Source organism: Leptosomus discolor, chromosome 17 (assembly GCF_034619465.1).
Source record: "Leptosomus discolor isolate bLepDis1 chromosome 17, bLepDis1.hap2, whole genome shotgun sequence".
Classification (NCBI taxonomy): domain Eukaryota; kingdom Metazoa; phylum Chordata; class Aves; order Leptosomiformes; family Leptosomidae; genus Leptosomus; species Leptosomus discolor.
In genome coordinates, this window is record NC_141407.1 from 5,627,740 (window position 1) to 5,698,873 (window position 71,134).

At 45.2% G+C, this 71,134-nt stretch overlaps 2 protein-coding genes across 2 annotated transcripts; one reads left to right on the forward strand and one right to left on the reverse strand.

The window, feature by feature from the left end:
* Nucleotides 1-300: 300 nt before the first annotated feature.
* Nucleotides 301-25,466, reverse strand: ARHGAP40 (Rho GTPase activating protein 40). The gene is made up of 15 exons (XM_086474784.1): nt 25,351-25,466; nt 15,953-16,155; nt 11,331-11,551; nt 9,730-9,805; nt 9,005-9,156; nt 8,215-8,380; nt 7,771-7,862; nt 7,563-7,640; nt 7,142-7,301; nt 6,311-6,393; nt 4,953-5,159; nt 4,540-4,680; nt 2,716-2,876; nt 1,626-1,681; nt 301-407 (listed from the first exon to the last, which is right to left on the reverse strand). Exons 1-15 carry the CDS (start codon nt 25,464-25,466, stop codon nt 301-303), a joined length of 2,019 nt encoding a protein of 672 aa, XP_086330910.1.
* A 20,817-nt stretch (nt 25,467-46,283) lies between these two features.
* ACTR5 (actin related protein 5) lies at nt 46,284-57,241 on the forward strand. Its single transcript, XM_009948911.2, has 9 exons — nt 46,284-46,667; nt 47,590-47,819; nt 48,681-48,850; nt 49,681-49,898; nt 50,236-50,418; nt 53,062-53,184; nt 53,731-53,870; nt 54,779-54,911; nt 56,345-57,241. The coding sequence occupies exons 1-9, from the start codon at nt 46,284-46,286 to the stop codon at nt 56,600-56,602; spliced, it is 1,839 nt and encodes a 612-aa protein (XP_009947213.2). The 3' UTR covers nt 56,603-57,241.
* The last annotated feature ends 13,893 nt before the right edge of the window (nt 57,242-71,134 follow it).

Consider the following 71,134-nt stretch of genomic DNA (forward strand, 5'->3'; position numbering starts at 1 on the left):
TGCTGCACAAGCACTGTAGGTGTGTTTGCAGCATTTGTTTTTGGGGGATATTTTGTTTAAGTCATACCCTCTGCAAATTCTGCTACATACTGTTAATTGCTGCTTGTTATCAACACCCCTGTTGCCATGAAGGCTAGTCTACTCCACAGCCAGCTGTCATGGAAGTAGTAAATAAAGCTGTTTTTCCTTCAAAGACATTTGAAGCATTGTTCAGTCTGTGACTATACCAGGAACATCTCTATAGCTTTTCCGTGACTTCCACATACTTCAGCCAAATACTTGATTTTGCTCATGCTTTCCTTAGAACATCCGAGGATAAGACGGGTTTTGCTTAATTATCCACTCAGCATGGGGATTGATGTGGTACAAGTCTAAGAGGTAAGTGTCTGGGTCCAGGCAACGTTCACCTATCAAAACAACAGATGCAGAAAAAAAAAAAAAACACAACACATTTCTTATATCCTTAGTCCTATAGTTGCTAGGTTTTGGGGTTTGTTTTGTTTTCCCTAAAATCTGGTATTTGTTCACATTAATTTCAATATCACAACCACTCAGAAAGTTCTGAAAAACGGGAAAAGTTCTAGTTATTTCTGTTAAAATGAATGTATGTTTCTTAAAACTATACTAAGCCCAAGCTTTGACCTTTGTGAAAAGGTACTCTAAGTTCAATACCCAATAACTTCAGCACTTGAAAACCGTCACAAAATATGTTAGTGATCAAATCCAGAGACTGAAGTGGTTTCACTGACAGAGCTTTTCTTTTACAGATGCTCTAAGAGAAATACCAAGAGGCAGACAAAGCACTCCAGTAACTGACAGTCTCCAGAAGCAGCTGTAGTGGGGCATAAGAACTCGTTTCCACTTTCAGACACCCCTAACGCGCTGCTGCAATCGTATTATTTAAGTCTCTTCTCTATTTGATCACATTACCCTACTGATGAGTAGAAATCAGTGATTAATGAAAATCAACTTGTTTAATTACATGGTTTGAGAAACTTCCACCCAAGTTAGTACGGGTTCAAGTTGAAGGTGGCAGACAGAATTCACACCTGGAGCTGGCAGTTGTTTGTACAGACGCCACGTGCCAGCCTACCACACGTCATTAAAGCCCAGATAAGAAGCACACAACTAAAAGCCTTGTGGCAGAGGATGAAGTTGCCCTTTACTTAGATGAATGTAGTTTATGGTTTTAAGTTCTACACTTAATTCCACACATGAACCTTTGTCATTGAGGGAAAAGGGAGTTTAACACAGTGGGAGGTTTGTATGTTTTTAAGATGGACCAAGTGTTGCATGTCTCTGTCCTTAGGACTTCTCGACTCTTGAGTTTGCACCTTTCGTGACAGGCAGCTCCTGATTAAGATCCATTAGCATTTGTGGAAGGCTTCAACCTTCCCACACGCTTGCACTAGAAAGGCTTTGCAGTGATGGCCGGAAGGCATGTGAACCAACACCACAAGAGCTTGGACAGGCGCTGTTTGCTGTGGGTGAGGTTAACCTACACTTGCACACTTGCCTTTTAACTTTTGGAGCCCCCTCCAAATCTCACCCTTTTTTTTCAAGATAAGTTAAGCATAACAAACTGGATATCAGAGTCCTTACTTTCAGTTACCATCCTGACTTACCAATATTGCCTCCCACTTCATATAGGAGCAAGTTTGTGCACTCCATTGAGTTGTTACTGCAGGAAGAAAAACACACTGAAGTTAAAGCTCTGCAAAAGGCAGGTTATGCAGTTTAGTAATGTTTCTTCTCAAAAATTGCTTATGGTTCAGAGGCCAGCAACAGCCAAGGAAGCTAGGCCATGGTACAGAGACCTTGCTGATCCTCCTGAACAGCGCAGCTGTTGAAAAGGACACCTGAAATTGGAAAAAGAGAACAAGGCAGATATTCCTCACTGTCAGCGAGAAGCACACTATATGCAAACACTAACTTTTCAATAGGAAGACAACAGGCATAAACACCAAAGTTCACTGGCAGCATTCCTCTAGAACTGATGGCCTGTTCACGGGAAGCTCATCTGCAGGAAGACTTTGGCAGCTGTAGTAGTTTGTTAGTGAGATACTAGTCACAGCTGACCCATATCCAGCCAACCTCCCATCCACCCTCTCTAGACATCTCCTGCCCAGGGACACAGTCAGAAGATGCACTAACACTTTACCTACTAAATACAGCCTGCCGGCACAGTGACAGGGGGAGCAGGAATTCTTCTTTTAATTTTTTGCCTTATTTCAGCAATTCACCACTGGAGCACAGGAGGGAATTGCAGACCTTACTTTAGGAAACTCCTACGTTAACATAAGCGTGTTGGAAATAGTACTCCAGGCAAATAATTTGCACAGGTGATGTTTTTCTCCAGGAGAGCTAGAGAGGGTTTGTTTTGCAGGATCAATGTTATTCCACTTTCCCTTCCACTCAGCAGGGCTTTGCACACACTGCTAAAGTTCACCCGCCGTCCAGCAGCCCAGAGGGGACTACTGACCTCCTGACAGCCTGTGCACAGTGATGGAATCACTCACTTGAATTCATATTTGCTTGCCCCATCCAATACATTATTTCCAAAACTTAGAATTGAGGAGCAGAGAACAGTCTCCTGAGGGCTCACTGTGCTGCCACATCAGCTCTGCCAGAAGACAGAAAACAGCAACTGGACCACCTGGTACTTTTTTTTTTTTTTTTTTAAAAAAAAAAAAAAGCAGAGAAAAAGCCATTTACCACTTGAGGAGGTTGACAGTGTTAACAATATTCCAGCCGTTCTGGCACAAGTTCTTTTGAAACTGCCTCAAGACATCAGCAACTCTGGTTGCATTGTTCAAATGCACCTCTAGCGAATCCTTCAGGAGAAGTGAAGCATGGACTTTCACAGTCTTGGAAGGCTGAACAAGGCAGTCAGAGAGGCAAAAAGAAGAAAGTGCTTAAAGAAAGACTTTGTTATCACAGCTAAAACATCAAGTTTTAAAATAGACCACAGAGTGTGAAGAATTAAACCTATCCAGCCAGATGTTCAGAGAATTTAGGTTTGTTTACTATCCCACACACACGCCAGGCTGGAAGCTTATAGGAGCACCAAGGTGAGCATTATAAACAAATCAGCAGTGCTTCGGTGCTGTGGCTGGGAAGAAAAGCATCACTCACCATCAGCATGCACTGGTGCTCTCTGCTGTTCAGATACAGCACAGGCACCAGAACTGACACAAGCTTTGACGAAAATAGGATTTATCAGAATAAATTTTGATGAACTGTTTTGCGCAAGTTTGATAGACTTCTCTGGAATTGATTTAAATTACTGAAAAAGGAGTTTAGAGAGTTCAATTGCAGACTACTGAATTTCAGAAAGGTAGTGTCAAAAAAAAAAAAAAAAAAAAAAAACCGAAGCACTGAGCCATCACAGATCAGAGTTCAAGAAGTGCTGTTTTCTCAAGACTGTCTTCATCAACTTCTCCATGAAGTAACTTCCCAGAACTTTTTGGAGAAGGTCGAACTGTTCTAATGGTGTCTGATCCACAGCAAGTTAGAGCAGTGCTAACAGTACCTTCTAAGCATCGGGTCAGCTGTTTGACAGCCTGAACAGCAGTTGCCCTCTCTGAAATGACAGAACCTTCAACAGTGACACGCCGCCTTAACAAGCCAAATTTTAGGCAGACATCATCTCAGTATCCCAACTTGCATAGAAAGGTGGGGGACATACTGGCTTGGGAGAACACAAACTCTTCTTCAGGTATGCAGATTCAAGCCTTCAATGTATTATTTCCACCTGCAGACTCCACCTAGCTCCTGTCCTCAGAGCATCCCAGGTGCACCACCACTGCTACGCAATGCTTAAAATCCAGCACTGCATGACGCAAGCTAGCTCCTGCAGACCTACACTTATTCGACTAACAGTGGCAACCAAAATAAAAGGCAGAATGACTCCAAGGATCTTTTCCCATCTTTGATATTTGAACAGATCAGTTAGTAACATCTGTTTAAAAATCCCAGTCTGCACCAGCACAAGGAGGAGTAGAGCCATTTCATTTATCAGGGAAATTACTTCTCTCCTTTCAAGTGGCAAGAATCTTGTCCTCAAAGCCTCCAATACAAATCACCAGGATTATGGACAAAAGAAAATTAGGTTCAAAATGTAATTTTATACTACTGCAATAGCCTAAATTTTTGCTTTCAGCTCATGAAAACAAGTCTGCCTTTATTACGGCAGACATATCTGTCTAAACACATGGGACACCAAGAACCATATGAATTCTGCTCTTCATGCGAGGTAAAGAGCAGCCTTTCTGCTCCTGGTCTCTTTCCCCCTCACCTGCAACCATGCAGCATCTTAATTGAGCATTTTGTAGCCTGAAATTCAGTTAGTATTCTTGCTGTGGGATCAGGTTTTGCCATAACCTGTCCAAAAGGGTCTGGGAAACTGTTTCTCAGTGTTCTGCAGATTTTTCTCCCTCTTGCTCTTTAAAGAGCATCACTCCTTACAGTCTTCCAAGTTCTCATGAAAGCATTTGACGCTGCTACGGAAGGGCTCAGTTTTTGCGAGCCCTAACTCACCTCTGCCTGGTTCTTTTCCACCTTGTCTTTATCAGCATGAATCTTCCGCAACAAATTTTTAATTCGTTTGTCACAGAACTGGTACCTTTTGCTATTGCTCTCATTCAGCTTTCTCACTTGAGCTACCAGAAAAGAGGACACCTGGGCAGGAGAGAAGGGAGAAAATAGGAATTAAAAGAAATCAAACAGAGATGAGGATGCCATTTAAGAACCTAAACATCACTTTATGAAGCTCCTTAAATAGACAAAATATCTATATACCTCGAAAGCAGGTAGTCTGGGAATTCAGCTAGAGGTTTAGCCTACAGACATTTAACTCCTTTGACATTTCCAAGGCCATCCCTTTCCCTATTCCAGTTCTAACCAGACCAAGACACTGCTACACCATATTGCAAACCACCTGCGTGACTTACTGTCCAGAGCAAATCCTGGTAATGGATCATCATCCGCACAACGTCAGCCGCCCCCTCTGCCAGCTGTTTCTCCTTCCCTTCAGGAATCTTGTTTGGCAGCCCCTTGTGCATGAAGAGGTTTGGGGCCATGACTGTGGAAACGTTCCAGAGGTTCATTTTGTTGTTGTTCTCCCTGGCAACTACTTTGCTGAGAAACTCAAGTAGAGCCTAAAGAGAGGAGAAGAGACTTAAGACATCCATTACCAATAATGCTCAAGAAACTACTACAGAAATTGCTGGAGAGCTCATTTAACTAGCGTTTTTACTTGATAGCCATGAGCAAATCCTATTTCTCCAGACAGGAAGTTCAGTGACGAATCCTAATACAAGGATAGCAACAAATAACCACACCAAGTAGAGAGAGAGTTTGTTCAGCCTTCATGGATCTGGAGAGACAGTCTGTGTGGGAAGCAGATGAGCTCTTACTCCTTGGCAAGTGGCAATTTACAAAGTCCAGTCCTAAAAGTTACAGAATCCAAAGATGACCCCCCCCTTCCCCCAGTGTCCCCTCAAAGCTATTCCCAGATGTGGAAAAATAAACCCTTGTGGATCATTTCTTCTGCCTCACACCTCCACCAAAGCCACGACACATGACAAATCATATTTGAGTGGAGTATGTATTCCAGCACTCATATATATAAGTTTGAGAGGTGCTAAGTCAGCCTTGTCTTTATCACCTGGAAGCTGAACTACTCAGGAAGGGGGGGGTGGAGGCAGCAGCAACCACCACACTTCTTACAAAGCACAGAAAGGCAGAGGTTGTGCACTGCTTGCAAAGCTGATCCCATCACCATTTATTCTTTCAAAAAGTATTAGGTGAAAGAATTTGAAACTCCTTCTGATCATGAAAGGGTAGGAAGTTATAAGCTCAGTAGCTTTTTTATTTTTTTTAACTAAAACTATCTTTCATAAGTGATGACAATACCACAAACTGCAAATCAGAAGACTGAATTTCTTTCTCTACACCTTAGCATGCCCACAGGCAATGGAAGGCCTATACATCTTTCACTCCATGGTGAAGTGCTTTAACACACTGAAGAGGAAGAGCATGTTTCCAAACAGGATGCTCCAAGACCACGTGGATTCCTGCTGCTCTTAAGTTTGTACCCAAAAGGCAGACTTAAAGCTGCTTGCAGCTTACTTTCACCGCACAGCCTTGAGTTTTGCCTGCTGCCTCCACCATGGGTTTCCATTCTCAAGCCAGTGAAATAAAACCAATAGCATGATGTATGTTATTTACAAAAGCTGACAGAGTTTCCTTGAATAAAAACCTGGAATGAGATCAAATTTTTCCAGTTAAATCCAGAACAGGTAGTTACCTTTAGAGTGCTTCTGTTGGCCTCTGGCAGAATCAGGATCAGGAGGTTTAGAGCTTGCAATCTTTGCTTCAGGTCTGGAATATCTAGAGAGGGAAAGTGACAATAGGACAGAGGATTCAAGCTTCTGACACTGTTCTTTTTGAGCATGGGAATCCCCCAAGGAATAAGGCAATTAGTTCTTGTAGTGTTTGCCATCTAGCATTTGAGACCTTATTTTACAGAATTAAATCAAGCTCGTACAGCCCTTATGAAGTGAACGACGCATGTTCTAGAAGACTGGCTGATCTGTGGAGTACACAGTCTTCCAGCAAGTCTGATGCCCTTAAAGGGCATCAAAAGACTCCATTATTTCCTTTTCTTGAACAAAAATTTGTGCACTTAAACAGTTAGCCTAACACATTCAAACCATCTATTGAGGCACAAACCTCAAAATAAGGCGCTTGCAGAACTTTGCATTACCTGCAGACAAGCCAAGACCATGCACCCTGGCCTGTTGCCACAGCTCAGCCTGCACGTCATTGTTTATCAAGTTGTCCTAATTCATGGCAGCAACGCTGCAGCCTCAAACTACACAACATAATTTAAGACCCCAGGACAGTGTTCCTACACAAAGGTGCCTGCAAGCAAGTGACTATGACTTTCAGGCTGATACATAATAGTACACACAACATCCAGCACACCGAGTGTGGCTATAGTTCATATCATGCTCTGGATCCGCATTGAATCCCCGGGCTCCCAGCACACCTGACAGGAGAGCCCAAGACCAGTAGAGCTTTGCAAGAAAAGCACAGACCAACAAACTGATGCTAAACAGCCAAAGCAGGGACTCACTTTGAACAGCAGCAAAAGCAGGGAGGTACTCTGCTGTCAGCAGTGGGGCCGGCAGCTCTCTTATGAATCTTTTCAGTAGTCCAGATACATCATTCTGGTGGACTTCATCCCAGCGGAAAAGGCCAGTATAGAAGTCCCTTTCCAGCTTCTGCTCCAGACTCTATTTAAAAGATGGAATTTATTACACTCCTTAATAAGCAAATACAAGGGAAATTCTGTAGCTGAGCACTAGGAGGGCAACCCGTCCAGTCAAAAGAGTGCAGACACCCTCACAGTAGACACTCCCAGACTTCCCAGCAATGGACATTTCTAGTTGTACTGGGAAGGGAGACAAGACAATACAGGTTATTCAGATACTTGCTTCAGCAACATGCTCCCTGATCACCTCTGACACTTTCAAACGCTACTGAAGAGCTCATACCTTGATTCTGGTCTGGGACCCAGAAACTCTCAGAATGCCCTCTGTTTCAAGTCCTCTCTTTTCCAAGCAGGACAGCAGCTATTAAAGGGTGGGAAAAAAGAAAGCTCTTAGGCACAGAGGATGAGAAGTCAGCCCTCCCTTATCACAGGCCTCAAAGCTTCCTGACTCTGAGGATCAGAGGTGTGAATGAAATCAGAAGAGAACTTACTGCCTGGAGTATCAGGGGGACCTTGGTGTTGGGGAGCAGTTTTTGGTCATTTTCCAACAGGGTGTTAAGTGGAACTCCGAAGAGTCTTTTCTCTACAACAGAAACAACATGTTACAAGTCTGTATCACCTCTAATACAGGTGTAAGGCATATATCCTCTGCTGCAGACTGAGGTGGCACATTTTGAAGGTGTAGATACTGGAGAAAGTGAGGAATAGTTTAACAAGAAACGTGTATTTGATAGTCAGACAAATGTGGTGCTAGGTCCTGGTGTCACCATCCAGTGACTTCCAGGAGAAATTCTAATGAAGGAAAACACGCCTGTCACAAGGTTTCTTATCAAAGACCCTCTCTGTTCTAACATTTGAAACACAAACCTATGAGAATAGTGTAAAAAAAGAAAAAAAAAGGCACAAAAAAATTATTAAGGTAACATACAACTAACCTGTTGTTTTCAGTTTTGCTGCTTTGTTTCTCTTCAGCTCAACACCCAGAACATCACAGAGAGCTGTTAGTTCAATAAGGGCCAGTGTGGGGATCTTCTTCATGTCCTGAGCGGATAGATCTCCAATCCTGGTCACTCCTAATCTCCCCTTGGGGATCTTAAATTTCTGAGGGAAAACACACACACCCAAAAGGTTCAGTGCAAGTTATCACTACCAACCCCACCAGTTATCAAGTTCTGCTGCATTTTTGTCATTCCTTACCATTACCAGCATCTATTCATTCTCCTGTTTTCAACAACAGGCAAATGCTGCAAAATACTCCTACTCAACCCACAGTTGAATAAATATTTTCCCTTTTCAGTATTGGTCTTTAATCATACTGGAAATCCCGATTTATCCAAAGTAAAGACAGCCTGATACCCACCCTAATCTACTTGAACTTTGGAAGCAGTCCAGCACATTTGCAGAGAAGAAAACTGTCAGAGATATGAGTAAGAAAGTCCAGTTATTCTCTTTTCAGTGGAAATGACGCAGATCCTTATCAAAATAGCTAGATTCACACATAAGCCCTACTTTTGACCCTCCCCTACGCAACGTTATCCTTGCCCAACCCTGCAAGGGTAACAGCACTGCCTGTCCAAAAATACCTACTTAATATAGCTCCAGTGCAACACCATCCACAGACGATGTTTCCAAGAGCTGATCATACAATTGAATCAAGCACCTTGTACCCCTCTCAACAAGAAGAGACTAATGAGGTCTAACAGGAAAAATTCCTTCAGTGCTTACAGTTAAGGCATTTCCATCCTTTAACCTCCTAGATTCAGACCGGAACGAACCCTTGAGCAGGACAGCTGCTTGCTCCGAGTAGGCGACATCCATGTTGAACACCTCCTCTTTTCCAGGGTTTCGAACTGTGCAGGAGTAATCCTGGGTTCCTGCTACAGAGGAGAAATTATCTTGAATTTCAGAAAGGTGAAGCTTAGAAAACAAGTGTGCTTAAAAAGCAGTTTGAGACAGGTTTGGGTACCATTGCTTGTAAAAAATCCTATATTAACATTTGAAAATGGTGTTCTCCTAGCAGTCCTGAGACTGATCAATAGAGTAAGATTAGCTTAGAGTCATAACATCACGGCTACACTCACCGGATCACTGGTAAGACACGAGTATGGCCTTACGTTAAAGGACATATCCAAGACTAACTTCTCTTTATATGATTGTATATGGCGTTTATAGGTTTTCACTATATGATCTTTGCTAGACTAATTTTATTTGCACCTTCTAGTTGCTTTCTTGAAGAGTTACAGTTATCAGTCTCAGTGGCAATTCCCAACACTAGAGCCTGGAAAAGTTTACTAAATCCACAACTGTGGGTAACCATGTATTTCAAAAAAACCCAACAAAACAGCTCACAAACAAGGCCAATGTTCCAGAGACCAGATTAGTATAACTCCCCTTCCAGTTCCAGCCCTACTCCCCACTCAGTCCTACTCTACATTTAAAAACTTCCTTACTTCTCTGTACATTTGAAGTCCGTAGACTGTGCCACAACTGATCTGGTCCAGACTCCTCTTTCTTTGCTGCCGTCTCCTGAAAAATAAACCAGAACATGTTTACCTGCACAAAACAGAAGTTATTATATGACAACCTGATTTTGGCAGAAAACACACACCTGACATTGTCTGCTAGTCTAAGAAAATGCTGCTCAAGCTCAGGGCTACAAGACTGTTCAGCAATTAAAAATCATAACTAGAGGATTTGGCAGGCAGGTGGAAAACAATCTCGTAGACAGTATTTGTGATAAGTTTGCACATCATGAAGCCAACTCTTCCTTTCACACAACATTAGCCAATCTCCCCCTTTTAGTTCATGCACTGAGGGGCTAACAAACAGTGGACCAAGCAAGCTGCATGGGAACTACCCCTTGCCTGCCATCACAAGATCTTTCATGAGAAAGAAGACTCTATGTAGACGTAATCACCTAAAAGCTTCACTTCATGGGCTTCATAGTAACCTACTTCTTCATGCCCAGAGAAAGAAGTGAACCTTTAAAAGTGTAAGCAGGCATTTGGCAGGCAATTCTGTTAATAAAAACCTTACTTTTGCTAGAACTACTTAACATGCAGGAAAGCTTACTCTATTATGAAAAGTTAGCAACTTCCCAAGAACCTGCACCCAGCACACCAAAAGAGCGGTCAGTAGTGGGAAGCATCCAAAACCTGGCAGAGCAGCAAAGGCACAGATACTGGATCTGCTTTCCTAATATGGAATTTCTGAGACTGGGAAAAAAACCTTTACTTTTCTTCATTTCTGTTTCCTTGCCTACAAAGTGGATGTTTCAAATAATCTTTTCTGCAATAAGGGATTTATCATGTTTTGCTACATGCCTCAACCAAGTGTTATAGCAACACCAGGCCTGTTTTAGAATATGGTTCATGAAAACGTCCTTCAGAGCCCCAAAATTGTTTGAAACTGGATCAACATAGCAAACCTGGATGGAAAATTAACCAAAAAGCTTTCTTTTGCCTGGGATTTCTCCAGGAACTACTCAAGGGTAAAGGACGACTTCTGCTCAGTGCCTACAACTAGTGTTATATCCTAACATCACAAAAACGTACAGTTTTACATACAAAATAAGGATGCTGCACCTTGTGGCCACAACCGAAAGAGGAGCAGCGCAGCAGGAAAGCAGCTGAAGAGCTAATGATTATATATTCTCTAGGGGGAAGGAAAAAAAAAAAAGGCAGTGGCTAATCTTTCTCCAGCTGTACAAGGTCAGCTCGTCAGAACTGAACTTATGAAGTTCTCTCTTTTTTTCTTTAGTAACGATTTAACATGTCACTGGAATAAAGACAACACAAGAGGGCTCCAAACGATACCAGTGCTGTAGAGGCTGCAGCACTGCAGGCACAGTACAGAAGTCTTCCAGCACTCTCTAGGAAGTTTATGGATCTGCAGGTTTTGCAGCAACCTCTCAATGCCGCAACCTGGATGCAGAATTTCTACAATCTCAGCTTCATTTCAGCTCAAGAGACGTAGTCGTCTGTTTGGAAACCAGAGGAGCCCTAGACCCAGAAAGCCAAGTCTTTCAGATGATTCCACTACATCAACATACCTCTGAGTTGACCACTCCAAAAATGTCTCGGACATCACGCACAGGATGCTTGTTCTTCCTCCTCCGAGACCGGGAGTAGGTATCCAACCGCCGCTGCACAGCAGCAGCCTGGGTCTTGGTCAGGGTGGAGAGCAGCACAATGTTGTCGTTTTCCGAGGCATGGTCCCCGAGGAGGTCGGACAGACCTGCGTCCTGGAGCCACTCCGCTTCAGCTTCTCCCTCTGTGAGGCAAGGGGTGAGAAGGTCGAGTGAGAAGAGAAAGGATAACAGCCATTGGAGTGCTTGCAACACTTCAGAGGCAGAAAACCAGAAGCCTGAGCCATCCCCTTTCTGGGTGGCAATGGGACATCGCTGGAAGCGAGCCACATCTTTGTTAGGAAGCCATGGCTATTCTCAAAATCTTAGCCTTATTCCCAGGTACCCAGCTGGGTATCAGGGTGAAATCGAAGGAGGCACACCACTTTTAGGCAGCTATAACTGCCCATGTATTCCTTACTCCTCACCCTAAGTGAGGAAAAAGAGCAGAAAAAGCTATGGAGGCACACACATTGCCAGGAAGGCAGGCTCCCTCAGAAGCTGGGCAGAAGGGGGGTCACAAGCATGACTCTGTATGGTATCTAGGCACAAGGATTGCAACAGGAACCGAACCCAGTGGGGACTTTCACAGGACTTTAAGGAAAGTCAGATGCACTTGCGTAAATCTGCTTTTACTGTGCAAAGGGCAGCTCTGGGAGCAGGCAACCGTGCACAGCAAATGCAGAATGAATGGCAGTGCCTCCCTCTGCAGCCCACCCAATCCTCCCACAGCTTTGAGAACAGACAAAAGGTCTGTGAGAACCACAACATACATTGCACATTTGGCTTTTGTACTCTTCCCAATTATTTGGCTATTTCTTTTAATTTGTATTTATCTATATGCATCCTTATGTCTCAATAACTATTTTTTCTTAAATATCCAGACATTGGTCTGGTAGATTCAAATCTATTTTATTTAATATACTTGCAGAACTATTTGTATGCACCACCCCTATTCTTTACCTTTTTAAGTGGACTGGTACCCATGCAGTCATTCAACAAAAGCAAAACCGTTATTCCTACTCTGCGCATTCGCTTTATATCTGTGCCTATTCAAAACACCAGAATGAAGTGTGAGAAGCCCGGAGACAGCACAGCAGCATTACTTGCAGAAGCTCAACTCATTCTTCAATATATATAAAGTCATACTTCAAACACAGAAGACAATTTTTTCCTTATGGGATGGCACCCTTTGTGCAAGTGAGAAAGTGCCCTGAGCAAGGCAGCTACTTGAAATCTAAGGATAAAAGAAGCAATTTAGCAGGTGGATTCAACTTTAATACAGTGAACACCAAAAAGCCTTTATCCTTTCAATTCTACGTACCACATTCATTCACTGCAGGCATAGGTCTACCAAAGGTTATACTGGGGAAAAGAAAAATCAAAACTGAACTGACTGAAACAGAACGGTTCATTCCCAGTCTTCCTCTCCTGTGCAAACTGATGTCTCCTCAGTTATCACAGCCGCTCAGGCAGTTTTATTACTGTGGCACCAATAATAAAAAAGCCATGCAGCCCTTCTTGAGAGATTCAATAATTTAATTTTTCTGGGGACACTTCTGTGTTTGCGCAACTTGCAAAAACATACTGTGACTCCATTAAAACTCTTTTCAGCCTTCAGAGCGTGCTTACAGTTCTCAGGCACTGTAAGGAAACGGAACTTTTTTCAGCATCACACAATAAATAGAACTGGACTTGAAGTCAAGTATTTCCTTTAACAAATCTTCTAGCAACCTGGCTAGCTTTCCTACACGGTCCTAAATTTTGGTCTTTTCCCACATCTGGCTCTACAGAAGCTGACAGGTAAGAGCATCCCCCTGGTACTGCTCGCTTAGTTGCAGCTGCTCAAGCGCTTGTGGTCCCCTTCACAAGCCCTCCCTGTACAGCTATTTCTCCTACATCCCTGGTTTCACAGCAGCGCAGCACACAAAAAACTTCTGGTTTATTTTGTCTTTGGGAACTAAAGGAAGTGAAGTGTATTGCTTGCAAATTTTGAAAATACCCAATTTCAGTCATAACAGGAAACTAATCTAATACACAATACTAAACAACAGGCCCTAAATCGGACATCCGCGTGAGCCTACTGCCCCATTTGATGCCAAAGCACTAGATTTTAATTCCTCTATTTAATATTTTTGGCCCAGTTCTGTTTGCCAGTAACGCAAAAGGAAATGAGTAAAATAGGTTATTTATATGGAAAAGGGGGAAATCAAAGAGAAACAGGTCAGAACTGAAAAGTCCACAGAAGCTGAGGTTTAAGCCTGGAGAACTGCTAAGATTTGCCTTGTGAGTTCCAGATAAGCAGCATTTCAGGGGGGCACAATTAGGAATAAATTTGCAAAACTAAAGAATGCCAGTTCCAAAAGGTTACTTGAACCCTAAGCTAGCCAAAAGCAGCATTCATAATAAAGCATTCATGTTCAAGGACAGCTACATCCTACAGTTTCAGACTAAACATTAAGCACAACTTCCTACGCAGTTTTCGAAAGCAGAGAAGAACTCCTCTTTGCAGACCCTTCTCAGACATGATTACGTGCTATAAGGATGCTAGCAGGTATTTGAGTGGCACTACTGCAGAGTGCATACGTTATCAGTCTGCTGTACTGCCTAACCTTGGCGAGATCTGGATAAGCAGGAGACAGCAAGAAAAAGACAATGCTCCTTGTATTTCAGGAAAAAGCTACTTTCTGCTCCCTTCAGCTGTTAGCAAGGTCACAACTATCATCAGCACCTTTTCAGCTGACCCAATTCTGCAAAGTTACACGCTGGCCTCCTGCTAGCACCAGGTCACAAGCAGCTTCCCATTACGCCACCTCTTAAACAGGGCTTGCACAGGAGACCAGCGTTCTCCAACTGGGTCAGCGTTTTTGCAATGCCTTATCTACACGTGGCCTCCACACTGTCCCTGTACCGCGATTCCGATCAGCTCCATGCCAGCCTGAGCCATGCTGTCTGTAGACAGAGCTGCTAGCTGCTGCCCAGGCGCAACTTCTCGGGCTTCATGCAAAGAGTGATGGTGCCTTGGGCTCCGAGGAGCCCTGAAGCCTCTGGGCTGCATTGCCACTTCACAGTGCTCCAACCATAAATTGCAGAGACATGAAAGCCAAGAGGCACCAGCCAAATCCTGCATCCACACCATCTGAAATTTCCCCTTGCCACTAATGCTTCCAGCGCCAACGCTTATTTGACTAAGCTCCTTTGCAGAAGGCACCAGGAGGCTGAGTGTGCCGCACCTCTTTTCCTAACCTGCTGGGAAGGCTTCACTCGGAGCATAATTTCAAGTCTGTCTGGTTTCAATGGCCAATTAAGCAGCCAGCTCTTGCCTGCTAGATTAACATACAGCGTTAAAAGACCCTTTTCCTTGTGTCCCTGCTTACACACAGTAATCGAATTGCCTCTAGCATATCAGTCTTCTGGATATCCCAGACACCCTTTCATCTCGTGGACGGCCTCTTTTGCAGAGTCTCCTTCCTGGCACACTCATTTTCTAAATCACTTTTGCATCTCTTCCGGTTCTAAAAAAACCAATCTTACATCCTTTATGTAGGGGCACTAACAGCAGACCTTAATGTTTACCATGTCTTGCCTACTATGGCAGACACAGACAACAATCTTCCCATCCCGCTCTCCAGAGCCCCCTCTATGTAGCCAGGATAGCTGTTTACCCTTCCCAAGCACTGCAGCACACTGGGACTTTCACTCAAACGCTTCCCCATTACACACATGGATCCTTCTCAGTATCAGGCCAGCACAACAGCTGTAGGCCGTACAGGCTGCAAACCCTGTTTGCATTCAAGAGGATGTACAGCCAACTAAATCACATTCTTCAAAATGGACCCAGGGCATGTGTGGGATCACTGGGTGCTTATCACAGTTTATCACCCCTCCAACAGCCCAGAATGTTGTACCTTCCATGTCAAAAGGCAATCAGGTTCCAGTTATTCTAAAATACTGGATAACATCAGCATTACAGAAAGCCTATTAGAAACACCCCACACAGATGAAGCGGTCTTCAAAAGAAAGAGAGAGAAAAGAAGAACAAAAACCTTGTGTGGATGGACTCAAGTCATTCTGGATGTTTATTATGGTTTCTTGAATAGTGAATCAGAGGGAGAAAAGTCTGCCTTCCACAAAAGCAGCTTTCATGAAAGCCACTATGATGAAGTCTCAGAATGACACATACAGACAAGCCTTCCCAAACACCATCAGCTATCACAGCGTGTTTACCATACAGTCACCTGCATAGGGAGTGAGAGCCCCCCCACCTAGCGGGGGCTGTCTGAAAAAATCTGGAGCCTTGAACATACTCCTGACTGACCTTTAGAGTCAGCTGTGTTTCAGAAGCTGAAACCAGGCCAGGCCAGCACTCCTTTTCTGCAGGGTATTACCCACCACTCAATGGAAAAAAAAAAATCCACCATATCTCCGATTTGACTAGTAGTATTCTAACCATACTCCAACATGCTTCTAAATCATTCAGGTACATAAGCAAATTTTCTAAGATGCTCATCTTCCTCCCCCCACTCCCAACATTTTTGGCAACATACCCTCTTGTGTTTTGACATCTGCAAGGCTGCATTCCTCTTGTTCGGCTTCAGCACTCTGTTTAATGTTCTCTACTTCCAGCCAAAAACTGTCCATTGACATGTTATCCAAAGACTCTACCCTGGAATTCGTGCCCTCTGACACTGGGGATGCCAAAAGACTCTTCGGAGGAAGCTGGCTCATTTTGCAAGGACAATTTCTGGTACTGAGAGAGGAAGAGATAAGGAGAGAAAGAGATTAAGCTACACGTATTCAGATACGGCGTGCACAATACATCGGTCTTCATTGATTAACGACTGCATGAAAAGTCAAACAGAGGCAAGTGCTAGATTTCCTTTGGCTAGTGTTTAAGAATAACAGACAAGGTTGGGAGCAAATCCCCTAGAGAAGAGGAAAAACTGCTGTCCAAACATGCGAGAGGATGCAGTATCAACACGGGTTTTCCGATGCTGTCCTTCCACTGACCTCTGAGGCACCACCTTCCACTCCCACACTTGCTTCCAAGACTCCCCTGAAAACTTGCACAGGTACCCTCTAATTCACCGACAACCAAGATGTTTCAAGCTTGGTGCACGTGTGCTCTGACTACCTGGCACGCAGAGCAAGCCTGGCGAGTCCCAGCCACAGCAGGCTGAACCCAGTAGGCTCGTCCTCCCTACCCAAAAACCAGCACAGATCAGTCTCCTGCACTTCAGCTCCTGCAGTAAACAACTTGGATGTTTGAGGCCCTCTTTTCCTGCCCTGATCAGATTTTTCAGCTATGAGTAGCACAACTATCCTGGGAAACCCAAACACACAGAATTTTCTTACCACCCTGCTGATTAATTCATGGGTGGCAGAAGTCCCGGGCTGGATTTCAGCTTTCGGCCTCTGTGTAGAAAGTTGCGAGGTTCTCATCAGTTCATAAAACAAAGCCTCTCCTAAAATGAATTTTAATTTTCTTCAAAGCGTTACAAGCCATTTAAACCCTGCTGTATATATTTTTCAAGGACTTTAAAAAAATTGGGATAAGCGAAACCTGGTTATGAAAACACCTCAAAGGTTCAACTTATGAATACAAAATTAAAGAGATCACAAACTACAGTAACTCTAGATGGTTTGAAAAACACCTGTGAACAGCCGCCACCACCACCGAACACAGATGGGAATTGCTTTCTAGCCTCACAACAACAACAAAAAAAAGCAGATCAAGCGTTACGCTTTGAAAACCATGACAACAAAACAATCACTAACTGCAATTTAGCCTCCCAACTCTGAAAGGACTTGGAAAGTTATTGATGGCAAAATATCTGGAAAGTTTTAGTTCCTTTCATTTCAGAAAGCCATTATTAGCAGTTCTGGCATTAACTTCTGTTATAAGAAGCATTTCAAGTCACAAAAGGCTAAATTTTAATATCTAACAACCAATATCCTATGTTGTAGGATATTGTGCACTTATATTTACACATGTGCATGCATATTACACTCATACCTTTTTCTAACAAGCACATAAGCAGCCCTTCTCTTCTAAAGGTCAGAACTAAAGCAATTACCATCATTCCAGGAACATCTGGAGCCAGCAATGGCATTGAGAACAAGAATAAGAAGGGTTTTGTTTGTTTGTTTTACAGGAACGCAAAAATGAAAGACTGAAAAGAGCTATTATGCCACCCAGCCCACCTCTGACAAGGGCAGAGGCGATTCGCTTCTTTAGTACTCTTCCCCACCCTTCCCACTCCCCTTTCCTATTCCTGGATATCCAAATAACAGGCCTCCAGTTGAGCTGCCACTTTATAGACTGGTAGAGCACTTAAATAGTCAATTTAAGACGATTTTTAAATTTATTTTTTTTTTTAACCTTCACAGTTCATAGCCATCTCTCTCAGTTCTACTACAGCTACCATCCCAAATCATTATCTCCCCTTTCAGCTTTTCACTTATATCTTTACCCACTAGGATTCAAAAATTTAGATCACATCCCTTACATTAACTCTTCATCTTTTCTCACATTTGCTGACAACCTTCTAGTAAGAGGACTAGATTTAAACAAAGCTACCTTGCTAGCATCAGAGTGTTTAATACCTTGCCGTATCTCACTAGAATTCTATTACAGGCCAGTCAATAGAAATCATTCCTTGCAACATGAAACTAGAAGGAGGATTTTAGATTATCTTGAGGGACTTCTCTTGGCTATATAGGTGCCAGAAACACTGGCAGCCGAACGTGCAGTAAAGAGCAGTCTTCCAATGCACAACACTACGCAGCCTAAGGAACCATGTTACAAGCTCTCCTAATGGCTCTGCTCAAGGCCCTCAGCAGGCACAAAGCAACTCTTCTTGCCTTGAGTTATTGGGCTGTACTACTGTGAGATCTAGGTTACACAGATCAAAGCAGCTCTAAAATGTACCTTTCCTTCATGTTCAGCCTGATGCAGAGCAGGCTCATCTAGCATCCCAGAAATCTCTGTGGATTCACACCAAAAGAGCACTTACATCCAGGTTTGCAGGTCCAGCAGAACCTACCCTAGACCCGAGCAGCAACTTGCACCCAGCACACACGCTCTGCAGCAAGCCTGTGTGTCACACATGGGTACAACAGTCCCTTGCCCACACCTGCCACAGGCCTGTCTGATAAAGAAACCCAGAATTTTAAGCCGATGTAAATACAGTCTTCAGCTCTTTCCAAAGGGTGACTCTTGACCAACATGTACTGCGTGACTTATCCAGTACCAGATCCTGAATGCAAGTTTTAGTCCAGGAGATGCTACGACCAAGCGGAGTAATACTTATTTACAGCATTTGGGAATGTTCCTGGTGCACATCTGAGAAGGGTCACAACATCCTTACAGTCCGGGTTTCAAGGCTATAGCCTTGGCAGGAGCTATTTTTGATCTACCAGCACCTTCAGCCTATATCAAGACAACATAGTACTGGTGCAAGGATACTGTTTTGCCAGACAACCGTGAACTGCTGTACCCCTACCCCACTCTTGACTCGTGCTTCTGTACCACCCAGTTATCTTGCTTTCTTCCACAGCTGGAAATACAGATGGTCGAGTAGTGCTTGCACTAAAAAGCTCCAACACCAATCACACTATATGCCTACTATAGGAAAGCCATATTTCAACTACTTGTGCATCAAACAGCCCAAAAGCCATTCTAACTTTTTTTCTCCAGAGCCTCATGGACTGATGCACTAAACCCTATCCCACCAAGATGCAGGATGCTAATGTCATATGACAGCTCTACACAGCAGTAGCAGGATCCAAAGCCCAGCTCCACAAGTCATAAGCTAGTGATGCTCCTGTCTCACAGGACACCACCAAAGCAAAGTTCGGCCTTTACATTTAGAAAATGTTTTATTCTTTGACCTAAATACTTATTTTTTTTCCTTGAATACACCACACAGTGTATTCACACACACACCTAGCTACCCAGGTGGAAGGTTAGCTTCAGTGCACCTAAAAGATTGTTCTTCCTCATTGCATTCTCAAGTCAACGGAGGGCAACCTGTGACGTATAAACATAGCAACAGTTTAGATTGAAAGTGTAGATTGCTGACTTAAAATGTTAATTGCTCAGTTGCAACTGGGCAAAGAGTAGGTGGAATAATAAGTTCACTCAGTTGCACTGTCAACTTAACAAAAAGTTTTAAAAATTAACCCAACAAAAAGCAAACTGACCAGAAAGACCTGGTTAAGGGCAGCCATAAAGGAATGTTTCTGTGAAAAGACTGACCATCCTAATGCAATTGTCTCTTCTTATTTAAGAGCAGAACTAGTTTTAACGGGACGAGATTCATTCAGCTGACTCCCCTAACACCTTCACTCTAATTATGACTTTAATATTAACAGCGGAGTTATGAGATACTAGACTGTTGTAGCACTTAGATGGTTCATTTTCTTGTTATTTCTTATATAAATCCTCTCTGTGTAGAGCACTGGTAGCCCTTTGCAAGATCCGCATGCCTGCATAGTGCTGACTCCTGACTGTTTGTGGCTCACTCGTCCTGGGGTCAAACACACAGTCTCAAGAGTAGTTTTTGATCTGTTCCTAGATACTGTCAACACACAGCAAATATATTGCAAATGCTCATGCAACTTAGCCCTCTTGAATATCAAAATAAAATAAACATTGTTGCTATGCATTTGTTCATTCCAGGCTTGAATCACTCCCGTCAAGAGAGCTTCTCAAAGGATCTGTAGCTGCCTAGACTACTTTGCTGCTTACTCAACATCCTCCCCTCATTGAAATACCTCTCTAGATGAATAAATAAAGAGGTTCCTTCTCAAGCATTTCAAACACAACAGGAGGTGACAAGTGTAAGCCAAGAAAATGGAATTCCTTTAATATTGATTCCAGAAAAACTAAGATAAGAAAAAGGCACCAAGAACAGAAGACCTAGTTTTTAAAGACATTTCCAAAGATCTGGAGAAAGCACAAAGGCACACACAAAACAGAAACAGACGGTATTAACCTCAGTTTGAATCAGCCTCCAGAGCAAGTTAGGAGGAGCACACAGCATCAGAGCAATTCAGACCACTCGCATGAAACACAAGCTCTTTCAAAAGAAAATTTAAAAAAAAGTGAGAAATTATTCTATCAACTGGTTGCAGTATTTTGACAGATAAAGACACTAAGTCAGAGAACAAAAGTATGTCAGCATCACAACATACGCACATCTTGCAGGCTTTCAATTTACTTCAAGGTCAAAAACAATTGACGGGTACAAACGCACAAGATTAAAAGAAACAAAGAAATGTCTATGCAGGAAAAAGTCCATGCTGCTTCCAAGCTCCTACCCTAACGAAGCAGTTTAAATGCAAATGAAGAACTGTGTAGTTAATTCTGAAGAGAAAGAATCACCTAGAGATCATTCACCGTAGTTCATAACATGATATGTTTTCTTGTTTAAAATCATGTAGTAGGATAAAGGCATCCAACAACAACAGGTAGGAGTATTTGAAAAACTAGAGAAAATCATGAAGCAGTAAGTCATATCTATAGCTATATCCATATAAAATACAGATGTATTTTGCTTACTGAAAGTATTGATAGTTTAAACCTCAGTCTTTCAAAGATACCAATATTAATATGAGAACAACTCCCCGTATGAAAGAAGTCAATCTACTTATCAAAATCTTAGATGAAATATGCATAATCAGCTATTTCTTTCAGGCAGACAGAATTACACAACACATTCCCAACATAGAGAGAGCAAATTTATCCAGGAGATGCCTTGCAGACACAAACTGTACAACTTTCCTACCAAATGTCTAAATCAAAAGAAAGCTCTACTGCAAATCTTTAAAACCTGGCTTTGTTACCCTTACAACCTCCCAAATTTTGTACACAAAGTACAAACATCACAGGCTCCCAGTTCCTTCCTCCCCCCCACAACAAGCAGCAAAAAAGCAATACTGAAGTTTACCCTGAGGAGAAAACGAAAAGCACATGGCTGGTTCAAATTCCTTGGACCAGACCATAAAACTAAAGACAGACTAATTATCAAATTACTGCAGCAGAGATGAACAATAACTTAGCTGATACACTCTTACCGTGCTTTACTTTCCCTGCCTTAACTAATCCAAAACAGCTAAAGAGGCAGAATTAAAGGAATCTTAGAAGCAGGCTGCCACTGTTGACATACAGCTTTGCATATCTCTAACCACAGGGGATTTGCTCCTATACCTAGTAGTTCGACTGAGAGCATCCCCTACGAGAAGTCACAGTGCCTCTAGCTCACTCCTATTTTACGTAGCACTGCTGCCAACCACCACTTGTGTTCACATTAAGGTCTTTTATCAAGGACTTCACACCCATGGGACAGCACACTTGAAGGCCTGTTTCTATAGCACCAGCAAGAACAGCTAAGATGTCATTACTACAATTTGCTAACAAGATTACAGCTTGTTTTCAGTAACACAGCAATCAGTTCATCAAGATCTTCCATTATGCAAGCAGCTCAGGGAGCAGTGTCATTTAAGGTTGTTTTGAAGAAGCCTGTTCTGCAAGTGATAACGAGGATGTGCCAGATAGCTCTGCGTGCGTGGAGTAATTCATACCAGCTCCAGCTTTCTCCCACCCCAACAACAGGGCACTCCCCAACTCCTGTCCTAGCATCCCTAGTGACACCAGAAAGACAAAGCAATGATCCTTTGCCCAGTGCTCCGTGGCGTGAAAGACTTGAACCCTGACGCTCTTGTGTAACACACTGCTTTAGTTTAACACTTACATCACTTTCTCTACCGGACCCAAGCTCCAGAGATTACCTCCACCACAGCAGTGGGAGTTTTAAATAAAGAATAGGTTATAACTTACCTGATAGTAAGTGTTCTAGCAAAGTATTTAAGGGCAAAGAAACTCCATCTCCACATCTGTGTCTGAGGCCTTCGCCAGCAATAGACTTGTCTCCACTCTGCCCAATAAGCAAGCTAAGGAATAGTGAAATCTGCCTGTAATTAGAGATCTGCCTGGAGGAGTCTCAGACCAAAACTCGGAGCAGAACAAACACCAGACTGATAAGCCCCAAGCAGATACAGCCAAATTAAAAATATTCAAAGCCATGTTTAGTTTAGTCTATTAGCTGGGCGTCTGTCCCATCCCACTGGAGTTTGTTTTGGCCTCAGAAGACATAAGCCATACTCTTTGTACTTGGTCGGATTTTTTCCACCGTAAGGTCATTGCAGATGAGCCCGTTGTTCACTTTCCCTGTGTTAGCACGGTAAGCCAAACAGGAAAGGGCTTTCATTGACATGGAAATCCGGCTGGGAAAAGTGGGTACCTGGCCAAAATAAAGCTTTAGGAGCACTGTGAACCTTAATGCAATTGTGAATTGCTACAGGATGATTATATGAGAATCGTTAACTAAAAAGTGGCATTCTCGTCCCTACTTCCATGCTCACACACTTCACTGAATCCAGTCATCTAAACACACAAGCACCGTTGTCCATCTAGCGGCCACAAGGACTTGGTCTGCCATTCATGTTCCACCTATTGGCATGACACCAGGATGCCAAAACCCACAGACCAGTTAGCATGGGGCTACAAACCCCACAGACCAGTTAGCACAGGGCTACAGACAGGAGCTCCCGCATACTTGTTCTCACCCATTCCCCCCCTCCTCAGTACAGAAGCTGCCCTGGGCTGTCTCTGGCTGCCGCAAGGCTGAGCCTGTGCACAGTTTTCTCACGAAGCAGCAGTCACGGGCTCACTGCCCTTTGGTGTCTTGGCTGTCACAGCCTGTAGCACACACTGCCAGGGATTTTGCTGAGGCCAGAATGAGTCAATGCCTCCCAGTTACTAAACGCATCCTTAAAACACGCTACCGCTACGTCAGATGAGACACCCTTACTTTATTTCCATCACCACTGTGACTTTAGGCGAGATGCTCAACCTCTATATACTTCAGCTGCCCAGCTTAGGGCCAAAGGGGGTGAGGGACCACATGGCTTTCAGAGGAAAGGCTGCTAGTGTGTTTGAATCCTGTATAAAAAGGCTGTGAAATTATTTTTAGAGTGATCATTCATTAATGCAAAGGCTTTTTATAAAAGCAGATTCACACATACTAAATATTTGTCCTACAACTTCTTCAATGTTGAACTTAGAGTGAATCAGGATGATAGAACTCATTCCTATTTCTTCTTGTAGCCATCCTACCAGCTGTACCTACAGCACAGATTGAGTAATTAGAAGTTGTTGCTCAGATGTATGGGAACAGGGAAGAGACTCTGAAGAGGTCACAAGAGTAACCTGCTGACCAGCACAAAGTCAGGAGGGGTTGAGAGATCCAGCTATGCTTCACGCCTGAGAAGACGGGAAGGACAGTCATAGCTCCTGGCTTGGATTTCTCAGGTAAGAGCTATTACACACAAGCCAAAGTGCTTGGCTATTACATCGCCATGAAAGTCTGCCCTTGGACATTTATAGCTAATTCTGTAACTAATAACTGGAGCCCAGGGCCACCAATGCCAACCACGAGCCACCTCAGGTACCACAAGCTTTACAACAACGAGAGGAGGAAAACGAGGGAGGCAGAGCTGGCTTGGCAACGGCTTTTTCTCAGCGGTGCTTTGGAGGCACACCATCACCACTGCCAGGTAAACTGGTATGTGTCTTAATGGGAACCCAACAGGCATGCCACAGTTACTGCTGCAAAAATAAACAGTCATTAAAGTCAATTAATTAGAAGACCAGGATGGCTGGTGTATCATCACCTTATTGTATAGGCATGTTTTAGGTCAATCCAGCAGATAGCCTTAGTTGCACATGTACATACGGATCTGTTTCACCTGCTGGTGGGGCCTGAATGAACAGAATGAACAGATGCCAAATTGCCACTTGCTAGGAGTTAAATGGGTTTGGTCAAATTTAGCGAGCAAATTTGGTGTTCCTGCTGTAGCACCTCTTCAGACCTGACCACAGAGGTGTTCTGGCATCAGTACAGACACTGGAACTCAACTAACTTGTTTGGCAAAAACTGTAAGTTGTTACTGAATATTTTGATTTTTATCAAAGAAACCCTGCAATACTCAAGGTCTTAGTCTAGTCCTCTTACACATGGGTAATTGTAAAATAATTCACCATTTTACTTCTGTGTCACTCCCCTTAAGATTATTATTAAAATTATTTTTTTAAAAAATCTCAAATTTTGCCTGAGTTCTTTTAAAGATTTCCTTACTGGCTTCTACATACAAGGTCAACGCAGACTAGGAAAAATAAGTCAGCAACAAGAAAACATGAGCTACGGTTAGAAATAAAATCACTGTGAGTACCTTCACGCAAAACCAACAGGTTTTTGGTTACTCCAGCAGGGAGTTCTGAAACTTGGTGCAACTTGAAAGTTGATATGAATACAAGTTAGATGAAGTCTTAAGTCATTTAATGTCATTTAAGCACACAAACAGTACAGCATTTGTCAAGCAAAATAGTTCAATTTTCAGTTGTATCCTTTAGTACGTGTCCTTTGCACAAGATTTATAAATATGCAGTTCTCTTTCATGCAGTTCTTTCTTTCATACAATTCTACAAACCACTGAACAGCCCTCAAACCCCACAAGCTGCCAGGGCAGTATTACCACTGCATCGCAGGAAAACACAGTCTGCATTTTAGCCCCCCCAGCCACGCATGCACACCCCAGGTCCCACTTCCAGAGCTTGCTGCACTCATCCCAATTACAGAGTTAACACACGCACACACACACAAAGGGCTTTTTAACAGCTTTCGTTTCAGGATCAAGGCAGCCAAAGCACAGTTTTAAAGAGCATATTATAGCCTGCTCACCTGTAGAAATTTGCCTTGTTTCCACCTATCCTGCCCCAGGTATTGCCTTGCCTCCACGCCTTGCCTCCGCACCCTGCCTTCAGGAGGAAGAAGAGCAGCCATCACCCCGTACTGCCGTACCCCACGACCGCGCTCCGTACCTGCCAAGGCTGCTGAGCTGGGTGTAGCTGGCCGGCCGGGCAGGCACCAACACCACCCGGGGCCTGGGGATCCCACTTCTGGCCACCTCAGAACCACATAAGCCACGCTTGTCCATGTCCAGACGGGGAGGAGAGCAGCGGTCAGTCCATCCGTGCCTCTCGGCCGTCAAGGTGAGGAGCAGCTGCCGAGCTTCACAGCTGGTAACGAAGAGCTGCTCTTCTTCACCCACACGGTGCTGATCGGGTGGCTGCAAACATCCTCTGCTTCCTCCCCGCATCCATCCGCCCGGGCAGACCGAGCAGAAGTGACAGTAAATACACCTGCGCCTTCAAGGCGGCCGTGCCCAAGGCTGAGCCGCCCACGCCTGGGACGTGGGCTGAAGGACACAGCCCACAGTCAGCATCGAGCACTCGCAGTAAGCAGAAAATAGCAAGCCTGGGCTGAAGCTAAGGCTTGCTAAATATTAACTCAAGCCTCAGCCGCGTGAAAAAGTAACTCCCCAAAGCAGCACTGGGAAGGAGTCGTCAAACAACGTATATGCCTCTCAAAATTGTACTTCTCTGAAGTAAGAGAACATCAAGAAAAGAACAAAATGTCTCCCTGAGGACTCAGGGGAGGCAGCAAAAAACCCGAGCGCTTATTAAAAAAAGCAAATGCAGCATTTTCTGCCATAGCTGAGCAGTGAGTAAAACCCAAATGGATGCAAGATGCTGGTGTTGAAAGAGCAGAGTAAACTCCTAACACCCGTAGAGAATATTTTGCAAGATCCAGACCCTTCTTCAAAATCTCATCAACAAGCAACAAACAAATGAGCAAACGGTTAAAGCAATCAGATTCCCCACAGCCATCACAACAGATTTTGTCCTTTTGTTATTACTCTCTCCACCAAAGCTCCTTTCACAGTGTTTCTGTAACTTCTCTTTCTTCTAGCATTTACTATTCACAATCCTGAAGTTAAAGGGACAAATTATTTAAAGTTTCCTTAACGAAGACACCCAAAGCCTCTCCAGCACAAGTAATGACCCCGCTCCATGTTTCCAATATTCCCAGAAGACTGGATCTATGGCTCACCCTGCTTTGCCTCCAAAAAGGGCAGCAGCACATATTTGAGAGACAGCCCCTCATAAAAGCACGCAAAGAAGCAGGCTCAGTTTTGTTCCTTACCTTATTAACACAGCTATTTTTCCAGCCCCTGCTTTAGTCCAGCCACTTTCTCCCCACCTTGCAAACACGCAGCCGATTTGCTGCAGAAGGAACGCTGCCTGACTGCCCACGCTTCAGCCCCCTGGGGCAGGCAGAGGGAAGGTATTTGGTCTGGGATGCTTACAACTCCCCATGCTAAGTATGCAAAAATATTCAGTGGAATTCCCCACACACACACTTTTTTCTCCTTACCTCCAACTCCTGCTAAATCTTATTCCTCCCCCTAGAATTTTAGACATTGTGAAGCAAACCAAGAGGACAGCCCTCCAAGCAAGAAGGAACGACCCTGCTGAAGGTGGGTCTTTCTCCAGGTAACCGAACATGCCTGTGGGAAAGCTGTTCTGCATCTGGAGTTAGAGCTGGCTTCCCCTGGCTTGCTCCTCTTCCCAGTAAACCCACAGCCCTTGCATATATATTGTGTGTTATATTTCTTATTTAGCTTCACCACACATGGTCCTAATGAGAATCGTAAGGGATCAAATTCAAGACTCAAGTGATCTATATAGCTCCTCCTCCATCAGCTCCAAACCAAGATAAACCAGCTTGTGAAATTTAGTTACAACCAAAGCCCATCCATGAGCCACAGCTTCTGCAACAGCACTGAATTATACATAGGCAGCATGTTATCAGAGAACGGTTTGGGTTGGAAGGGACCTTACAGATCATCTCGTTCCACCGGCCCTGCCATGGGCAGGGACACCTTCCTCTAGACCAGGTTGCTCCCAGCCCCATCCAACCTGGTCTTGAGCACTGCCAGGGAGGGGGCAGCCACAGCTGCTCTGGGCAACCTGTGCCAGTGCCTCACCACCCAGAGTGCAGAATTTTTTCCTAATAGCCAAGTATAAAAATTTGTCCAATAATAAAGACCTTCGCAATGTGCAAAAAGCAAATCAAAACAATTCTGATGCTTTTATTCAGGCACACACAACGGTTGCTGCAAAGGTACATCAGACAGAAGCGTACACCATCGTATGTGACCACACAAATGCCCAGGGTTTGAGACAAGGGAGGGGAGAGAAAGGGGGGACAACGACAAAAACATCTATGAGAGGAGATGTGGCTCCTCTAAGCGTCACTGTGTTTACAAACTTGGGAAAGCATTATTTCTCCCCAGGGAGCACCTAGCCTTCCCAAAAGGCTTCCCACCAAGCACACCTTGCCGGGAAGCAAGAGGCTGGGTTTCAGGCCAGTCCTTCTGTACACAAAAGCACATCTAAGCTGCCAGTACTGCAAGTAGATGGGCACAGCAGCCCACAACCACAGTTCTTTTATCCCTCAGCTATGTTCTTACTCATTACATTTCTTTCAGTAACTTCAGTCAGCTGCTTGTCCCTTTTGACTGGAAGATTTTCAGACAGAGAGGCTGCCAGTCACTCATACAAGTGAACTTCATCGTCGCAGGTTTCTAATGTAATAATTCAGTAATAATTCAGGTGGGCTTGTTGCACACTGAGGAGAATTTTAAGTATCTAGAACGAAAACAGAATTCTTTAATTACTCATATAAAGCAGTACAAAAGCATTGCCGAAAATTTAAGATCTCTGTGGATTACAACAGCTGCATTACCATCTATCTACAGCCTTTCACATAGTCACTCCTGTCTGGACTTCGGTTATTCATGGCATTTGAGAGGAAGAATCAGCAAGTTTATTTCCTAGCTTGTGAGAAAAGAGATGGAGGAACAGGACACGACTCCAGCTGAGTCTGCATTTTCGGACACAGTGAATCAGGATAAATATTCCAACTCTAGTTTCGAGCTCTCCAGCATGTTTCGTGCTCCAGGACAGTCTTCCTGGTGTCATTAGAGATGAGCCAAACTCAGTAGGGCAAGATCATCTGGATCACAGGAGCTGAATCTTACTCAAATATGGACACAAAGAGACACACCAATGCTCTCAGCAGCCAATTACTTCAAATGAATCACTGGTACAGACCCAGTGCTGTTATCGTCACAGCTTTAGTGCATGAGTTATTTCTGAAGGTATCTATGTGTCCTGCCAAACTGACATGACTTGGCTTGCTCAGTAAACCTGATGTTTTTCAGGACCAAAAAGGAGGTGGAAAAACATCCAACATGCTTTTGAATAACTGTGAATTTCAGCTGAGCAAAGCACACGCAGGCTGGAGACCTAAAGACTACAGGAAACCTCTGCCAGACCGCAGGGATCCCACCAGCCTGGGAGATCTGCCTCTGAACACTGCCAGGCAGAGCTCAGCATCAGTGCCTGCAGGTCAGCTTGAACACAGCGTTCATGAGCTGTATCCCAAGATCTTATGGCAGCATTACATTGTTGGGGCATTCCCAAAGTATTTTGTTACCATGAAAATCAAACGCAAGTGAAAGATGCTGTAATGTGAAGTACAGTGGAAAAACCTGAACATAGCTGAAATCCCTAAAAGGCAATTCTTTTTTCTCCAGCAGGTTTACTTTTACAGAGTACATAAGAACAGGAAAGCCTGAAAATAAGTTATCCCCCCTCCACCCCAACACATATCAAGAAAATCCCAACAAGTAGTATTACTTATCCATCACATGGACTCATTAAGATTAAGAGATTATTACAGTTTCTGGAGTCACTGAGGCGGTGAGATTATCCAAGCCCCAGCTTGTTCCCAGTCTGTCAGGGAGGCAGCACCCAAGCTGTGGCCTGGGGCGAAGCGCGAAGTTGCCATCACGTCTGGGTAACAGGCACCGTCTCCCAGCAGCCAGCCCTGCAACACTGGCTGGCTCTGCTCTGCTCTGCCCCGAGCTGGGAGATCAAACACGCATCTCTCAGCTCAACAGCTGTCAAGAAACAGCCACAGCAACACTCAGACCCTACAAAGTGCTTCCACTCGTGACTTTACTTCATGAGACGAGACCTAATTTGTCATCCTGCTGGGAGAGATGCAGGCATGCCCACGGGAGCTGGAGTTTCAACCCAGTGCAAGGGGAGAGGGAAAGCATCACCTTCCCCGACTGCCCAGCATCACCCCCTTGACCCACCCTGCTCTACCCACATTTTGGGTGGCTCAGACTCCACACAACGAATGGTGAGAGCCCCCTTCCTGTAAAACCCAACCTGCCTGCAGGCACAGGCTGCATGTCAGAGCACAGAATCTGCCTTACTGTGCCCAAGAGTTGTGACAAACAGAGGATAGGACTTGGGGCAGTGGTCAAACAGCGAGAACAGATACTTCCTAAAATGAGATTGTTTGCATGCAGATAGCTATTAATCTCACATTTAAGAAAAAAGAAAAAAACATGGGGCAAAGGAGGGACCCCTGGTATCTGGCGGGATGCGATGCTGTAGTGGAGCAGGACTAGCCAGCTGGCAGCCAAAGCCAGAGTCACTTCATCACATTACTGTCAGAAGCAGCAGCTTTGAGCAGAGATCTCCACCAGACAGGGGCTAGTGGTTGGACACATGACTGCCTCCAGCTGCCCACCCTGTTCAAGAATGTTACGGCTTGGGGAGTGAAGTAGAAGAGGGGGGAAAAAAAGAAAATCATACACTCTTTAGACACAGATGTATATTTAGATAAGTGAACTGCGAAGTTGCTTAAACCAAATTACTACTGTAAATGTAATTTAAACCACCCAAAACATTTCCACTGCTCGAGGAAGAGCCATAACAATGGGAGGAAGCGCTAAGACACAGCAGCTATTCGTAGTGCACAAACACACTTATTCTGATGAATAACCAAGATTTACTAATTTAAATTGAATATGTTTCTGCCTCCTGGGCATTTTTGATGTATAAAATTAGAAGTGTTAACGTGTTTGTGAGGCTGAACTTGTTTACCTCCCTACTCAAACACATGCCTGACATCTACCGGGTGCTGTGCCTTGCAAAAAAACGTATCTTTCTTGCTGGACACTAAAGGCAGAAAAACGTGACAGGCACCAGATTAAAAACCACCAAGCTGCTTGTTCACTTCCTTCAAACACAGGGACCTATTATCACTGCAGCCAGCTGACAAAGTGCTACACATCACTTCTAAGGTGGGATAGAAGACAGGCAGATGGGACAAAGAATCAGCAGTCAGTTCCCTCTCCAGCTGCAATGAGTAACCACCATCTCATGCCAGCCCAGCCGTGTCAGTCAAGCTCACACGGGATCGAAGGCCATGCTGCAGAGCTTGCCCTGAGCACCACCTTCACAAAGCGCTTTGCACCTCCTTAATTTTCATAGAAAAAAAATAGGCAAATGCTCAAATTGCCAAGCTCACATCCCAGCCCATTTAACAAACCTCGTTTTGATTTTGCAAGCTGGATTTTCTGTTCCCTTCTGGGAAATGGATGGGGCAACAGAGCTACAAATAGGAAGAGTGTCAAAAATGGAATATCTTACTCTGCTGCCCCAGTTCTCAGCCCAAAGATGTGATAGATTAGGTTGTCATCTTGTTTATTTCCTGCACCACAATCACAAGCAGCGGGATGGGCTCCATGGGCTGAACTCACCATGAGTCAGTGTGTTTTCAGGCATCCCACAGGAGTTACTGCCCAAAGAATGCCAAACATCCACTCCTGAACTGAGAGAAGTCATGCACATGGCACAGTCCCACAATCAGCACCGAGCAAATGGTTCAGAGCTACCAAGGTTATGAGACAGCTAAACAATAGCTTGACTCCGATAGCTTGACTCAGATAAGCCAGAGTTTTAGCAAGGACAGGAAGACAATGGGAGGAGAAAAGTAGGAGTGACCCGATCGCAGCTACGCTATTTATTAAGTGAAACACCTAAAGACCAGAGTGTGGACTAAGTACAAATGCAGTTTTCAAAGAAATGTCTCGCTCAGTGTCTTTTTGACAGATTTTAGTACATTATAGTTTCAAAAATCTCCCCATAAGATTTTATATCGGGTCAGACTAGCTGAAACTACTTCAGAGATTAGGCTGGAAGCCCCTCTGTCTTCGTGAAGCTTATCTTGTTGCATGATCACAATAAAAACTAAATCCACTTATCTAAATACTCCAAATTCAAGATACAGAGAAAAATACTTAGCAAATAGGTCCCCATACATTGTCCCTGCACACATGGATATAGGGCATTTACTCAGGACTGAAATGCCACTGTGCTCATTTGTGGGCAGGACATCCCTCAGCTTCTGAGCAGGGTGACAGAACCATACCCGCCTCTCAAAGCGAGCAGCATTTTTACAGATCCCGATTGCTCAATCCATTATTTCCAAAATAAAAAGAAGATTGAATACAGCCTAGTAGCAGAAGTTCTTATTTAGCAGTCAGGCAATAGTAAGGGCCAATTATTCCACTCATAAGGAACAGTTGTCCTTGTAGTCAAAAGTGCCACCACTCATCCTAACAGGCTTCCCTTCTCCTTTGTCAACTCTTTAGCAGTAACAGGTCCATCAGGAGGAATCCAAACTTCTCTGTGTCTCCAGAGATTACAAGTGGCCTGTAATTTATATTTATGGGCATTCTCCTCGTTTGTCCTGTAGGAAAGAGCTGGGACAGAAACAGAACTTGGCTGCTGCTTTAAAGGCTCAGAAGTTCAAAAAAAGAAAAGTCAGCTGTCATTATTTTTGCTGCGCTGGCACCTTGCTCTGAAGTCACCACACAGAGCCTGTTTGTACTAGTTTCATCTATAAACGATGCAACAGCTGGAACAAAACTGGTTGAGATGCTGAACCTGATTGCACAATACAGCTCACAGCTCTTCCTGAGCTATTAGTAGTCAAGAGTTTGTTAACTCATTAGGAGAGGGTTTGTTTTTCCAAAATATTCACGGCAAAGTTGAATTACACAAGTCTTCATGAAAACCAGGATGGGAAGATTGCAGGAATGATCTGAGACTTAGGGGCCAACAAGGGGATGGAAGAGCTTGCTACAGACGTTTCCAAACAGCTTTGTAGTGCAGGATTTAACGGAAGAACAACACAGGGCAGGTGAGGTTAGTGGTGCAAGATCATCTCAAAGGCCGATCAGAGACTAGAGTAGTGCCTATAAATCCTTCCATGCTGTTTATTCTTGTACAAAAACCCACTGTTCTAACTGAAGGGCTGAAGGGGAGATTGGACAGATGAAGTCTCAGGTATCAATGTCAAGTGACATTGCAAGACAGATTTTTATTCTTCAGTTTACACTCAGTGTGCAAGTTTAGAGTAACACAGTGCTATTGCAAAGGCAAAAAGACGACAGCAGACAGATCATCCACTGAATAAGCACAGTGGATGACAAGCTACACAAGCAGAAATTCAATTCAAACTCACAGGTGAGTTGAAAACTACAAAGACTTCATAAAGTAAATCTAAAGACATATACACAAGCAGATGAACTATAGCAACTGTTTTACCTCACAGCTCTAGTAAGTCTGATGAACTCTTGTAACCAAACTAACACTCAGGACCGCACGTTTTAACGTACAATGGATGTTTTCCAACACAGGCATCACTTGATGCTGACTTTACTCCTGCTCAGGTTTTGGTCCAACAGGCAGCTCACGGTGATGCAGCTCAGCCTGATCTACGCTGGGAGCGGCACCACTGGGCTAAAGCAAGAGCTAACATATATGCCAGATACAAAGGAGAGGAGGAGATAAGACCTGCTGTCCTTACAGCTGTGCAAAAGCAACTGTTGGGTAGTTTCTGATAAGACCAAAACTCTTCAGAATTAACTGGAACAACCCCCAGGAATAGTAGAAACCAAACTTTCATGATGGAAAGTTTAAGTACATCCCCTTACCCAAAAAGCTTTCAAGCTGACCTATCAACATCTGCACTGCTGAGGCTCTCAGGCTTCCCACTGTGATATGGGACATCTGTACTGTGATGGAGGAGGAAGGATGAGCATTCTCACCATCAGCTGGGAAACTGGCTTCCTCATAAGCACATGACTTAATGAATTTATGCATTAATGAAGTAACCAAGTAGAGAATTAAAAAGTTACACCGGCCCATTGAAAGGGGACTGAGCCCTTGTTTGATTTTTACCTAATGAGCTCATGTAATAAAGTCGGATTCACAGGTACATCCTCCTGTAACTTTGAGGCCCAAATGAACCATGACACTTGACTCTACTATTGTCAGAAAAAGTACTTGTATAGGGTTAAATGATATTCATAGATCCCCAAATAGCAACCAAGCAGCAGCTTCTTGACCTTTGCAAAGACCAGTTTTTCTACGCCATCTGCTTTGTTGACACTAACAATGAGGTAATGCTAATCCATTGCAAAATTGCACAGACCTCACTAGCAGAGTTCACAGGAAAGCCTTAAAGAAGCAATTCCTTGGTCCTACTTACAGATTTGCACCCTGGTTAGGTTTTCTTCCAGCTAACACATCATTGCAGCTAAAACAAGCTTTGCAAAAAGCCATTCTCCAAAAAGCTCTTTCCACAATGCATGCTGGTATTTAATAAAGCCTTGAATTCTCCCAACTGACTTGGCAGCTCTGTGCTTGCTCCAAACTCTTCCTGGGCTGCAAACATCCGCCAGCTTCACGCCTGCTTTACGCTGGCCAAGAGAGCGTAGGAAGCACAAAGTGAATGAACTCTGAAACTCTTGGATAGGGATATGGCTACGACTGCTCCCAGGAGCTGGAGGTATCCTTCCCCTCCCATTAGTCAAAGGAAATATTGTGCCTCAATACAGCTGTTACCTTTATCTACTTTTACCTTTCTTATGCACAAGCTGGAATGAGTCCAGGATTCCGGTATATTTGACCAAAATAACGGTATCTCAGATCAGCTGCAGGGATGTATATGTTGCAGCCTCATGTCTACCTTCCGCTATGAGGCATGCAAGGATTTCCTTCCACTGTGTTAGCCCTGCTGTTTTCAAACATTAACATTGTCTGAGCTTTACCTTGACCGAGAAAAACAACTTTCATCAGCAAAGCTGTATTTATTTGTTGCCTAAGAGGATATCCTTCCAGTTCTATTATATATTGGCCACCTGCTATGGACCCTGCAAGAATTACAGGCTCCTGTTCACTCAAGAGCTTACACACACCCTCAACGAAAGAAATACCGCTTTCATTTCCAGCATGGGCCATTTGGTTAGGGTTGTCAGGAGTATGATCAAGCATGAGAAATGGGGGTTCAAACTCTGGCAGCATGCTCAATTGTGTACATACAGAGACACTGAGAAATCTGAGCTTCCAGGACTCCAGCATAACTTTTACTTTGCCAGCAGCCAAAAGTTTTGAGCGCTGTTGAATGGCAACCACCATCAGCAGACAGCCTCGTGCAAAAGCTTCAGAGCCACCTTCACAAACCAGCAGCACTACAGAACAGCCCTTCAAATCCCCCAGCACCCCAACATGCAGACTTCCTTTCCTCGTGTGTATGCTCTCCACATCCACCACAGGCAAAGCCCAGTGAAGGTTCACCAAGAACTGAAGATTAAGGAAAAATACATCTGTTAAGCCACCTCCTCTGGGAAACAGGCACTTAACTGACCTCAACTAATTCAGAAATGACACCCTTCAGAGAGAACAATGCAGAGGCGAGGGAGCGAAGACTACTCTGCATTTATGCCATTCCACTTTTCTTAGTTGCAATGATGTTTCTCCCCGGGCTTCATTAGGTGACCCAGGCAGCAGAGATAACTGAAAAGTGTAAAGCAGCAACTCTTGGTCAGGAGCCTGCTGTCACTGCTTCATCGATGCACAGCTTCCCTGCCATGCTACCACTGAACCATCAGCGTATAATGGTCGAGCAGGCTCTTGCCACTGCCCTCACCACCTCCTTGCAGCCCCTTCCCAACATACGTATAACAGTAACATGTGTTTGGTGCCTCCGCTGCTAACAAAGACCATCAACCTAGAAGGAGCCTTCTATAAAAGGGCAAAACAGGACAAAGGGATAAGTACATTAGTGCTGCAAGATGAACAAACAGGAGGAATTCAGAGACTAGAAGTGTGCTTGGGTCCCAGCCAAGCTGTTTACTGAAACGCTGAGGTCCCAACTATACGTTGCATTCAGTGTTATTTCCTATTCTCAAGCTCCACCGTATGATGGGACCGTGTACGTTAACATGGATGTCTCACAGACCATAAGCCAGAGTAATCAGTTCAAGTAGCCAGGGACATTGGGAATTATCATAGATGGACAAAATTTTGTATTATATAAAACCTAAACAACTCTCGGACAATTACTGAATTAGCAATAGGCTTGCCAGACATTATGCAAGAAGATTCAAGGGTCCCAAAACTTTTCCCTTTAAAAATTTAAAGGACACAGACCAGAATATTGTTTATTTTGAAAGGTTCCCGGGGGGGAGGCTTCCCTGTTATTTTTCTGTGTGACAACAGCAAAGTTCCCTTCACACATAGCTACCACAGAGGGTTTAGTGAGAAAGATCCTCATTTTTACAAGAGACCCAAATTTTGCAGACAGCTCAACAGTCCAGGCACTAGCAGCCCTGAGGCTGATGGAATAAGCTATGCAGATGGAAGCAATTATTTAGGAGGGGAAGGACTCCTGCATGCACGGAGCAACATCTCACTAAAACTGAAGCCTCCCCACCAACACATTCCAGACTCCTGGAGTAATCTACTTTGGGGAATACTCTTTAAGCTACACCAGCTTTTGTATTTCTTTCTCCAAACTTCTTTGCAACCACAAAACATACTCCCCTGCAAACTGACCTAACAGTCTAACCAAACAGCAACAAACACCAGGAAGTATTATAAACATCTGAACCTAAAACCTAGAGACCTAACTTCTCAAGTAACGAGTTCTGATTTCAGACAAGCTTTTCACTATGCAACACACCTGGAAGGACTTAGCCACACGATTAACAATGCTGCAGTGACTGACTTCTACCTAAAGTCCATGGCATAAAATAATAAATCACACAGGCCATATCTGATATATAGAATATCAAATCAAAGTGCCTTATATAACTCAAAATCACATTTCTTAGAAAGGAACAGAATTGCAGAAAAGAGTAGCACTAACTTATTTGAAATACCTAATTAAGGGTAGCCCTTTCAAGCCATCTGAATAAAGAATATTTCATACAAGTTGCAGGAGAAAAATAATTCCAGCAGGTTTCAGTTAAGACTCTCTGCCATATGGATTTTACATCTGCAGCAGCAAGGCTCAAACACTAGGTCACAACCAAGACAGTTTTATGTCTCCAACTGAAAGCACTTAAACTGCTTGGAATAGAAGCATATGGGCCGTAACATCCCAAATTAAGCAAACATTTTGCTGAACTGAGAGCCTAAGACATACGAAGCCAGAATATACTGTATTCTTGGTCATGCATTGTAGCCTCTGACTTTTAAAGGCTAAAAAAAGCTAAGAGCTATAGCATGCAACCTTTAGCTCCCTCCCCACCCAGCCAAAGCAGAAGAGCCTGGTAAAAGTCACACAGTGATTTCTAACGAGGCACTAAAGGGGCAGGGTGTCCTTTGCTCCTCAGGTCACCACCTCATCCAACCTCCTGCTTAAAGCAGGGTCAAAACAGAAGCCAGACCAGGGTGCTGAGGGCTTTTGCCAGTTGAGTCTTGTAAAGGACTAAGGTGCCGCAATCTCTGCGGGCCCCCGTTTCAGTACTCCACTGTACTCGCAGGGAGTGATGTTTTTCCTTAAGGCAAGCTGGACCTTCACCCGTTTCAACTTATAATGATTTGACAAGTGACATGATTCTCCATCCAGCTAATCAACTGAAAAACAACATTTACGGGTTTTTCCTTTCAGCATCAAAACCAGCATCTCAAAAACCACATCTTGATTAAACCAAGCGCTACGCTACGGCCGCTGCACCCTCTTGGGGCGCAAGGGACCATGAGCCAAATCCTCAGCATTATGTTTCTACACGCAGCTGGACCCAAGCACCCCAATTCTTCTTTACTAAAACCAGATGTCAGCCAAGTTAAATCATCCCATGACTCCTCCAGGAGAAGGATGTAAACAGCCACAGCTCACCCAGCTGTTATCAAGAGAGGCCCCACTCACAAACTAGGGATCCCAACAGGCTGCAAGACCTTATCCCAAAATGCTTTGACATACTGCTTTTGGACATGGCTGTCACTGAAATCCATCAAAACACATTAGGTCATTTGAGTTTAAACTATATTAGAGTTTGGGTCTTTTACCAACTTCTTCCAGAGTTTTGAGCTCAGAGGAGAAAGAAAACAGTATCTACATTTTTCAATGTACAATGCTTCCCTATGGAGTCTTAATATTTAACAAACCCCACCCCTATAACGTGCCTGCAAAGCAAATGCTTTACAAATAAGAAAGGGAAAAAAAGACAAATTAAGTGATGTGCAAAAGGTCATAAAACATCTACGGTACAGTTCAGTATACAGAAACCCAGGCTTCCATCTCCCAGGAGGCTTAACTTCAGTCAAAAGAACTACCAAAAAGAGACTACCACTAATGCTGCGCTCCAAAGTGTTCAATCCAGGTTTTGCTATCAAACTTTTGCAGCTAAGAAAACTACATATTTGCTACAATATAGACGCACCCTGGGATGGACGCTGCTAGGTGCATGTGAGAAATGATGCTTTGCCCCAGGTGAACAAGAGACCTTACAGGTGAATTAAATCCAAAACTCCAGAAAAGCCTTTATTAAAAAAAAAAAAGGAAAAAAAAAAATCTGTTTGCAATCACTGCAAACAATCAGAGTTAGCTACAATATCCAAGTCTGCAAGCTCTAATGCTCCCGCTGATGCCCAGAAAACAGCTTTTGCACACACCAGCAAAGGGAAATTAAAGCACAAATTCACTGACGCTAATCAAGACTACAAGGCAGCTGAGAGGTCAGGCCACATTCATGCTGTGCACTCCAGACGCTCAACAAACATAGGCACAGGAGCAGGCGTTACAGCTAGATTCAGGGAAAGTGGTATTTTAACAAAGGTAGAACACAACACGAAGTCTACAGGGTTCAAACTGATTTCCCACTTCTGTAGGTCTGGGCCCATTCTCCAGGTCAGGTTCACACATCAACAACCTCTTGCAAGAAGCACGGACCCACAGCAGAACAGAAATGGCCTTTCCATCCTATTTTTATCCAAATCCACACACAAAAGTTTTATTCTTAACAGCCAAATATTTAGTCGTGCATTATTTCTCATAGCTCAGAGACAGGAAAACCAGGTATAAACCACTACTGCCATCAGCATAGCTGTGGTAGTGGGCAACTCTGCAGGAACCAGTAACCCTCAAAGTAGGTTTCTCAAGCAGGTTTTTCATGCTGGCACCAACCTCTCTGCTATTACGGTGACACTGCAAGCAACAGCCTGCCCAGCCAAGCTACAGCTATTCCAAGTGTATTTACACAGACTAAAAACTACCCAGTATATACTTTGGTATCACCAGGCTTTAAAACATCACCATGCAATACAAGAAGCAGCAATATTCTACTAGACCTTTAGAGAGTTTACCTACTGACCTCAGTTCATCTGCTTATTTGCAGTGATGATCCCAGTAAAACGTTTTTAACTTGAATTGTGGCATTTTGGCTACTACCTCAAGATAATAAGCTTTCTGAGATTAACAGAAAGTCCAACATATTCAAGCAGCCTAAACAAGTGAAATCCCATACAGACAAGAGGCATCCCCAGCAGTTCAGCTACAAGATAAAGTCCTGGGTTTTAAGTGCACATAGACTAAACGGAAAAGAGAAAAACCTTGAGAGCACCAGAAAACGTTCTTCTCCCTGGCTCAGCGGAGACAGCTTTGAGATGCCAGCGGGGTGGCTGTAGCCGAAACAATAATTCCAGTCCGCAACACGGCAGGAGAAGCCAAACTCTTCAGGAAAAGCAGCAATTCAGCGCTGAATCCCGTTACAGCCCCCCGAGCCACCGAAACCCCGCACCCCTGGGGCACGGCCGGGCTCTCCCCACCCCGCCTACCTGCCCGGGTCAGCGCCGCAGCCCGCACCGACCGGAGAAGAGAGGACGAGGAGGAGGAGCAGGAGGAGGAGGAGCAGGAGGAGGAGGCGAGAGGCGGGAGCGCTCCCCACGCCCGCCCGCCCCGGGCTCCTCCCCCGCAGCGGCCCCGGGGGCTCCTCGGGCTCCCGGGAGCCTCCCCCGGGACAGGCGCGGAGCCCAGCGGCGAGGCGGCCCCGTCGCCCCGCAGCCCCCCCCCCCCCCCCCCCCCCCCCGCCGGTGGCGGCAGCTCCCGGTCCCTCAGCACCGCCCGGTCCCTCAGCACCGCCCAGCCCGGCGTCCCCAAAGGAGAAGTGCCCCAGCCCCGGGCCACCCTGCGGGGAGAGGCGGAGATTTCCTCGGAAAACCGCTGGGGAACGGCAAATATTTTTTTTTTTTCCCTCCTCTAAATAAAGGACCCGTGAAAATAAAGACACGGACAAACAAGTTTCATTTAAGAGCATGCTGCTGTGGACAAATATTTGGACACGCAGAGTTCCGGGGATGGGGAGGGAAAGAGAAGTAAACCTGAACAAGGCAGGCTTCTGCCTAACTAGCGCGGGTTAGTGTGACTGTTAGAGCGTCTGCCCACACAAGACTCCGGAGAGACACGGTTACTTCACACGAGGAGCAGAGACAAACATTTTTCCACAAGCAGCAACGTGATCTTTGGGATGTGAATTCCTCATTCAAGTCCTCTTTTTTTTTTTTTTTTTAAATAAATTAAAAAAAAAAAAAAAAAGGGTTCGTTGAATGTGCGCACCAACACCAGGAGCAAACAGCTGCTCTGTTCACAGCCCAACGACTGGATAAACCCTTAGCCCACAAAACAATGGCTCATCCCACCAACCTCCCTGTGGTCCTACCAACTAGTTAAACCCAGTTGTTAGTGAATGCCTCTCTGGGCTGTAAGCTAACCCTACACCAGCCTGTCAGCTGTGCTGAAAAGCAGATCCTGCACAGAAATGAAGGCAATACATGCTTGGTATCTCCTGAGGGCTTAATTATTTCTTGTTAATTGGAGGTGGGCTTGTTTCATTTGTTAGACCTGAGCCTAGAAAAATTGTTTCCTACTTTGAGAACCAACAGGTTGGAGACCAGAAAAGTGCTAATTGCAGCAGGAGTAAAACAATTCCTGGACTGGACTGCATTGCAGCTCCAGTAAGAACCACTACTGAGAGCTATTGCCGTGATCTTTTCTGTTTGAAATCAAAGATTAGAAGTGGGGAACAGAGTATCACTGGTGCCAGCGCTCGGTCCTTACACAAAGGAACTCATCTCTGTAAAGTGGAGGGGAGCAGAGGACAAAAGGCTGGCTGCTGTTTTCCATTTCACATCCAGTCAGTCAATACTGTTCACTTTGAGAGGAGCTGTTGTGACCCAAGTGTGTGTTGACTTAGTCTTGACTAGGTTTCCTTTTTGGAGAATTAACCTCCCTCTGCCACGCTGCAGTAGCTGTCATTGATGCCGAGCAGGATCGTTGCTCGTGGCCGAGGGACTACCTGCTTTATTTCCACCCTGAGGTGGTTCTCTGAGCTTCATCTCTTTGTTCCAGTTTCCTCCCCAAGACTGAAGCCAACAGCCCTCTGCTCTCCAGCTTCAGGGAGCCCAGGATTTTCACAGCTTTTTCACCCAGCAAACCAGACAGCTGAGTCACGTAAGTAATCACAGAGGATGGCAGCAGTTGAATCTTCAGGACGTTAGAGAACCGGAGCAACTGGCAGACAAAGTTCCAGATGAGAGAAGAAAGCATGGTACACAACAGCTGGTGAAGAAAAGGAGGAACAAATTTGTCATGGCAATGGTGTTTTCAGAAGAGGTTCAATTTTCAGAAGGATATAAATTATTTGAGACCATGGGTGCTTCTTCCCTTCTCTCATCCACCCAACACAACTAGCAAGCCTTTCAGTGTGAGTATTATGTCCTACAAGAGACAAGTTTAAACCCCAGTTCTTCAAACTGCTGTGTTCAAACAAAGAGCTCTAGGAGAACCAGATGGTAGCCTAGACAAGTCCAAGCTCATTCTTAGTACTGTTTCTCTAGCCTTTGAACAACAATGGGGGGGGGAATGGTACTACACTGACTTGGTACTGCCTTGGTGGTGTTAAAGATGCCAAAAATACTTTGACTTGAGATATTACTGATTCTGTGCTAAAGCTCAGCTTCAGGGTGTGCTAGTTGAACAACTGCAGCAATTTGATACTAGTCCTTAGCTGTCCCAGCCTAACAAAGGCTACAGCTCCAGCAAAGCTGGTGGAAGTGAATGTGAGCAGCACCTCAGCTGCTGCAACTCAAAAATCCCAGCAATGTAAGTGAGCTGACAGGACTGGGAATAGTGACCGTGGAGGCACGGACCAGCTTTCCCTTCTGAGCCCCTTCTGCAAAGCAACAGTCGAGGCACAGGGAAAGAGAAGACGCACAAGACACTAAGCTCTTCCACTGCTTCAAATATATCTTTTGGGATTTGTGTAAAGCCTAAGAGGATTGTGACTGCCATGTTTGCAGAGAGACTTCTGGCTTCAGCTCTTATTAAGCAAGGGAAATGTCTCATTTTTAGACACATACTCCACTGTAAGAAATCTGAAGCAGCTTTAAAAGATACTTAATGTCAGCCATACATACCAGGAGAGTTTCCATATACAGTCGAGTTAAACTTCTTGTCTTAGAGGAATAGGTAGCAATTTTGACTGTTTCAAATGCAATTCTCAAGGACTTTTAAAATACATATACATGCCTTTAAATATCTTACACACACATAATTATACAGCACACACACGTATGACATTTATTCTGTACAATTTTGTGTTACCTTTACCTTGCCTACAACAGGAGTCGTTCCAAACAGAGAAGACAAAAAAAAAAAATCGCATGTTAGTCATTAACCAAGCAGAAACCTATCTTGCAGTTTTCTTACCCAAGAGGCTGGGGTGAAAAAAAACATCAGAGCTGAGGCACAAAAGCAGCAGATATGCAAAGAGGCAGTTGGCTCACGCTACTCACCATCACAATGCTACAGAAATTGCTCTTCTCAGCATAGGAATATCTTATCTTCTGGCTCTGAGAGCAGCTGCCCGAGATTACAGGAAAAAGACTTTGCTTTTGACTTTTTGGATTTAAACTCAGATAAGCAGGCTTGGGCCTCAGTTTTCCCACCGATCCACTGGATCGCATCTCCTCTTGCATTTCTGTACTGGACGTGTCATTCTGGTTTTCTTCCTCTGTTGGTTCATCCTCAAATTCAGAGGCAGAATCAGGCTCATCAGAAGATTTCCTTTTTATTTCTTCTGCACTGGGTGTCTGTGCTAGAAACACGTTTTAAAAGAACATGTAAAACGCATACGTGACTTTTTCTCCCTAGCTGCAAGCCTTGCATGTTCCATCTAGGAACTGGGCAAAGTTCTTACTCTTTTTCAGCCAAAATAAAGGATTTCCAAACCCAACTAGGCAATAAGAGGTCTGCACAAGTGTTTGATTTCAACCAATTAGTTCTTAATCAGCAACTACATCAAAGGAGGAGATGAAACCCACACTGCTTTTTACTTGTGCCTGCTGTAAACTAGCATAAAATAAGTAGATATGAATGAATTAGGAAGTTATTAAAAATAGCACTGTGTTATTTTTCTCTCTTAAGAGTGATTATGAAACACTTTAATGATTTAATCCTGTAAACACACTAGTATGTAAAAATTTAGCAAAGTGTTGAGTTTTATCGATTAAAATGGAATTTAGAGCGTTTGTGGAAATCATTGGTGGCCTGATGCTAGTAACAGTCACTACAGGGCCAGCAATTGTGAAGGCACGTGTGGCAAGCATAACCTGAAAATCTCATTCAAAGCAGCAAGAGATTCCGGAGTTCCTCTGTCCGGGCAAACAGCTGATACTCAAGTGTAAGCGTGTGGCACACCTACCCTCTACCCACGCCAAACAGGTATTTTATTCCCGTTTTCAGACATCAGCAGGAAGCCGTGCCCATGCTGCTCAGGGTAGCTTGTACAATCGTTACAACCTCTTATAACCTGCACTTTTTAATTACTGTGCTTGGTCACCCGCAAGAGTGCACTTGAGTGTGTGGAGAGAAGATATTTTACTACCGAAGCAAGCAGAGGCTGCTATGAGCATCAGGTGTGAGCTAAGCCTGCAAATTGGGATCTGGAAGTAAAAAATTAAGCATGCACACACACGGCAGAAGAAGAGGAAGGAAGACGTGCTTTTGCTGTGTGAGTACCTCCTGTTCCTCTGCTGTCTGTGGGTATTGTCTCATTGTCGCTACTCCTGTGGGATCTATTACAGGACTGGCTACCACATTATTAAGAACAGAGGACATCAAATAAAGTAAAATCTTGCTGAAGTAAAATTTTGTTCTTATTTTCCTTCCTACAGCTGTTCTACAAATGCAGAATCACTGCCTTTGAACTTACACTTGATTCCTCAGCCAGGATTGCTTATGCTCCAGCATTAGAGCAAACCAGCAAGGCTTTATCCTCATGAGTACATCAACAAGCCTTTTATTAACATAAACGAAAGCCTCCTATCAGTTACTGACATGTTAGAAATAAGAACCAGTGATGGATTGAAAAGAGGAGCAAAATACACAAATAAATAGAAATGCATGTCCTGCTCCTTTCAAAAATTTTCTATCAGATAAAAGAATCCCTTAACAGCTCCCCCAGTAACACGCCCCAGCCCTAAAAAAAGGAAAAATGTAAGAGTACTAGAATACCAGAGTTTGAAAGTGCACACAATTAGAGGTTAGGCTAGGTTTGCTTCCTGGGGGGGAGCGCTTATAGAAATTTACGAAAGATACTTGTCCTTTGCCTTTTTAAAACTAAATTACCTCTGAGAAAAAGGGAGAGGGTAAAGAAGAACAGCAGGCAGCAGCTTGTCTTCTTATAAGCATTTTTAACAGAAAAGCATAACAATTTGAGTTTGGTTTTGCACATGCTACCAACAGTACTAAAAAACCCTTCAGTTTCCCTCTGTGACAAGTGGCATTAACCTAAAAGTAGCTAGCAGAGTGCTTTAAAGATGAAGCTGATAGAGAAAGCCTTTATGTAGGAGCATTTTATCTGATCAGCTGCAGAACTTACCATCATTAAGTAGAAGCTGTAGCCAGATAATGACTAGGATCAACAGCATTACAAATGGCAAGGAAAACCAGAAGAAAAGAAGAGGAAAGGTCAGATCATTCACCAAAGGAACCAGAGGATACCTCATTGCTTGCTTCAGGTTACACCAAGTTTAGAAGAGCTTGCCTGCGCCGCTTTACTAACTACCTTTTAATAACTCTCATTGCATCACTCTGTTAATCACCGGGAGGCTGCTGATACGCTCAGCAGGGTTGGCAGGGAGGGAGCAGTAAGGATTAAACACGGGATAAGAACAACTGAGAAAACATCTGATTTGATTGTCCTTCCCTCAGATGCTATTTAAAGGATGTTAGGAAGGTTTCAAGGCTTACATTAAAACAATAGTTAAAGGTATGTTCATGTCTTCAGATACAGGGGAGATAACCAAGTGCTTCAGATACTTTGCAGCTGGGTAGCCAAGGTTGCTTTTGAGAAATGAATAAAACAGAATCAACCCTGCAGAGATGTGTAGAGGATGACTAGCTAAAAATTACTTCTCCCAGGCTCTCTTATTTGACATGGAACATAAAATGTCCCATATTAAAATGGACTATTTTTAGCATACTCTCTAGGTTTATGTCTAGTGGTTAATCCATTAGGAAAATAAACCTTTGTATTTTAATTGCCTTTCAATCTCCCTTCCCTCCAAGAAAGGCAAGCCAGCATGTTTCATAGGGTATGTGTCTATAAGTGTATTGCTTAATAGTAAAGGAGTTCAGTAGCAATCAAAGTAGGAACAGAAACGTGACTTTGCTAGCTTGGTAGTCACCTCACTGTGTGTTTCTCCTTCAATAAAATAAAACCATTATCTATCACTTACCTCGCTGGGGGTTGTTTGGCTAAATTAATTGTTTGTGTAGCTCTCAGTAAACCTTACAAGAGAGCAGCTATGTAAGCGCACATTATGAATGACTGCCTGCATTTAACGTTCTCGCTTGTGTGCATGTGTTTGTTTTTATGCAGTAACAGCCCCTTGAAATGAGCCTTTTAATCCCAAGATCTAAATGAACTTTGCCAATTCGTATTAATTCACGTTAATAACACCCCTGTGCGATAAAAGAAAGCTATTATCCCGACTTTGTGCATGGGGTAAACAAGTGAGAAAAGCCATTAATGACCTGAGTTTCAAGGATCTAAATACTGTCAGTCCCCGTTTCGCACAGCGGGGGTCCAGGTTGGCGGCATTTCTGACAACCAGGCTGTGTCTGGCTACAGCAGCAGTGCGGAGAGCGGCGGACAGGAGCACAATCCAGAAGCTGCGATCTCTCCAGTTTTCGTGGCCAACTGTTTCTCTGCATCCCCGGGACCCCTCGGGGCCCACCCCGGCTGCCCCCGCGCCCAGCTGGCGGCCAGGTCCGGCGAGCGGCCCGTCCTTCCCCTCGCCCCGCCGCGGGCCCGGCAGAGGCCGGTGGGAAAGGCGAGGGGCTCGGGGTCGGGGCCGGGGCCCTTTATTTTCGGCGGGGAGCTGTGCTCCCTGAACGGGCCTCGGGGAAGCGCACGCTGCGTGCGGCACCTCCCAGCGCGGCCGGGCCCGGGGCCGGGCCGGGGCCGCGGGTTTTCACTTCCATGCGGGTCGGAGCCATTGGGGAGGTTTCAAGATCCACGATTAACTCGGAGGGTCAGAGGGTGCGGGGGTCCCTGCCTGAGAGGGGAGCAGCGGGGGACAGACGCTCGGCCCACCAGCCGGCGCTGCCCGCCGCCCCGCCCCGCCGCGCCCCGGAACGCGTGTCGGTGCCCGCGTTCCCGGCCGGAGGGAGCCGGGGAGGGCGCAAAATGGCGGCGGCCTCGCGGGTGTTCGCTTTCCGCGACGCGCGCTGGGCCCCCGACCCGGTGCTGGAGCCGAGCGCGGCCGTGCGGACGCCGCAGCCGGTGCCGCTGGTGATCGATAACGGCTCCTTCCAGACGCGGGCGGGCTGGGCCTCCGCCGACCCCGCCGTCCCCGCCGAGCCCCTGCTACGGTTCCGCTCGCTGGCGGCGCGAAGCCGCGGGGCCCGCGGCGGGGCCGGCGCCGAGACGCAGGTGGGCAACGACCTGGGGAGCCCCGAGCCGCTGCGCTGGCTGCTGCGCTCGCCCTTCGACCGCAACGTGCCCGTCCAGCTGGAGCTGCAGGAGCTGCTCCTCGACCACGTCTTCCAGCGCCTCGGCGTCGCCTCGCAGGTACCGCCGGGCGCGGAGGGGCGGCCGCCGGGCCGGGCCGAGGGCCTGAAGCCGCCGATGCAACCAGGCCCGGCCCTGTCGGGGGCTGGGGTGAAGGAGGAGGTTGCGCCTGGGTGCGTGATGGGAATGGGGGGACCAGCATCGCCCTGGTCGTCCTGGGGCGTTGTGTTGTCCCTCTCTTTGCAGATACTCAAAGCCTGGGTGTGCGCGGGCCCTGAGCAACCTGCAGTGGCTACCCTGGCCGGGCCAGGTGCTCCCCAGGGGTGCTCTTGAACCCCGCTGTTCTCTTAATTTCTTAATAGTGTTGTGGTAAAATGAAAGCGGGAGGAGACAGCTGCAGGGTGAGAGGTTTGGACTGCAGCATCTTGTCAGGCTGTGGCCGAGAACCAGCATCCAGGGTCAGTTTTTGAGAAGGGCATTAAACATTATTAGTTTTGTGTAGTGCTCTTAGTGTTAGTGCTCGTTGGCTACTTGTTTTGTGTACCCGATGGAACTGAGAGTTGCTCCTCAAACCATGGAGCCTTTTGCCTGCATGAGAACACCAGTTTGAAAACCTTACCTAGTGCTGAACTAAGCTTCCATCAATTTTCACTTGTGCTTCACCTCCTAATTGCATAGATTTTCGTTACTTAGATTTTTAATAACTTGTATATGCATTTAAAACATCCATTCTCCTCCTCCCTTAGGAGTGTATTCTTTGGTTGAATTAATGTTGGAAGCTTTGCTGCAGACAAAACTTCTTTTTTACCCCCTTAAGTACTAGATATAATTTAACTTACATGATGAATAGCCTGCACATAAAGTGATTTCTCATTGCTGCTTTGGGAGAGTTCTTGCTTGTTCAAAAGAAGCAGCAAAAATAAGTATTCTTGGATTTTCCCTTCACACCTCTGGTATTTATCTGTTCTCTTGTTTCTTACAGGGTTGTGTTGATCATCCAATTGTCTTGACAGAAGCGGTGTGCAATCCTCTGTATTCCAGACAAATGATGTCAGAGCTCCTCTTTGAATGTTATCAAGTGCCAAAAGTGTCCTATGGTGTGGACAGCTTGTACAGCTTTTACTACAACAGAAGGCAGAGCTGGCCCTGCAGCGGTTTGGTGATATCTTCAGGTTACCAGTGTACGCACGTCTTGCCGGTCTTAGACGGCAGGTGAGTTCTGGGTGGGTTCAGTACGGTGCAGCCTCTCTTTGTCAGTCAGTGACTCTTCAGCGAAGCAAGTGCCCGTTCCTCTGGCACTCACCATTCCAGCTCCTGCAGTATAAGCTCTTATCAGGTCTTCATTTACACTGATGAGTTAAAACTAGGTCTGCAGATTTCTCTTGAATTTGGAATTGAAGAAGCAGTGCTGTCCTTGTTTGTATTGTGTTTTTAGTTACTATTCCTGCATAGATCCGTACTTTCAAAGGTAGAAGGGGATACGTGCCCCAAGTAAGATCAAGCATTAAAAAACATATGTTGGGTTTTAAAGCAACTTTGGATCTAAGAAAATGCTCTGTGAGATTTCTGTGGTTCTTGAGGCTTTTATCATTCTGATTATGCTGCTACATTGCTCTGCTCTTTTTTTTTTTTTTTTTTTTTAATCCTTACTGCAGGAAATGTCTTTATTGTATCTGATAGATGCTTCAGATTTTTGAGGATTACATCTTGCCAACTGTAAATGTTACAAAAGTTAAAGGAACTACTTTTAGCTCCACTAACTATCACTTCCCTTCTTAAAACAGAAGTTTTCCTTGCTGTAGCCAGAATTATTTAGTGTTTGGCTATTGTAAAGCAGGGCAGAGCCTTTGAGAAAGTATCTGCAATGAGCAAGGCAGTGATTCTGCTTCTTGTCTGAGAAAAGCAGGTGTGTTAAGTTCTCTGGTAATTGAATCTTGAAATATTTATCTGTGAATATTCATCTGTCTTCTTGACTATACCAGAAATGGAATAATACTGGGGAAAGTAGGAGGTCTGTTTTATGCTGAACTTGTGGATGTCTCCAGTCTCAGTCGTGTCTCTCTGTATTTTCAGGTTGGATGCTAAAAACTGCAAACGTATTAATCTTGGAGGCTGTCAAGCAGCTGTGTATCTCCAACGCCTCCTTCAGCTGAAATACCCAGGACATTTTGCTGCCATCACTCTCAGTCGCATGGAGGAAATACTGCATGAGCATAGCTACATTGCAGAAGACTATACAGAAGGTAAAACCAGCATAATTTACCACTAGGCACCATTCATCCAAACTTGGTTTTGCCCTCTGTATCCCTTGTTCTCAAGTTGCCTGGGATTCTGGCAGAAATACTCTACTATTTTGCTTTTTTATAGCTGTCTTTCTGGTGATCTAGCTCCTGGGACAACAGTTTTGAGTTTAACATGAAGATAGAAACAAAATTAAATTACAAAAAAAAAAAAATCCATATTAGTTCAAGTTTCTCTGCGAGTAGAAATCACGATTGTTTCAGAGGCAAATAATTTAAAATTAGTTTATTTTATTAGTCACTTTATACTTCCAACAAAACTTTAAATTGGTTAGGATGATTCCTGCATCTGGGCTGTGTTTCTTACCTGCTTTGAGGTTTCCAAAATTGCAGAGGACCCTCCTTTAATTCACAAAAAGTCATGAGAAGTTTTAAAATTTCCACGGTAAATATCATCTTAAATAGTGGCCAAAGAAAAGTGTTCCCTTAAATTTGTCACTTAGGAAAGAGCCTGCAGGAGTCTTTAGAAATGTGTGAGCACTCTCCCTTCCCATGGGGAGAGAGAAGAGACAGTAGCGTGCACTGCCCACGTCTTTGTGCTTTGTTTTCTGCGTGCTGGAGGTCAGACCCACGTGCCCCGAGTTTGTGAGCAGACGGCAGTGCTCTGGGGGGGTGGCTGCGTACGAGGGCAGCTGCCAAGAGGTGACGGAATCCTAGACTGGGTGGTTGTTGCCTTCTTTCTAAGTCTGAACTTCGCATGGGGTGTGTACAGCGTAGGAATTGTCATCCTTCTCAGCCTGGCAAAACGGTTATTTTGCTTTCAAAATGTTCAGAGCTGCAGAAGTGGCGGTCCCCGGAGTACTACGAGCTCAACATGCACAAGATGCAGCTGCCTTTCTCTAACAAACTGCTGGGAAGCACTCTCACGTCGGAGGAAAAGCAGGAGAGGCGGCAGCAGCAGTTGCGTCGACTCCAAGAACTCAACGCACGTCGTCGAGAAGAGAAGCTGCAGCTTGACCAAGAGAGGCTGGACAGGTTACTGTATGTGCAGGTAATCGGGGCAAAGCTTTCGGTGTGGTCTTTGGGGAGGAGGGCGGGCTGCCCTCGGAGCTTTGTCAGAAGGTCACGCCTTACTGTAAAAAAGCTACGTCTGGCTTGTGTGATTTCTGATAGGAGGTTTTGAAGGTTCCTTGCAAGATAAAAGGGAGAGATTATTGATGCAGAGGGTGCTTCCAGGTGCTGAACGGCGCTGCTTTTGTGAAACAGTCTGAATGCTGCCGAAGTGCGCGCGTCATAATGTCTAGTGACGAAGGCAAAGGGTCTGTACGTGCAGTTGACAGCCAGTTGGTGACCTGTGTGTTCATCCCAGCTAAATGATCTGTCTGTAGGAACTTCTAGAAGATGGTCAAATGGATCAATTCCACAAAGCTTTGGTGGAGCTGAACATGGACTCCGCAGAAGAACTTCAGTCTTACATCAACAAATTGAGTCTGTCCGTTGAACAAACGAAGCAGAAAATCCTACAGGCAGAAGTCAATATTGAAGTAGATGTTGTGGACAGCAAGCCAGAGGTATAGTGTTTTCACCTCCTCTTATCTCGGAGAGAGTTAAGTTTCGATGCTTGAAAATGTGCCCCTTCAGACTTTTATTGATGAACTAAGCTTTTCCTTTAACACTGCCACTCGTTGATTTGGCATCTGCTTCTCTCTTCTCCAGCTTTCCTGCGGCTACAGAAAGTGACAGTTCTGATTTCTTTAGAGTGTGCCTGAAATCAGCGACCCTTCTGCTGTTGTGCCCTGCGCTCTGGGAACAGCACTGGGCTCTGGGGCATCTCCTATAGTTGGATTCCATGCAGTTCTAGGCGTAATCTCTAGACTTCCTGGCAGTAGTTCAAGTGTAGTTACATGAAATCAGTAAGTTTCCTTAAAGATTTCTTGCACACCTTTAAGAAGTTGGACAAAAAAAAAAAATAGCGCTAGTGAGTCAGAGAAGGTGCCACTGAATGTACCGCTGCTGCTCTTTGTACTTACTCGTGGCAGCAAATGCCAGCCACTGTCCTTACTTGAGGTTGACTTGCTTAGAGCTTGTAAATGCAGCAGCTAACGTAATGATTTTGTTTATTCTTTAAACCAGCCTCTAACTCTGCTTTTGCATTAATTTTGGTGAAAAAAGTGGGCCTGATATGTTTAAGTTTTTGGGGTTGTTTTTTTCAGTGTGTGACAACTAAATGACATGGAGTTTTAAGTGCTTAAACCTCAAGCAGTTATAATCCTAAAACAACCATCCTTAAGTGTCAGTAGCCTTCTGTTAAAGAAATAGAAGAACCTGTCAAGCTTTTTGTTGAAAACAGTATTCGTTTTCCTTTCTGTTCTGCCCTTTCAGGTGCAAAGAACTTTGTGGTAAAAACAAACCCTTTGCCTTCATTCTGGCTATCTATTTTTGGTGCAATTAAGCAGCATATTCTATTTTGTTTACTTAACAATGAAAGATCAATTGCTACACTTGGTTGTTGGAGTTGTCTTGAAGGCAAGAAGCTTATTTGTTGTCTTTGCCAGATTAATACAGGCCCAGCACACAGCAGCTGTTTCTAAGAAGTGCTCTAAGGCTGCTTGTGCATTTCCTTGTGATTGCCTTTCCAGTCATGTAAGATGGAGCTTTTTTAGTCTTATCAGTCTTTGCTCCAGAAAAGGTAGAGAAAAATAGAAGCCTGAAGGACAGAGGAGAGTGGTGCCAGATACAGGAGTTCTTGTGTCTTACATGGAACTGGAGATGTAGGCAAAACTAGAAGGTGAGCTGTTACCTTTGGATGTTATATTTTGCCTATCCTTATCAGTAAAGCTTGTGTAAGAGTCAGAGTGACTGCATTTGAGTGAGACTGAGGTAGGTGAGGGGCTTACCACTGTGGTAAAGAATCTTTCTGCCTTCTGTTGAAAGAAATTGTCCTAGGAAAAGATAATTGAAAGACTATCAACTTCTTGTAATTTTGCTCAGTGGTTGTGCCTCAGTTCTGACATGTCTGCCTTGGATCCCACGCTCCTCCTCTTCACCAGGTGTAGTCTCAGACCTCGGAATGACTCCCCACTGGTTTTTGTTTGGTCTGTGCTTTGTGAGAGCACCTACAATTACCACGGAATCCGTTTGTGAAGACAGGCCATCCCTCTGTGGCTACGTAAAGGAGTCTGAAAGCTAATCATGTTGGCCTGGGGTCTGTGCCAAGTCTTCAGCTGAGCTTTGTTTTTTTTTCTGTGTTGCTGGTTTGTTTGGGCTTTTTAAGACGTAGAAAAAAATGGATTTAACGAAGCATAAGGGTTGGAGAGGACTTCAGGTGACTACTGTTTGTTTGCCATAACAATGAACACTACTTAAAACTTCAGCTTGAGTAATTGCTTGGGTTTTGAGTGGATGTAAGCTAGATACTGAAGAACCTTTAAACAATCTGGCTTTATCTCATCCTGGTATCCTTGCTAGATGCTGCAACAGATGTTTCCAGTTTAAAATAACAAAACCGAATCTTTAGCAACAAAATCCCAGCAGGAACATTGTAACACAAAAATAAAGGAGATAAGTAAAAAGCTGCTTCTACTTCACAACAGTGAAGTACTCCAGGATTTTGAGTGATGCTTTTCATTAGGAAGGAGCTTCAGGAACACCTTCGCATCTGTGTAAAAATATGAGGGCTTTTGGTATGTCCTGTGTGCAAATGCGAGGCGGTTGGAACTGTCAAAAATTGTGTGGTGGCTTTGTAGCTAGCAAGTATTTGTTCTCCAGTCCCATACAAGCAAGGCAGGGAGTTTAATGGTAATTATAGAGCAGTCAAAGGTGCTGGGAGTGCACCAAGTTTTAACCAATATAAAAAGCTATTTTAATAATCTTTAGTGTGTTGTTATGTTTAGGACGTGGCTGGCTAGGATCCTGGCAGTCAGCCTGTTGGCTGAGGCCTTTAATTTCTGAGCTGGCGTCATGATAAATTTATTGAAAGATTTTTATGCTTTGAGTGAATGTCTGTCTTAACATCTGTTTTCTGGGTTGTTCACCACTTTGATTTTTGTCTTCAGTGCTGGAGAGCAGCCAGCATATTTAGTTTCAGGCATGTTAAAAAGTTGGGATTTGGGGAAATCGGCACCGAATTTTCCAAATGTCTTACCGGAATTGAAGTCATGTACGTGCCTTCACACCTGAGCTCACCTACCATAATATGCCCTCTCTGTTTCCAGACCCCCGATTTGGATCCATTAGGCAGTGAACAGTCACTGGAGGATGTGGAAAGCATTAATGAGTTTGAACCTTTGTTTGCTGAGGAACAGCCTGAAGTTGAGAAGCCTGTTGCTGCAGTGCAGGTTTGATTTCTATATCTACACTTCGTGCCAGAGGCTGCTGCCTCCCAGTTGTCCAGCTGGTCTGCTAACATTTCTCCAAGTGCAAACATTGTTTGCCTGCTCTTGGGAGAGGTGCTTAAACTATCTGAACAGGGCAGTAAGAGAGGAGAAGTCCTTGCAATCTTAGCTGATGGTTTAGAACAGGAATATACCCACTTGGCCCACTCTGCAGGCGATGCCTGTTGTAGCAGGGCCGCGTTATTAGGGAAAAGTCTTGCTCAGGTTGGTTTTTTGTGTGTGTAATCCATAGCCTAATATCCCATCCCAGTGGACACAGCTTTCAGCTTGTGAGGTTGAGCCTTTAAGGTTGAGTGGCACCAAACAGAATAAAGTATAGAAAAGTCCGGCTTCCTTGGCCTTTTGGAACCTTTTACAGCATGGCCCTTTCTCTGCGAGAGCGTTACAATCAGCTTTTGGTACAGAATTGTTCAGAAACTTTGCTTATTCTAGAATATTACTGTTCTTTAACATAATTTCCCACTACTTTTCAATCTAATCTTTTTAAAGCCCGTGTTTAACCTGGCAGAGTACCACCAGCTTTTCCTTGGCACTGAAAGAATCCGGGCTCCAGAGATTGTCTTCCAGCCCTCCCTGATAGGAGAAGACCAGGCTGGTATAGCAGAAACCATGCAATATGTCCTTGAGAGGTGAGTTTACAAAGCTGCTTGGCACTTACTTCAAACAAGCTAGTCTTGTTTTGATATCAGCTTTTGCAATACTGGTTACTTAACAGTAAGTTAAGAAAATACATTTGAATAGTTCTTTTTGGTGGGGTTGAGCGTTGCAGGTTAGACATGTCTTACTGTTCTGAAAACCACATGTAACTCTGCTTGTCTTCAGTCAGTGGTCTCCAAATTTTTTGATTTGATTACCCCATCAGTAAAAAATTTTTGAGTATTTATAAATTACACACAGGTACTACTGCACTAATATGTTATGTGCGTTTTAAAATGTATGCAAAAATAGAAATTAGGAAGGATGAGATGAAGGTGACATAAGCACTATTTGATTTTCTTTATTTTTTAGTGGTACAAAAAAGATCTTCTTCCTGCACCCCAATGGATTGTCTTGCACACACCCCGCTTTGGAGACCACTGGTCCAACTTGTTGTGGAGGGAAACAACAAACCCTTGGAAATGTCCATCCCGTGAAACAATGAGCTGGCAGGCTCTGTTTTTGCAAGACCAAAATCAGGGCTGACATTTTCAAGTTCAGATGTAGGCACGCTTGCTGGACAGCTATTTCCAGACAGCTTAGCATTACCAAAATGTCACCCCTGATCTGTATGAACTGAGATGCATTTTCTGAAATGTAAGAATTCCAGCTCCACTGAGTTGTTGGTTTATGGGGTGCAGTGCACAGAGTGCTTTAAAGATTTCCTTCTGCCACCCCCTGAATTTCCAGAGAGCAGTGAACCCAGGTTTTCATGTTAGGAAAGTGAAGGAAGTTTCTCAAATGAATCCTGAAGACAAGGTATCAGTATTTCCTCATAGCTGTTCAGTTCACAGGAGAGATGTCCTTGAGAAAGACTGGAGTTGGGTTTTATTCCTCGTAGGTATCCAAAGGAACAACAAGCCATTCTTGTCCAGAATGTTTTTCTCACTGGTGGAAATACAATGTACCCCGGACTGAAAGCTAGAGTCCAGAAGGAACTCCTTGAAATGAGGCCATTCCAGTCATCTTTTCAGGTACACATATTGACATGATGTTTGTGTGAACAGCCCATTCATCTGTGTTCAAAAGTAATTTGGGTTGGGAGAGGTACAGAGTGGGTGTACTTAGAGCGTGGGAATGGCGAGTGGTTTGTGATAAGACACTGCAAACAGCTTTTTTTTTGACCCGAGAAGATGAAGGTCAAGCGAAAATACAGTTGTTCTTTCTGCAGAGAGAGTAGGGCAGATGCCTTGGAAAAGGAAAACCTGCTTCAGCTAAAGGACCATGCACACACAAGTGTGTTTGGCTGGAAGTTTGCAGATTTCTTAGGCTTGGGACAGTTACTATCTGGAACAAGTGACCTTTGTTTTGAGTGATTGCTGGGGAGAACTATGCTCACTTCAAAACTTAAGTTACATGTTCAGTTTGTTAAAGGTAATGACTGGCTGGGACAGCAGCAAGAGATTCAGTGAGTACCTTGCAAACCTGTGATCCTTTGCAACTTCTTCAGTAGCAAACTGTACAAGCTGGAGAAGTCCTGGAGTTTGCCACATGTTTTGTAAGGACACTTGCAGGAGTCTCCTTTGCTGTTCTGTTCTTCACTTTGTCTCCTCAAATCTATCTTCTTGAATAGAAATTCAGATTATAAACTGGGGAGAGGAGACAAAAAAACAGTGCAAATATAATCTTGTGATTCCGCAACCCTTGTTTTGTACAGTTACTGTACGTAGCTTTGAGCCAGGTGTGACTGACAGAAGCTTAGTTACAGCCATATACTTGGCAGTTTTAGGAAGCATGTTGCTTGGTAAGTTCTGAGTCTGTAACTTGTGTCTATGGGAAGAAAACGAGTGTGGTTTTGCCTCCTTTTAGTGTCGCTGCTTGTAACTGCATGAAAGCTTCCTTCTTTCTGTTAAAATATGGTCCATAGTGTGGTGCTGTCAGAAATCTGTCACTTCACAGATACTGCTCGTGGGATTTACGTGGTGTCTAGACTAGCAAGCCCATAGCTGAACCAGGAAAGCAGTTCATGCTACAGTAGTAGGAGCAGTTGAAATGGAAGTGTGAATCTACACCAGCGGAAAGAGCACGTGTGGTTCTTTCCCACACACTGCAGTGTTCTTAGCCTGCAGTGTTCCTTCCTGCTGCTTCAAGAAGTTTTGCCGGAGCGCTTGATACTCGTTTTGCAGTACCACCAGCTGTTCTGGCTGTGAGGGCTGTTGGTTGTGAGTGTGATATGCCCATGTGCCGTCACCACTAGAAACAAAGCAGGCTCGTGGAGAATTCATCTCAAGGTGAAAACACGCTTCAGACCCGTTCCTAACCTTACTCTTTCCCAGAGGCACTGAATAATCAGCCCAAACTGCTGAAGTTTGGTAGTTTGCTTCATAGACCCCTGTAATCAGGGTAAAAAAGGGCTTTTCTCTCCTGTGTTGAATTGACATTGTTCTTCTTTGTTCCTTCCATCCAGGTTCACCTTGCTTCCAGTCCTGTTTTAGATGCCTGGTATGGGGCTAGGGATTGGGCAGTGGAACACATGACGCGTGAGGAAGGCTGGATAACCAGAAAAGACTATGAAGAAAAAGGGGGAGAATACCTGAAGGAACACTGTGCTTCAAATGTCTACGTCCCCATTCGCCTTCCAAAGCAGGCACCACGGACAGCAGAGGGGTTGGCACCCAGCAGAGCGCTGACATCCAGCACGGGCAACCCTTGTGAGCAGGCGTAGCACCGCGCCTGTGTCAGGGCCTCGGGTGGAGATGGCAGTGCTGAGCACGGAAGAGTTACTGGGGCGCAGGGTGAGCTGTGCACAGAGCCTTGCTGGCTGCTCGGAGGGCACCCAGCTTCTCATCCAGTCGCTGGAACGAGGAGGACAAGCCGCGCTGGGGCGGCAGCTGGCACGGTTGTGGCGCTTGCGGTGCTTAGTGCTGCTCGTGCAAAGCACGGGAGCGTGTGTCGGCAAGGAGGAACACAACAGAATTGCATTCCAGAGAAAAATACCGTCTTAGAAACTTTCATAGAAAGACTCAGGGGTTTTTGAGAGTATGTGTTTTACAGCTTTTTTTTTTTTAATTATTATTTAATTAAAATGTACTGGTTTTATACTGCTTTTATAGCATGATCCAGAAGCTGGATCAAAGCTTGTATCAAGCGAGTCAGTCCAGCAGGCGTCTCCCTCGCTCGTCGCAGCGAGCGTTTGTCAGGACATGTTGGTCAGGACATGTTCTCTGCTGCTGGAGGCCGGAGGGGCTGATCTGTGCCTTTCCTCCTGAGGCTTCCTGCGCTCTCATGGTGTTTGAGTTCCTTCCTGCCACACACTTTCTGCTAAACCACTGCCGAATAAGCAGTGGGGTTTCAGATACTTTTTGACTTTATGTCAGTAATATTGATCTCTTGGTTGAGCCTGGAGACCTGGTCAGATAAAGCACTGCCCAGCAATAAAGACAGAACCCTCCAGAAAGTGCGGTCTGGAAGAACTGCCAAATCTTGTGCAGCCCTTAAGGGGTTTTGCAAGGGTGGTGGCTGAGCAAGGCAGCTCTCAACTGGTGGGACTTTTGATAAAAAAGTTGTTTTAGCAATAAAGCAAACTTTTTGCTTTACCGCTAACTTAGGTGTTTCAGTGTATTGGTCTGTTTAAAGAGTAGAGCAATAAGGGTGTATCTGATTGGTTGTACCTTCCTGAAAAGTGCGGGGCTGCAGCCAGGCCCCTGTCCTGCTGCACAACGTACTTTAGCTTAAATCTGGCTGGGGATTCAGTTCTGCCATTGACCAACTTGCTGTTGCTTTCCCAAAAGAATAATCAATACTAAATGCTGAACTGGAACCTAAGCAGACTTCCATCAGTTTGGCAGGAGCTGTAAACCATTAGGCTGGAAAAGGTAAGACTATGGGGGAAGTATCCAGACCATAACTGGTTTAAAGAAGGCGAAGAGGCGGTGGCTTACTGTCTCCAAGGGCTACAGAGCATCAAGACAAGTTGTCATCCGGCAGATTCAGAGCAAACACGAGGTGCTTGTTGGTGCTGAAGTGAGGAGTTTGCCACAGGATGTGATAACGTTTCTGGACTCAAAAACTATTGCCCAGATCTATGGCTTAAAAAAGGAAAAATCTGCTCTCAGACACGGAGATCTCACCTGCATGTAGGAGGTCCTGCGGTCACACATTCCTCAGGGAGCGTGCGAGGGAGGGGTGGTGCTTTGCCCTGGTCTGAACGCGCTATTGGGCAGGGCAGGAGGAAAAGGGAGCTTGCTGCCTTCGGTAACCTCCAGTTGGACTGTTGATCCTGTCCCTAGCTGCCTGGAGGTGTGCTCATTTTCAGGACCATTAAGGCAATTCTGTGGGTGATAAAGAATGTGGAAAAACGTGCTGTGCTGAAACAGCAACGTGTCTTTTCTGATCTCCCTTCATATCCGTGACCTGGAGCAGAGTCCATGATGTCCCGTTGCTGTTTCTCACACATCTTTAGCTATCGTGGCAGAGTGGCTACTCAGGAGACAGAAATCTGTTCTGGTACTTGGTGTTGGTTGCTAAATGGATCAGAGGGTGTGTAAAACTGTTGCAGAACGAAGGCCTAAAAGGGCATCTGTAGTGGATGGTTATATTACTTTTAAATGTTTGGCCAAATGGTGCCAACCACTTCACTTGCATTAATTCAAAGCAGAGCTGTCTAATTCTGTACAGAGATGCCAGATCAGCTACTTAAACAGCTTCAAGGAAGCATCATTTTATCATCTCCTAAACGTTAGCTGTTAATTTGTTACGTTATCCCCATGATGGCTGGAGTAACTAACGAACTTGTCAACATGATCACATCACAGGCTGTTCTGAAGGTGCTGGTGGGTATTGAGTTGCTTGGAGCAGCACCATGAAAAGCGTGAACATTGCAAAATGGGATTAATGTTGCCCATTGGAGTTCAGTTCCTCAGTATGATTTGCTGTGGCGCTACGTGAGCGTTGGTGCTGGCAGGAGAAAAATGGAAGGAGCGCGTGGTGTCGAGGGCAGGAGGACGCAACGGCGTTAGTTTTGACAGTGGCGTTGGTTGGAGTCCTTGTGGAGCTCCGCTGTTGTGACACTTGTGGCAAGGTTTTCTCATACCCGTGTGCAGAATTTCGTTGTTTTCCGTATAATTGGCGCAGGGCTCACCAAACCCAGAAGGGGCTTGGGCTGTTCTGCGCATTGGCTTATGCCCCCTGAGAGGGGAGCAGGTCAACAAGGCACCTGCTTTGTTCCTTTTTAATGGGACTTCTGGTTGTGTGAGGAGCAGTAGGAGGAATCATTACAACGAGAAAACTGTTTACTGGGGAAAATAATTAAAAAAAAAAAAAAAAAGCTCCTTCTATGCACAGGAAACTTGAACTGATGCTGTGAGGGCCTTTGCCAAGTGATCATGGGGCTGCTGTTGAGTGAGCTGCTGTGCGAGCAGCCTCAAAATCTGTCGTGTGTTTATCCTGGCAAGTGTCCTGCAAGCTGACAAAGTGCAATTGCCAGTTCAGAGATGGTCAAGTGGTTCCCGTTTGGTCCTCGGTGTATTAAGTTCAAAGCAACCTGTAACCTTATTATACAATTCAGTTGTCACCTAATTCAGGTCAAAGAATACAAAAGTACAAGTTGCAATTTAACAGGCGCGGTGAGCTTGGTCTATTTAAACTAAAAGAGAGCTCAAACTGGGTTCCACCTTTCACAGGGTCCCTAAGACCTGCTCCGAGTGGAAACACCACGTCAGTGAGAAGCCCTGGAGACTAAACATAGATCACGTGTCTCACGTCCCAGATTTCCGTTGGAGCTGCGTACGAGCCTTGCTTTTGGCCTTCAAGGCTTCTTATGTTTCCTGTGCCATGGCAACTTCAAACACTAACTGTTCTTTGCTAAATCTCCACTAGGACACCAAGATTAGAACTCTTTGCTCCAGTTATTAATCTCCAAAATACTTAATGTGCTGTGTAAGACAGCATTTCAGAAGAAAGAGAAGATGCCCATGAACTGTCACTTAAAATTTAGGATTATCCCTCCAGAGACAGCCTGCACTGATCTTCTAGCAGCCAGTCATAAACCACAAGTTTTGAAGCTTGTGTGGGATGAGCAGGGAAGGGGAGAACGCTGTAATGGATTTAACGTTATCCCCGAAGTCATATGGTGGGATTTCCACCCCGGTTGGATACATCGGGCGCGGAGCAGCTGTGCTGATTCCCGTTGCTCACTCCCACTGCTTTGTGCAGACAGCGAGCTGGTCCCTCAGCATCAGCTTCAACAGAACTTCTCGGTTTTTCGTTGGCTTAAACCCCCAGCATGGTGTGCCAAGAGTTCTTCAGGCTCCTTTTGCTCCCTCTTTTCCGGTGTTCTCTATACTTAGTTGACGAACACCTTTTCCCCTCTCCTTGTTTATCACAGGAGGCCAGCCCCACCTCTTCGGGCAGTGAAGTGCCAAAGTTTCAAGTTGTTTTTTTTTTTTTAATTGTATTGGTTTTTTTACATCCTTAGGGATCTTTTCTTCCTCTTTTTGAGCAGTGGGCTTGGTTTCTGTTTCCTGATGCAGCAGAGGCTGTGAGGAGAGTACTGCACGGAGAGTCAGGAGCCCTGGATCCATTATCATGACTGTTTACTCACGACAAGTCATGGCTGTTCGCGCTGACCTCAGTTCTGTGCCTCGGCATCTGTAACAGCAAAGCTAACGTGAGAACGGCGCTAGCAGAGGGTTTCACAGAGTATGTAGTTACTGTAGAAGACAGTAAGGGTGGTGGGAAAGCTGGAAAGGGTTTGTGGGGAAGGAGGAGAAGTCAAGTAAAATCATGGAGAATAGGTCCATCTGTGCTTAATGCACAATGGGCCAAGTGGAAGGTCTTCAGTCATTGCCTGAACCTGGAAGAAGCATATAGTATGGTAAGAATCATGCAGGTGTCCTTTTGTTCTTAAGCGGTTGCTGTTGGGCACTGTCAGATAGAATATGAAGCGAGCTGGATTTATGGTCTCAAAAGCTTTTATGCTTTCAAAATTCCTGGGTTTAGGCAGGACTTTTTTTTTTTTTTTTTACCTTTTTATTTATTTCCTGAGGTGAAGTATGAAGCAGCTTCTCCCTTCATCTCTTGGGAAATACATGTGCTGTGCTGAGAGGGAAAGCTTCTATGTTGCTGGTGAGATTCTGTGAAGGCATCCAAGTTCCTGCACTTCCAGTAGCCATAGTCAGGCTGTTACATCAAGAGGAAGCTCATCCCATGTGCTGCTCTTGGCAGGTCTGGCTGGACAAATGAGCTTTACAGCGTGTGAGGAAACAGTATGGCTTTATTCACACCTATGTCAAATGAATTCCAGAGGAGGAGACACCTCTGGAAGGCGTCTAAGCTCCTCGTATTTGATCTACTTGGGAACATGGTGGATGACAGAGTATCGGATAGCAGGAGGACCATGGTGCATTGGGTGCCTTCCTTGCGTAGATGAAGGGCAAGGGTGTGTGGTGGACCTCTGGGTGGGAGAAGTTTTGAGGGGTGATGGCAACCTGCAGCCCCAAAAGCCTCATAGGTGCTGTGGTGGCATGTGGGGCTGGCACATGGAGCCGCTGTGTAGGCATTTGCCCGAGTGCCCTGCTGCTCAGGAGAGGTTGGTTGCAGCTGAGGCTGATTTTCCTCCTCTCAAAGCTGTTGCCCTGTTTCTGCACCTCTTCCTGGAGCCTCCTCCATGTTCCTAAATGGCTCCGTGTGCCCAGTGAGAAAACTGTCCCATTCGAGCATGGGAGGCTGGGGACTCACTGCTGAGGCTTGCTTTGAGTCTGTGCAAACAGTTTTGGGTAGTCTTATCTTTCCACTAAAGGTTTTGATGTGGAGATTTTGTTCTTCAGAGTGTTCCTACTCTCTTCAAAGGAGAATAGTAATAAATAAGAAAAACCAGCCTGCCTCACTGATACTTGTTTCTGCATTTGAATGGCAGCCCAACCACATTCAGATAAGAAACAGCCCTGTTGGTCTGATCTTCCTGCTCTGCTTTGAGGGCTAGCAGGGACTTTCACAGGGCTTCTCCACACGTTCTTAGAAATAACTTCAGTTGCTGCTAGAATGACCAGAAGTCCCCTGGGGCACACGGGCCCCTGTTCCTCGTGGGTGACCTCCTCTGTCACCCCTCTCACCTTGAGCACCAGCTGCCTTCCAGCATTTCGTCTGCTAAGCTTAGGTAAATCCACCTGATCTAGAAGCCGTCAACTAATACTCTGTCAGCACTCCAGAGGCAAAGTGCCTTAAGAAGGTCCCAAACTGTTTTCTTAGATGCATCCACAGTGACATGTCCCTGGGCTTCCACCATGCGGACGAGGAGGGTTGTCACAAGGTACATGCCATCTGCTAGCGCTGGATTTGAGCTATTAGTGAGCTTCTTGCATAACACCTTGCACAGCTTGTCTAGTATAAGGAAAAGCACCTCTTGATTCTGAATGTGGCAGGGCTGGGGTTTTTTTGGTCATCTTGAAACTTAGTTTGTGTCCCTTGGGTTAAGCACAGTCCTTCTGGCTGGTATTGCTTCTCAGCACTGGGAAATATATTTCAAATCCTGATCCTTAGATCACTTTATTTTTTTCCACATTACAGCTTGGCTAAAATACTCCTCCTCCTCGCCCCAGATTCCTGCCACATACCTGGCATTCCTTCATCCTTAATGAGATGAAGGAGTGGGGGATTTCACCCTCCTGGAATTTTAGAGGAATACTAAGTGGATTTCTCATGAAAAGCCCCATTTAGGGTACAAATCTCCCAAAAGATAGTGCTCGCATGGCAAACCTTGCTTTTGGTGGTAATGGTGAACAGAGTTTTCAGTTCCTTGTTCGATAGCTGCTATCTGCTTGGGCCTTGTTGTAAGTATTGCCGTTGATGGAGACTGCATTGGAGCAAGCTCTTGGTCTGGTGGATGAAGCAGAGGAGACTTGCATCCTTGCGAAGGTGGGTGGGGACACCAGCGGAACTCGGGGGCTGTTGGCAATTGAAGTTTTACCACTTGCTACAACGTGGACAAACTCTCCATAGGCAGCATAAAGGTTGTTAATTCAATAGTTTTCCTCCAGGCTCAGTCATTAGTTTGCCCTAATAAACATAAAGCTGCATTGGATCAGTGGTTCCTCCAGCTTGGCCCTGGTAGTGACCTCCAGGACATGTTGAGGGAGGAGTCTAAGAATAGGAGCAGTAGTGATATGTGTGTGAAACGGGAAGATAGTGAATAATTACAGCTGGTTAGCACTGCGCAGCCAGGGAGGCGTGTGAGTGCAGTGCTGCTGGAGCCTGTCTGTACGCGGGATCCGTCACCATCACAGGACTCTGCCCTCTTACGTGTGTCAGCAGGACAGGTGGAGGTATCCAAACTACAGAGCTCCGCAGGGACGTGGATTTTGGAGTAGCAACACCACGCTGGACTGTGATAGTCCGCTTGGGAGGCACTGTGCTGTGTTGTGGATGTTCTGAGCCTGCCGCGAGGCGGCTGTGATAGCCCCAAGCCTCGCTCCAGCAGCAAAGGGCTGGGACAGGACACTGCGTCTGGCCAGCAGACCCAGCTCTGCCTTCTGCTTTGGGAGAGGGGCTTTAGTGCAGCTCCGGGGCAGATAAAAAGGCAGCAAGAGCCCTGGGTCCTGTTGTGTGGGGGGCCTGAATTGCTTTCATCCAGCTCCGCGGTGGCAGAGGGCCATGGGCTGCTCTCGCTGCTGAGGAAACAATGGAGAGGAAAGCTTTGATTTCCCCAGTGATGGACACCCTCCTGCTCAGGGGTGGTGCAGATGGAAGGAACTGGGGGCCGGGGGCTGGTTTTTTCGCTTTTATCCTTTGTTAACCGCTGGTAACTTCTTGTTGCGGGGACTGCTGTGACCTCTCTAGGTTTTGTTTATGCGCTTTGGCTGACATTGTTCACAGCAGGCCTTTGATATTTAGCCCTGAGAGTGTCCTCTGGCCTGGGAACGGGAAGAGTTGAGCCCGGCTGCCTGCAGGCGCCCTCCAGCTCGGGAAGACGGGCTGGTGCCCTGCCATGGTGGCACCACGCAGCAACGGACCTCTCCATCGCCTGGGGAAGACAAATTAGTCACATCCTATTATGGACTGTCCCCAGGTTGATGACTTGTGCCCTCCTTGGCCACGGCAGCGTCCTGTGTCAGCAGCAGGCATGGCTGATAGCTCTTGCTCAGGCAGGAGCAGCTGATGGTGCTGCACTGCCAGCGGGTAGAGAAGATGCAAAGAAGAATCTGGCATTTATGGGTATTTGTCATGTTTTTCTAAGAAGAGAACTACCAGGAGGTTTGTACTGGGTTCAGGCTGCAGATTCATGCCTGGAAGAGCTGGGAGATACCCAGCACGTGTGATCTGGGGGAGCTTTGCTCAGGCCTCCTATCTGTGCCGTCCTGGGGGTGTGCTGGCTGCTCCACTGACCCCTCTCCTCAGGGCTGATCTGAGGCTGGAAGGGATGATTCCTCAGCTCCTGAGGGCTTGGCTTTCCAATGTGCTGTAAAACTTAACAGGTCCATAGTGTTTTTGCGATAGTTCCAGTTCACGGGAGGCTTGGTTTCTGCCTCTCACTGCCCAGATCCATTTGTCTGGGTATTGAACGAAAACAACTTTTATAATGATGTAAAAATGGAGGGGATAATTCATATTTATGCTAGCCCTGAACCCATTCTCTTGAACACATTTTAAAAACCCCAATGAATACTGTTTCTCACAACACAGCAGATTCCCCGGGCAGCAAAGACAACTCCCAGGAGCCACAAACCCTTTGGGTGTGTTTACCCAACTCAAAATGCACTTTATAATATTATATCACCTTCAGCCTACTCTGCTGTTTTGCATGCTGGGATCTGAACTATGTATAAGCACTGGTTGTGCTGTGTGATTTACAGAGGCTGGAAATGAGTCTTCATTTGCAAATTCAGTGAGCAATGGATGGCAGTTGCTACAAGCAGTCGTCATTTCAATCACAGGAGCCAGCAGTCACGAACAGTTGATTTTATCAGGTATCAAAGTACACCCTTACAATCTGGGAAGCAAGGCTCATCGAGAGGGGTTTTATCTCAAGCTCCAGGCTTTAGGGGGAAGGTTTAAGTAGATGGTCACCATTTCAAGGAGAACTTTAACTTTCAAGTACTCTCCAGTACCCCGCTGCACGGGCTGGCAGCAGAGGGACTGAGCACACAGAGCCACGCGGGAAGTGGAGCTGCTTCGTGTGGGACCATCCCTATTCCGCAAGAAGCGGATATTAAGAAAATAAACAAACAAAAATACCCCCCAAACCCCCACTGTTCTGATTTTGAATCTAAAATAGCAATTTGGTATTTCCCACAGAAGGACCCCCCCACACCGACTCGGTCTGAGCAGCTATCCTGACAATTTCCTATTTTTCTTCCTTCTGGAAGGGTGTTTAAGCAGCTCCAGCTCCTGAATTGGAGGAAGTCTTTTCCTGAAATGCAGACAGAAATGCTCCAGGGTTTTCTGGCTCAGGAAATCAGTCCTCAAATCTGAGGCTGACTTCTTTGGAGCCACAGACACCAGAAGTCCCCACCAGGCCAGCAGAAACCCAGCAAGCCAAGTCCTCCCAGAAGTGACAATTATTTCTGTTGCTCCAGTTTGCAGACTTTGTGTCCTCGGCATATTTTTGCTTCACAGGCTTTGTAAGAAGATGCTTGACCAGGCTGCCCCTTTCTTTTTAAAGAAGGCACTGTGGCTTAAATCTAGGCAAAAAAAAAACCCACCTAATTTTGTTTCACAGGCATGCTGAGGACTTTCTTGAAATTAAAGCAAAAGTACATATATTTTGAAAGCATTTTGCTCCTTCACGTTTCTACTTGAAAATATAAAGGTTGTAGCTCTCTAAATGTGGCATCAGTTTCTTCTGAGATGTATAATTTAAACATTTTGAACTGAAGTGCAAGCCTTTAATGTCATAATTTCTTAATACACTGCCACAACTGTTTAGACATATAAGCCATTTGATTATAGTTTTATGTTAAATGAGGAACCATAATTAATACGATCATGTTTAATTTCCTCCTTACTGAACATAAAGATAGAATAATTTCTCCAGAGAAAAGGCGCTTTCCTCAAATGACTAAATGGAAAGATTTTTTAAAATAATTTAGCTTTTGGAAAAGGAAATTTAAGTCATTAGGTAGTATCAAAGCAGGACATAAAATGCAAAATGCCTTGCTCAAGATGTGGAGAGAGAATCCCAGGGAGCCTCGTTTCGTGCCTGCAGCATCCTCATTCCCCGGCTGCAGACATGGTGTGGGGGGAGCAGCAGGATTTTCCTGAGGTGTCCCTTTTCCTTCTCCCAGCACCATTTCATGGAAAACACAGAATGGAAGGAAAGTCTTTGGTTGTTGGAACTCTACAGAAGACATGCTCCATTTTTCACTTCTCTCTCCCATTTTTGCCCAAGCTACATTTAGTAGCCATTTTGGGAAACTGAAAATGTGTAGAGAAGTAGAAATGACCCTGCTGTCACGCCCAGCCCCTCGGCATAGTCTTTTCGGAGTGGCTCGTAGCTGGTGCACATGCACCATCTCAGCTAAAGCTTGTGGAACGTGGGAGACTGAGCACACAGAGACATTTTCACCCCCTTCTGAGTGCCTGCACGTCAGCATCAAGCAGGCCAGTGTGGCCACCTAAATCAGGATGCTCTGGAAAGGCGCATTGGTGCATCTTTATGATTTCCACCGGGCTGGCCGACCTCCCTGCCCGTGGGTGGAGCAACCCATGCAGCCGGCACCGCTGCCCGTCCCTGCAATGCCCTGGGAAGTCCCTCAGGGTTTGCAATCCCAGCAGTGATACCCCATCCCTTTGTCTTGTGTACAGCACATCTCATGCCATCAAGTCCTTGAGCCTGGGAGCATTTATCTTCTCCTGGTGGAAATTCAGCACTAAGGACCAGCAGGAGCAGAGTTACGCAGCCGGAACGTGCTTCACCGGTACCCTGATATGACGTGCTGTAGCCTTGTCGGCACGTCACTGGGTCACTGCCGAGCCCTTAGCCACCATCCCCAATTTTTGGTGCAACGTAAATACGTTTGTGCTTTTTCCTTCTACGTTACTGCATGCTGACACCCACTTGTCCACCTCTCGGGAGGAAAAGGCCACTACTACGCTTGTGTTTCACCCTCAGGAGAATACAGCTGAGCAGGGCGTCATCAAGAGGGTGTTGAAATGACTGGTGCTCTAGAACACAACCTGCAAATTATTTGCTTAAACTTCTGAATGTAGAGGGAGGAGAGTGTACTTGAAGCTATCTGTTTCTGCAGGGCTGAAAGGAGAAGTAAGTGCTTATTTCTGCCTGCAGTTGCTCCCTGAGCTGATTCCCCAGGAGTACTTTGGTACTAAGTATGCCTCCCTGATCTCTGCTGACATTATTAGCAATAATGGTCAATTAGGTGTATGGGGAAGGGAGGGAGATCAACAAACAGATGTCAATTTTAGCACTAGCAGGACAAAAGAAAATTAATGTTTGCTGAGCAGAAAGGATTTAAGACCCTAGCAGGGAAGGGAGGAGAAGGAAAAACTGTAAGCCTATAAAGAAAGAACTATAGAAAATATTCAATGATGCTTTTAAGGGCTTGCCAAACAAGCAAAATGCATTATAGCATTTTCACCTGCTGGCTCACATGGATTTGAGTTTTGATTCACGATTATATAATGTGTTTTACAGCCCAGTTTTAAGCAGGGCCTAAAGGTAAGTGGATCCAGGGGCCATTGTATTGTTGGGGAGAGGAATGTGGTTTTGTGCTCTTGATCGAGGTGGAAATTTGCAGCAGGTCAGGTCTGGGCTGCTGAGGGATTAGGTCAGTATCAGCTCTCAATGCTGCCTTAAGGCAAATAGAATTTTTCACAGAAGAAGGAAAGATGAAGAGAGGAAAAAAAACGCCACAACCCTGCAACTTAGCTAATCGCCTGCCACTAAATCAGGCAGTATGAGCTATTCACCACCTCCTCTGTGCTGTGTAACAGTACTGCAATAAGTACATGGCACGTTTGATTGGAGCAGTTCTGATCCTCGCAGCATAAAGGTGATTCTGCCCAGCTGTGGCTGTGCTGGGTGTTTGGTTGATGTGGTGGGTTTGGGTTCCTGGTGGTGGGGTCAGTTAGAGGGTGAGGTGTGGATAGGCAGGAGGTGAGCTCAGGGGGATGGGGTTTAGCATGGGGAAAAGGAGCACGTGGGGTGTCCAGCCGGGAGTCACAGCTTTCTCTCACAGGGGTTTTATTCTCAACTATGTAATTTCAGAAGTTCCGGGTCTGTTGATTTGCATTTGCTGATGGCTGCTGTGGGAAACAGGCTGCCTCATCTGAAACGGGTACTGGTCCCCTTTGTCACTTGTTGCTTCTTCTTCGCTGCTGGAGTAACCCCAGTGACATCCCACCCTAGGTGTTTACAAGGAGTGCTCTAACTCCTGTTAAACCCCTGGCTCAAATCTCTGCTTGGCTTAAACTTTGTGGGATGAGTGGCTGCTGGGAGTGGAATTTGAACAGTGCTTCTGCTGCTCAGGTGTCTCTGGCTTCTGTCTCCCACTGAGCAGAGCTGCTTGCAGAAGCCCTGCAATGGTCACAGATTCCCTCTGCTTTGCTCGGAGGAGGTTCACTCCAGATAGAAGACACGTTTCCAAACAAAACACAACAGCAAAGAAAGCTGCAGACAGGTCTAAGCCAATATTCTTGTAACTCTTGAATCAAGAGAAGGCTTAACCAGACCGTTTCCTACTGTAGCTCCTCATAGAAGAGCTCCCAAGAGAAGAAGGGCTAGGAAGCATCTCACCAGAGATCACCAGCACCAGAACAACAGGCTGTTTCCCTAGCTCTCAGCTGGCTGAAAATAATGTGTAGCATGGAGTCTCCTGCGTGATGCTTTGCTTCTCCTGCACCTCAGGCTGTTGGTCTTCACCCCCAGAAACCCTCCCACACTGTTGCCATAGGCATGCATGGCCAGGCTGAGCGCTGGAGGTGGTTAAGGGTAACAAAATGGAAGGAAGAAAGCCAGAGAGCTGCTGTAGCTTTGCTTTCTCCTCTTGCTTTGACATGTCTGTCACAGTGTGGACAACAGCCTGGTGGCCCCATAGAGGATTAGTATCTCCATTGCAACTGCTTCGGCAGCACTGCTGAATGCACCGATGACACCAGGACTGGTTTCTCACAGGCTTGGTGCCAAGCGGTGCGAGGAGGTCAGGGCCCTGTCTGCTGGCGGTGGTGTGGGTCCGTGAAGGTTTGGGCTGAAACAGCGTATTCAGGTTGAGCAAGTCTAGTCAGGTGTGCCAGCGACCTGACCGCTTTCCTTCATGGTCCTGCCAGTTTTGCTGGGGACTCGCTGAGCCGCAGCCGGGCAGCGGTCATGCTGGCCACTGCTGCTGGAGGGAAGGGACTGTCATTTTGCAGGGCTGCATGTGAAGGGGGGACACTGTAGAGGACACAAATGGACTATTCAAGTTATTTTTCTGGTAGTGATGCACTGTGTTCTGCATGCTGGGTTGATCTACACTGATGTATCTGATCATGGGTGGTTTTGATGACACTCACAAATCTGATTTGATTCTTGGCACACCATGGAAGGCATCAGATGGTTGGACTTTAAGGAGGGGAAGGGGATGATTCCCTCAGTGGAGGAGAGGTGGAAGGGAGTTGCCTGAGTTCTTGAGCGGTTAATGTTGCTGAGGCTTCGTGATGCTCTGTGCAATGCTAGAGCACTTGAAGCCTTGAATAGGAGTATTTTTTGTTATTTTTAAATTCAGAGCAAACAGAGGTTTCCTGAGGCACCCGGTTGAGATGGTCAGAGGATAAATAAGGCTGTGACCCAGGGCAAGCCTGGGGCCAACCAGGTACACACCTCCCCTGTCTTCATCTGGAGTTTCTACCTGTTCAGAGCTGTGTTCCTGCAGCTCCTCCAGGCAGGGGCAGGTCTCAGGCCGCTCCAATGTTATTTCAAGAGCTCTTGGTTATCTCTAAATTGAGTCTCCCCCAGGCCATAGTGCCACTTGCCAAAAATGTGTGAGAGCCAAAGGAAACCACACTAACTTTTCTCTTCCAGTACTGCTACATGTCCATCTCGAGCAGACACAGTGAAAGCATCAGCTTTCCAATAATAAGGAATTTATAGCAAACCATTAACTCCCGTTCTTGTCTTCAGAAATGAAGCAAGAGCTGCCTGCTTGAGTTAGGAAAAAGCAGGAGAGGATTTTTCTATATCCCTCCCTACACCTGTTAATTGGCATAAACACCGCAGGCCTAGCACTGCCAGGGGAGCGCTGCAGCAACATCTCCCCAGCTTCGGGCTGGGCTCTGCGAGGCAGCTTCCAGGGCTTTGTCCGGGTCCTGGGGCACGGTGCCGCCAAGCCGGAGGTGTGCCAAAGCCTGGCTTCCAAAGGGAGTCTCAATAGCTGTGCGTTCAGGAGAGCTGCAAACTGTGACTGTCTTATTTTTAAAGAGTCAAACCTGACACTTCCCTTCCGCTCCGTGGGTGTGTGTATGTTTATATACACAGCTGGGCACCCTCACCTGACTGAGGACTTAAAACCTACCACATACAGCAAAAGGCAAGATTTTGTCCCTCGCTCAGCAGAGTTGATATTTCAGGACTGGGCATTACTAGGGGATTTGTAAGTGCTCCGTGTGATAATGAGACAAGGCTTCTGTTGATATCCATGGGAGCAGACTTAAGCCAATATTCATTGCTTTTGGAAGCCTTACTACTTCCTACTTTATTTCAGATGTAGATTTTTTTTTTCCCCTACTGCTTCATGGTCAGGGATAGGAATATCTCCTTGACACAAGGTACCAATATCTTAACACCAGACTGCTGTAGTCCAGGTATCACAATTACTTCTTGGAGTGCGATTTAAGGCACAGACAAGAAAATAATTTTTACTGAGAACACTCACCACAGCTGTGAGACTTACTGGATATAAATTTTTATTTCTGGTGACTTTGCTGATGCCTTCCCCTCCATATGCCTCAAAAACTATCACCAAGAAAATTTAAGACCTTACCAAAGAAGCTTAACTATAGTGCTTTGTTATATGTTATTTAGCGTCCTGAAATGCTGAGTAGGGGCTCTTGCGGAAGAGCTGAGTCGTTTAATCCACCACACCCGAAGGCTTCAGTGGCTGTTTTGGAGAGCCTTCATCCCAAGCTGGCAAACCTGGACATAGAGGCCTCTCGGCACAAGGCAGACCAGAAGTCTCCCACTTCAGCCACTGCAAATGCCTCTTGGGAATAACTTAACACTGATGCCAAAACATCTTATCAAACTGAGGAACACCTCGTCCACACTCCAGCC

What these genes read in the sequence shown, in the direction of transcription:
- ARHGAP40 (XM_086474784.1), bottom strand. Translation starts at nt 25,466, where the DNA reads ATGGACAAGCGTGGCTTATGTGGTTCTGAGGTGGCCAGAAGTGGGATC. An exon ending in AGCAAAACTGAAAACAACAG is followed by an intron (nt 7,863 to 8,214) that starts GTTAGTTGTATG and finishes TTTCTGTTGTAG; the next exon opens with AGAAAAGACTCTTCGGAGTT. An exon ending in TGGAAAAGAACCAGGCAGAG is followed by an intron (nt 2,877 to 4,539) that starts GTGAGTTAGGGC and finishes TGCCTTGTTCAG; the next exon opens with CCTTCCAAGACTGTGAAAGT.
- ACTR5 (XM_009948911.2), top strand. Translation starts at nt 46,284, where the DNA reads ATGGCGGCGGCCTCGCGGGTGTTCGCTTTCCGCGACGCGCGCTGGGCC. An exon ending in GCCTCGGCGTCGCCTCGCAG is followed by an intron (nt 46,668 to 47,589) that starts GTACCGCCGGGC and finishes TGTTTCTTACAG; the next exon opens with GGTTGTGTTGATCATCCAAT. An exon ending in CATTCCAGTCATCTTTTCAG is followed by an intron (nt 54,912 to 56,344) that starts GTACACATATTG and finishes CCTTCCATCCAG; the next exon opens with GTTCACCTTGCTTCCAGTCC.